The sequence below is a fragment of the Ptychodera flava genome (assembly GCF_041260155.1).
Source record: "Ptychodera flava strain L36383 chromosome 3 unlocalized genomic scaffold, AS_Pfla_20210202 Scaffold_25__1_contigs__length_14229661_pilon, whole genome shotgun sequence".
In the NCBI taxonomy this organism is placed as follows: Eukaryota; Metazoa; Hemichordata; class Enteropneusta; family Ptychoderidae; genus Ptychodera; species Ptychodera flava.
In genome coordinates, this window is record NW_027248279.1 from 11,589,368 (window position 1) to 11,650,315 (window position 60,948).

The 60,948-nt window shown below is 37.5% G+C and overlaps 2 protein-coding genes and 1 long non-coding RNA gene across 3 annotated transcripts; 2 read left to right on the top strand and 1 right to left on the bottom strand.

The window, feature by feature from the left end:
• The first annotated feature begins 26,884 nt into the window (after positions 1-26,884).
• LOC139125146 (uncharacterized) lies at positions 26,885-29,313 on the top strand. Its single transcript, XM_070691251.1, has 3 exons — positions 26,885-28,156; positions 28,433-28,924; positions 29,096-29,313. The coding sequence occupies exons 1-3, from the start codon at positions 26,899-26,901 to the stop codon at positions 29,311-29,313; spliced, it is 1,968 nt and encodes a 655-aa protein (XP_070547352.1). The 5' UTR covers positions 26,885-26,898.
• A 2,732-nt stretch (positions 29,314-32,045) lies between these two features.
• Positions 32,046-60,673, top strand: LOC139125147 (tripartite motif-containing protein 2-like). Its single transcript, XM_070691252.1, has 3 exons — positions 32,046-32,970; positions 34,550-34,756; positions 57,764-60,673. Exons 1-3 carry the CDS (start codon positions 32,046-32,048, stop codon positions 58,567-58,569), a joined length of 1,938 nt encoding a protein of 645 aa, XP_070547353.1. The 3' UTR covers positions 58,570-60,673.
• LOC139125261 (uncharacterized) lies at positions 34,840-40,146 on the bottom strand. Its single transcript, XR_011550171.1, has 3 exons — positions 39,962-40,146; positions 37,851-37,967; positions 34,840-36,617 (listed from the first exon to the last, which is right to left on the bottom strand). It is a non-coding gene; the product is annotated as an uncharacterized lncRNA (long non-coding RNA).
• Positions 60,674-60,948: the final 275 nt, after the last annotated feature.

A 60,948-nucleotide genomic window follows, 5' to 3' on the forward strand; every position in this document is an offset into this window, starting at 1 on the left:
GCTCTGAGTCGTGTACCAGTCGAGTACTGTAAGCAATGCGGTAGAGAGCATCACAAAGGCACACATATTAATGCAAGGGTAACTAATCGGTCAGAAATTGAGTCATGTGAAACAGCACAGCAAGACTCGTCTACTGCCAAGATTGTTGTTGAGAGCAGTCATAAGTCTTCCAAGGTGGAGAAAACTCCCAATCACTCGATTGATGGGTGGCCTAGGGTGGAGGGACGCCTCCATCCACATAGGTGTGATGTACATAAGGTAACCACGAAGCCCCTTGTTGCTCAGCCTGAGCAACAGGAGGCGGAACTTAGCTTAGATAGTGAAAGAAACATTGAGCATGAGGTTTTGTGGTCAATGGCCGAGTTAAGGGAGCAACAATTGGGAGACTCAAATATAGGTTTGATAATGAGGATGGTGGAGAGTGGTGAAACTCGACCAGCGTGGGAGGACATTTCCCATAGATCACCAGCCCTCAAAACCTATTGGTCCCAATACTCCCAACTCAGGGTACATAATGGAATACTATATAAGCTTTGGGAAGCAGCTGACGGAAGATTGGTAAGGTGGCAGATCATCTTGCCAAAGACCTTCATACCCCTTGTGTTAGAGACATTTCATGATAGTAAGTTTGGAGGACATGCAGGTATTGGCCGAACTCTCGCGAAAATCAGGCTCAAGTACTTTTGGTATGGGATGTCTGTGGACGTGCGGAGTCATATTCGAAAATGTGATGTATGTGCTAAAAATAAACTAGTCACAGGAAAAAGGAGGGCGCCACTTAAGACCTACGTTGTTGGAGCACCCCTTGAACGTATAGCAATTGATGTAGTGGGGCCATTTCCCGAGAGTAGCAGGGGTAATAAAAAGATATTGGTACTTGGTGATTACTTCACCAAGTGGATGGAAGCTTACCCCATTCCCAATGAGGAGGCTCCTACGGTTGCAAAAGTGTTTTGCTTGACAACTTTCTCAGTCGGTTTGGTATGCCTCTCGAATGTCACAGTGACCTTGGCAGGAACTTCGTTTCCAATGTATTCAAAGAAGTGTGTGATTTGCTTGGGGTTAACAAGACATTTACCACGCCACGCCACCCGCAGAGTGACGGGCAGGTGGAGCGTTTTAACCACACGCTTGTACGCTATATTCGAGCTTATATGGATCCGTTGCAACACCAAACTGACTGGGACGAGAACATCAGTTTAGCCACCTTTGCATACCGCAGTAGTGTACACCCATCTACAGGAGAAACTCCTAACATGATGATGTTGGGGAGAGAGTTGCACTACCCATTGGATATGGCATTGGTACCTGTAGACATACCTGAAGGGGAGGTTAGCTCTGAGTATGTGGCCAATTTAAGGGATAAATTAGAACAAGCACATACACATGCAAGAGAGCAATTGAAAATCACTGCTCGCCGACAGAAACGTCTGTACGATCGTTTTGCGACTTCTTATAACTATAAGGTGGGAGAATTCGTTTGGTTAAAGGATGAGCGAAGGAGGAAAGGCTATGCTCCCAAATTACAGTTGGCCTATGAGGGGCCATATCTGGTCATTGGTAAAGTGTCTGACCTTGTGTACCGGATACAACTCAGCCCAAGGAGCAAAGCTAAGATAGTACATCATGAAAAATTGAAACGGTATCAGGGGAAAGCTCTGGATCCTTGGTTGGACAGAGTGAAATCTATACCCGTGGACGAGCGTATACAGGTTGGCAAACCTAAAAATGCTGCTCATGCTAAAGCAGGAGAAGATAGTGAAAGTCAGGTTTTCAAACCCTTGATTGAGGATAAATGTGATGATGTCTTGGATTACGTAAATGATCAGTCAGTTGACAGCAACCTTGGGTCAGATATTCCTACTGATACTGGTAAATTAGAGGGGAACGACCTGAAAAATGACCATAATGAAAATAAGAGTACAAATGATATAGCTAAAGGGAAAAGTTCTAATAATCTGCAAGGTGATAAGGAAGTTGATCAAAAATGTGATAATGAAATGCCCATGGAAAATCCTCATAACCTTAATGACTACAAGTCTGAGGAGCTAAACAGTAGCAATAGGTATCCAAGAAGAAACAGAAAAGCAGTCGATCACTATGGTTTTAGTAGACTGTCAAGGGCCGTAAAACAAGCATGGAGAGGTTTGACAAACGAGAGCTCCATTAGTGGTGTACAAGTTATATAGTTATACACAGGTATATTCTACGGTACATCTTGAGAGGGAGATTGGTAATATCCCCAGTGTAGGTGAGTGAAACAAAGTGCAACAGTCACATAGGGGTTATATTTGGTGAGCAATATAGATCACAGTTTCACATATAGTCACGTGATTCCAAGAGTAGTGGTATGGGATCATCGTGACTAGCTGATGAGAAATCATCGTTTATCATTTTTCTTCCCGACAATCGACAAATATTGATCGACAGTGAATTATACCCTTAATGAAAACAAACGAAAATAACAAAAAAAAAAAAATTAAAAATTAAAAAGGAAAAAAAAAAATAATGGGGACAGATTACATTAGAAAATTAATTGTTTTGAGCTGTGGATGTTTGCAGTGGGCTAAGGTTTTAGTGATTGTTGTCGGGTAGTATACGGCATAGGGAAAGGCTATGTCTAGTGGACCCAGACGCAAGTCAAAAGTGTTACCGAATAACGCCCAGCAAATGCTTAATTTACTTTCTCCTTGAATGCTTAGGGTAGCAAGTAATCATTGATTAAAAGACATGCAAAGACCCGTGATAACTCTTATTTCAGTTCAAGGGGGTACTCCTTGTGTTTGCATTTCCATTGTGATATGGCTGGGTTTTTTTATTGAATGACAATGTCGACTGACTGGACTACGAGCTCTCTACAGTATGTGACATAACTGTATCCACACTTATGTTTTGTAACGTTATTGACAAGACATGTTCTTCAGATTTAATTTTTGACACGACAGGAGGGTTAAATACCCTTGATAGCCTTGAGGTTGGATCAGTAAGGGAAAATGACAAGATCTTCTTTAACAACCATTGTGCATGAGGACATGCACAGGTCTAGGCGGGGGGAGTTGTCATGAAATACCGGACACGAAATCGCCCTTGGAGCCCGTTGGTGCGGATGGGTCCCTACATTGAATTTGCAGGTGGTTGAGAAAATAGGCAATATCCCTGATTTTCAGATGGGGCGTTCCCGTGTATGTCAGTCACCAAATTAGGGGCGGGGTTTAGTCACATGTCCAGGGTAACCATAGGCAACCAATTCCCCCGGCTGGGACACTCTAGAGGTAGCCGTCCTGCAGTGAGCAGTGCATATCGGTGCTCTCCTGATCTAACCTCTTGGCTACCGCTATTTCCTTCTATTTTGCGTTAAATCATACTTCTTGCTACTCTTAGTAAGCCTCCGCGAGGCTGAGGTGCCAGATTTACAGGTATACCAAGTTAGTTTTCTCAGGTTCTCTTTGTTGTTGGTTTCGCCTGAGTCAAGGCGTGCGTTCAGTCGCCTCTCTAGACCCAGTTTTATACGTGCGTGTTCTGTCCACGCACAAGTCGAACACCTCAGTGACGGACGTCATTCAGAAGCCCGTTCACGTTACCACACTGCAGATTTCTGAGAGAATTGTCCTCACGTATTTTATCAGGTGTTGACTTTCATGATATTTCTGGTAATTCAGAGGATTTCGTTACAATATATATATATTATTATAAAACTTTATTTCGGACTTAAAAGTCCATATAAATGTTGTGAAATGTTTATTACAGACTTTTTGAAGAATTAATTGTTCTCTTGCATACTGGTTGAAAAGAAAAACAATCAGTCAAACAAAAAGAAGCTTATTCCAAACCTTAACTATATCAGACTTGAAGTACAATAAGTCACATGTACGTACAATTGTATTACTACTGTTCAAAAGTCGCTCTCTCAAACCATAAATCTGTTTACGCATTTGAGCGTCAAAGTTATTGATACTATTAGATACAAACATTGAACTCGCACTACTCCGTTTTTCATAACCCAATAAGAGTCGTGCAGCATTGTTGTATGCAACTTTCAATTTACGCATAATATATAGCCACAGAGTAATTACTCCATAGTGGTCCTCCATATAGCTGGTAACAATACGCTTTAAATAGAACACACTTAACATGAAACGTACACTTGCAGAAATTTCTCATCAACATATTTGCTGAAATGTAAAGATATCTCGTCTGTCGCTCGATGTCATCGTCATCTCTAAAGCGATCAGATAAGACAACACCAAGGTATTTTTTCTTAGAAACACTTCTAATTTAACACCGTTGAGATACACAGAAGGAATTTTACACATCCTACTGTGATTAGGAAAAATACACATGCAGTTAGTCTTTTTGCTATTAAAAATGATGTCATGTATACCACCATAGCAAGTGCAAACATCTATCAATTTCTGTGTACCTTTTGCAGAAGGACTAATTAAGCAGATATCATCTGCATACAGTAAGTGATTTACAAAAACACCACCGATATTACAGCCTGTATTCGAATTTGTTAAGAGAATACTCAAGTCGTCCATATAAACATTAAAAAGCTTAGGTGACAGTATACCACCTTGCTTGACACCATTTGTCACAGTAAAGCTATTCGATCTAAGAGCACCCAGCGAATAGCAATAACTTGAGTTCTATACCAACAAACAAGGAATCTAACTATAAAACAGGAATATTACGCTGGATTAACTTTTTGAAAAGTGTCCAATGGTTAACTCTGTCAAAGGCCTTAGAGGCATCCATGAAGGTAATAAATACATTGCTGCCATAACTTCTGTAAAAATGAATTATTTCCTTCAAAATAAAAACACACATATCAGTGGAGTGACCTAATTTGAAACCAAACTGGTAGTCTGTCGTCCCAAGATATGATTCAATATGACGCAATGTTACTAACTCAAGAATTTTAGAGAAGTAACAGTACAGAGAGCAATAGGACGATAGTTGTCTTGTCAGTTATGTCACCATTTTTATCTTTGGTGATTGGAACTAGAATAGTGTTCGAAAGTCTTTCGGGGCAAACTACATGAACTAACATGGCCGTAAAGCACATACTGAGCAGAGTTGAAACTTTACTGCTGGCATACATAAAGTGTTCGGATGAAAGAAAGTCAGAACCAGGACTTTTGTTAGCCTGGAGGTTGGCAATAGCATCACGAATATCACCAGGGAAGATAGTGAAATTATCTCCCAGAGTACAGTTGTCAATAGCATCATATACAAATTTCTTATCCTTAGTATTGTTTACAGAGTTATAAATGTCACAATAATGGTTACGCCACATTTCAACAATGTCTTCATCACCTGAGCAGCCATTAATATTATTTGGTCTAGACATGTGATTTTTCTTACTATTGACAGAATTCCAAAATTTCTTACAATTACCAGAGGAGAGATTAGTCGCCATGGCATCAGCTTTCATCTGTTCCTCATTACGGCGGCACAGCCGCAAAGCATACTTGAAGCGCGCATGTGTACGTCGTTTAAGGTCATACAATGGACACTCCTAGGCTTTCCAGAATCACGCCAAAGCTTAAAAGAATCACGCGCAATAGAATGGACCTCTTTCACATGGTCATTCCATCCTATAATATTACAATCCTTACTGTGAGTTTTTGACATAATATGAGTGCCAGCAGCGAAAAGACTGTTGATAATATTGTCATAGAAACTACAAATACTCTTTGCGTGCATAGGATTTTTGCAATGGATATCTTTACAGCACAATGCCTCTGTAGGAATGGTGATATCAGATAGGAGCCTATCAGTAATATTAAAGTGAATATCACGCTGCCTTTTGCTGATCCTAGCCCAATTCACCCGAGAATCTGCTTCGCTTTCATCACTATGACTACTTTGACATGAGGGTAAGACGCCAATATCGCACACAACACTAAGTGGAAGATGGTCTGATGATATCACATCATACATAATATCCATAGACTTGATACAGTTATGAGCCGTATACGAAGAAATACAGTGGTCTAACCAAGAGGTAGTACCATGGGCATCACTTACGTACGTGAATGAGTTTTCGGGTAGAAAAGCCCTGTCAGAAATACAGTAGTTATATCATCACAAAAACTTTGTAATAACTTACCAAAAGATGAATTGGAATCAGCATTCCAGTCACCAATTATCATTGTACTATAATTGTCAGAAGACTGAACAATTGAGTGAACTTTTGCTAAACACTCTGCAAAAACATCATTATTTTCCCTACTACAAGTGGGCATGTAAACACAAAGAATTAACAATTTACTATTGACATTATCTATTTCAATACCAATTATTCTATTATCATGAAATGATCTTACTTAAACGACGTGACCAATAGACTTACGCCATAAAATTGCAACGCCCCCAAACGGTCGACCAATGATGTTCTCACTTGTGTCAACAGGGGACTCACCAAAGAGTAATCAAAGTCGTCATGAACGGAGGATAAAAAAGAAATGTCATCCTTAGTAAGCCAGTGTTCTTGTAATAGGCACATATCATGACATTTGCACAAATCTCTTACAGCTTGCAACGAATTCTTGATAGAACGACAGTTGTAGGATACAATACGAAGTTCATCCATCTAGGATTTACGGGGTTGGTAGAATTTTCGAATTAGAACACCTTCCGGCCAAACATCAGAGTTCATCAATGACTCAAAATTATCCGGTCTCACAGCAATACAAAACGAAGCGTAGGAATCATATTTCGTCTTGAGCTTATCACAGTCAATGGTATCAATACGCATGGTTTCTCGTATGTATCGCACAAGATGCTCTGTATCAGTTTCTGGCCTCAATCTGCTCACAAAGACACGTTTTCTTTGTGTAGCGGCTGTTTGTAGTCCGGTGTGCTGGCGTTTGCCAAGTATAAACTTACTACGACCGCTGTCAGCTGGACGTATCAGCTCCTTGGTCGTAGTAGCAGGTAAGCAGCGGTCTCCAACACGATCATTAGTTAACTTATAATATATATATATATATATATATATATATATATATATATATATATATTATATATATGTGTGGTGTGTGTGTGTTGTGTGGGTGTGTATGGGGGTTGTGGTGTGTGTTGTACATATACGGGTATGAACATACATATCTCAACATACATATTGCTGTTCTTTACTATTATTGTTGTATTAATTCATAACTTCACTAAATGCTTAAGTACATATCAACAAAATTGAATAGCCCCCTCTTGTTCTCCACTTTTGAGCAACCCCCTTGTAGCTTTCCATTTTTTGAGTGACCCTCCTCAACATTAGATCCGTGTGTAAGTACGATTTGACTCAATATTGTTGTAAAATAACGTAGTGATAAGTATACATGTCCCGTAACCAGTCAGTTCAAAACCGACTCTGACATTCACTTCTCTTGTCAGTCTTGTCTTGAATTGACATATCAAAACGCATCGTCATTCCCAGGTGGTACACAAGAAGCAATCTGAACTCATAGCATAAAAAGTAGGACCTGTTGCTGCAACTGTACTGTAGCCGTACAGTCTGTATGTCGTTAATGTTACTGGAAAACGCATTTGGTCTCAGTGTCGAAGGGAAGACGTCATGATTTGTGCCGAGACAATACTCCAACCCAGTTCTAATCTAAACGTTTCTGTAAAACTTCATTGATGTAACAACTTGAAATAGATGTTTACATCCATGCTCTATTGCAGACTTGGAAAGCTGTAGAAATGAGTATGCGACGTTGACATTTATGTTGGCATTGACAGAAACGGGGACGAATCTGCAAAGAGATATTTTTGTGTCAGCCTGCTAGAACTGTACTGTGAAGCAGTGAATAAGGGTGGGCGTTTTCGTGAGCGATATTTCCCAGTGTGCAATGCTATGATTCTTCTTTTCATAGCATAGACCCTCGACAGAATTGAAATTATACACGGACATGAAAAATCAAATAGTATTTGTGTTCCCTGCAAGACGATACATCTCTAACCTTTTACGCATGGCTTCATTTTCTGAGATCAAATTCTCGCTTCCAGTCTATTGTCATGGGTGGTACATGAAAGGAACATTTCTTTCCTCCAGTGGAAATGTACAAACCAGGAGTAAAGACACTTGAGGAAAGAGGAGAGGACCTTTAAATTGGCATTGAAGGTGTCAAAGTATATCACGCTAGAAAATCGTTTGATTTCACGCTCTACTTCTGTCGGCAACGGACCGTTTCAATCGAAACTTGAACTGCCCTCGCCCAGGGGCACCTGGCTTACGTAAGTCGTCGAAATTTACATGTGATATTCAAGCAGACATGGTGGGTAATCTTGGGTTTAACATCGAAAGACAGACGATTACAACATTGTGAATAAATACGTGGAGAACACTATGGTTTAACTACAGGACGAACATCTTGAAAAAAACTTGTACATCGTACTAGAGAATTCGTGATGTGTATCCTCAGTATCCTGGTTAAAATTCGAAACACGACATATGCTTTGTAAGGAAGATTCATATACATTACCAACAATGAATGGGCTTTTGGGGACACAATTGTCTTGCTAATGAACATAGACCGTGTATTGTCTTAGTATGCAGAACAGTTGGACGTGTTGCGTCAGCGAACAATCGTAAATTGTGCCTCAAGCCACGTTATTCTCTGCAAAGTCTTTCACCAATGACGCCCATCATGTGTCTTTTGTTTCGATGATCGCCCAATACAAAGTTTGAATGCGGGCAACGTACCACCATCATCGAGTTCTCTTCATAATGACGGGACGTTGGTTTCAAATTCCAAAACTTCACATCACATGCCAGGATTTGTGACTAGTCTGCCTGTAATATGTGTCGGTAGGTTTTTGGGAAACGGCAAAATCGACCACTGAGAAATGACCCCAAGCTTGCCCGGGAAAGAACGCATGTAAGACAGAGACAGAAAAGATGAAAATACGTCTACACTGAATACGACGATGTGGACTATCGTGTTTCCCCATATTCCAAACGTACATGTTGACCCATAGACGTACCTCGAGGGTCTATGCTTGATCTCAGCCGTCTTGCCATTATGCTATCTTTGGGAGTTGTAAGTCAAAGGGTGCGTTTACAAATAACGATTGGGTGGATCGCGATCGAAATCTTATTTTGTTTTCAGCCCCCCAACAATACACTCACAAATTCCAATCCCGTTTCTGTATGATCACAATTTTTCAAGTCGCCCCCCCTCCATCACAAACCTGTATAAGGAATGTGCGCGCAGAAAAAATAAACATGTATTGGGCTCGTAGATGTGCAACACTACCTGTTATTAGCAGTTTGTAGAGTCATATTCCTAAGGCAAATTCTTAAATTGATTCATTTTTAAACGCATCAGCGAACTTTTTGGATTTATCAGTCAAAGCCGACTTGAGTTAATCCAAGTCTGGCCGGGTCAACGACACCTGCTGAAGAGCACACACAATGACGATCATGTATGCGAATTGTGAATTCGTTGGTAAATGCAAAATCAAGTTGTTGAGAAGTGACCTATCAAAAATTTGTTTCTAAAGAACAAGACATATATGAATTGATGCTACTCAAAATTGACAATACTGGAAGGTTAAATATTTCATAAAAACGTTTTAATCTCTGAAATTTTGGGTGTAATAATGGTCAATTTAGTTAAAAAATAAATAATTCCATTTAGTCACACATTTTTCATTTAAATTAGTCTTTACTGTTCAAAGTTTTACTTTTTGTATTACGCAGAGAATGTGAAAATTTAGAAATCAAGCCTGGTGACCCCATCTTTTTTCTTTTCTTATTTGATTAGTCTCATATGCCAGAATTCTAAAATCCCTGATAACTTTTCAAGCCTCCTGGTCTTCCATGTGTTTCTCTCTGGCCGGATGGTTTGTACAAGTACTGACATGATCAGAGCGTCTTTGGACACAAACGTTAACGTTACTTCAACTACATCAGAGTCGGAGTTATCTCTGTCACTGCCGGTATGTATGTGCATTGTATCATTGACAAGAATAAAATTATCACATCATACATAAAAATAATCAACAGTTGCAGCTTCTGCCTTGTTACAAGGCTCAAGTTCTCTATACGACGACTCATACATGTTCGATTTTTTCGAGATTAAAGTCATGAAATGTGATAAAATGGTTGTAGATTTTGTTTAAATATTACTAATATTAAAACAATTGGATGACATTAAATTGTTTTTCAATTTTCACTGAATTACCTACCAAACCGTAAAAGGGAACAAAAAACTTTCAGGTCCCCCAATAGACAGAGCAAAACTTTCAAGTCCCCCCTCTACTACCCCCAAATTTTCGAATCCACCTGAATTCCTCCAGAACCCCGGCCCCTCATCGTTTATTGTGAACCAGCCTTACATTAACTTCTGTCAATTTTTGACATTAGTCGTGTCGCTCCAAGCATTAATTCATCACATATTTGTTTATCCTGTCCCACTGGAATGGCCGTGCCACGTCCCAGCATTCAGCACTACAGTCTGAACGCTAGGGGTGCAATTTGCATATGCAAATGCCATTTCCTTTCGAACGGCACTCAGCAACTCAGTCTACACTGTGACCGTTGGCTGGCTAACACAGTTTTTCAGTCGCTCCCAAATCCTCTTTTTTCGCCGATAATTATCATTGGAGACCAACTTCATCTCTTCAATTGGATTTTCTGAGAAGGTAAGTGACTTTTCGGGGCTCTGTTTGAAAAATTAAAGTGAATTTTGCGATTTCAGCGATTTTTCATAGTACGATGTTATATGTCGAGCGCGGACTTGTGTTGCTGTACCAACTACGGTAGCATGAAATTAAGGCCCAAAATCAAGCATAGTTCGTGGAATTATACTATAAATTAGCTTTTTACCGCAGAATTTTGTCTGTTCATGCCAGGAATTTGATGTTGGGCGGCAAAGTTCGCCGCTGTGTTTTGCCGCTAAAATCCAATATGGCGCCAAATCACCATTAGTGTACTGTACGTTTACACGTACACCTAGACTCTCCACAGTCGCTGTGCCTTGTTTTGTGCGCGCCCACGATGGGCCTGCATTCGAAGACTACGCTGTGCAGCTGTGAGCACGCGCTGCCAGACACAGCGACTGTCGGTTCTTGCAAGTATATGAATATTCATAAGGGTAGTGACGTCAAAAGAAAAACCTGTCTAACTGGGCGGAGAGAATATATACTAGTAGCTGGTAGACCTATATACGCGGTATGTTTTTATTTTTCATTTTTAATTTTATTTGGCTATGCTACCTGTCATTTTTGTTTTGATTAACGGATGTGTGGAGTTCTATAAAGTACCCGGATCAGGCAGAAATCCGACCGGTCGCTTGCAAGAACGTCCAGACCCTGGGATTCGCGTCGCGTCTCTGAAGGGCGCGCGCGTGTTCCAACAGGGAAGAACGCGAATCGCAGGGTCTCTGCCAGACTAACGTACACTGTGTACTCGCATACGCTCATAGTGAAATAAATCCCCAAAATAAAAATGTGCGTATTTTTAGGTCAAATGTTACTTTTTTGGGGGAAACTATCATCAAGTGACACTTTTAGGTTGTAATACGTAAAATTCGTGTCACAGTGTTTTATATTATTTTCCTCTTTTTTTTCAGGGTCATCACAGTCCGAGGATGGCTTCGAAGCTTCCAGCCGGGGCTTCCCATAGAAAAACTTGTGCATGTGACCTCATGGTTGTTCACTTTTAACTTTTTTGACGTACTTTTCGTGTCTGATTTGTCTCAGTTTGTTGCAGTCAAGTCTCTGAGGCTTAAGTATTGATCAAACTTCAGGTTTATTTAGAATAAAGCTGTTGTCTTTGCAGTATATTGAATTCAGAACTTATTAATTTTCTTTTTAATTTAACCAACACAAAACCAACCGACACGTTCCAATATTTATTGAGAAATTCGTGTCACCCGAGCGGCACTTTCAAAGGCTTCATTAAAGGTGAACTTCTCTGATATGCTCGCACATGCAACAACGGCATGAACTTCATTGAAAAGCTCAACTTTTTCACACGTAAACTTCAACAACGAGATTATAGAAAAGAGATATATCTCGAATAAAGAAAGATGTTAATCTCACCAACCGTCAACGATACCTCACCGATAAAGATAAGAGGAATATGACATAAGAACAAAACTGGTTTACACAACGACCTTCAGTCCATTCATCAAAACCAGGCAAATCAAACAATGTCTAACAAAAAATTGGAAAATAATAGAAGCCGATCAAACACTGGTCAAAGTTGTTTCCAGAAAAAACCTATCATAGCATACAAAAGGAATAAAAACTTAAGAGACATCCTCGTTCAGGCACAAATCAAGCACGAGGATAAAATAAACACGAACGGTCTGACCAACAAACCACTCAAAGTTCAGACCACAACATATCCATACTAGCATCTCTGGTTGATGAACAATCGCTACTATCAAATTAACATGTGGGATAAATAGCTCCAACACATAACCGGTTCTTTCCCGGGGACCCAGATCACATGACCAGGGTCAAAGCACTATCGATTCACCGGTGTCTCGCCATGTTTCTCCATATCATTAAACCACATTGATCGAATCAATATACCGCATCACTATCAAAGGTAGAAAACGATGTGTAAAGTTGCTCTCATTTTCCTATATATAGAAACAGACTTCAAAATACATAAAACAATTTATAAATTCTAAAATTCTGAGAAAAAAATGTACTAAAGAACTGTAGTTGTAGTTAACATAAAATTATTCTCGTTTGTAGAGGCCATCTTAATCTGTGGTGAATGTATAATGCCCACTGTAACAAGTACTGGAAAACGGCATTGATAGGTGAAATTTTTAGACGAAGTTTCGCCAAGGGTCTATTGAAAAGTGTACCATTTCCAGTAAAATAGCTCTGTGAAGTTAAAAATTGGTATACACAATCAATTGTTACTGAAAAAGACACTGCTGAAATTTGATCGGTGTTCAAGACCCGGAAGACCATTTACTAGCCCCGTTTCTCCTTCATAGACAGACCCAAATCGTGTTATGCAACAGAAACTACTCAGTATACACATCGACAATCTTTTGAAGGTAGGTTTATTTTTACATGACAAACTGTTTATATCAGAAACAAATTCCTAAAAAACACATATTACCTATAACATTCACTCAGGGTCCGCGGTATAGCGTGAATATAGGCATGTTTAGGCGACCCATGCTTGTGTGACCCCAGCGTACTACTGCGACCTTTGTTTGGAAATGAAAACGAGGCTATTTTTCTGAGGGCGCTGTTCAAATTACACCCCCAGCATTCAGACTGCTAGATCCTACCCTGGACTGTAAACACACTCAGGCGTTCATCAGGTTATGGTATACCGGGGGTACACGCCCGAGCTATGCCGGCATCACTGCGTTTATTCGGACGTAAGATGAGTTTGCTTACTAGAATGCTTGATAAGCAGGCAAGCAGGCAGGCAGGCAGACAAACATACAGATAGACAGATAGATTGATAGAAGGGTAGATAGACAAATATATAAAGCAAGTAAATTTAGTTAAATGGACGCCATAGACAGTACTTAAACTCTGTCTATGGACAGACTGACCCTGGCTTATTCCATGGTCCATTGACAGACAAACAATTGTGGTCAGATAGATATATAGAGGTACGTGCACACACCTACATTTTCAAACATACATAGTCCCTATACAAAGTATTTGTATACACATAAACACTGTCAACCATTCATTGTCAAGCATACATACATATATACGTCACACATGCAGGCATACATATGCATAGAGACAGAAAGACAGGCTGCAGACAAACGGATAGTAAGTACGTTGTCGATGCCACTCCCTCTTTGCTGCGCGAAGGAAAATACTTTTGTTTTTTTCATACCAGCTGTCAACAACTTAGAGCTTCTTGTCAACATACCATAGGAGTTCCAAAGATCGCATAGTGCTGGAGCTGAATCGTAACAGATTGCATTGTATAAACAAAGAGAATGCTATCGCAAGTGACACCGGGTCCATTAGGGACCGTGGATAATAAAAGCTGACGCACAGGTGGCTTAGCAAAAAAAAACAGCAAGATCGTTACACGGATGACAAAAGTGCCAAATTTGCTACAGAGGTTCACATATATGTGTAGATCAAAATTAGCTATTGCTCCAAAAATTTGAGCCACCGGAACGGCTCGATGACGTCATAAATTCAAAATGGCCGCCATTATATTGCTTAAAAATGGTAAAATACGGTTTATTCAGCCAGTTTTCAATATTCTTTTGAATAAAATTACACAAACATTCTCAATTATAATAAAACATTGCATTGACGCAAATTAATTATTATGATGACGTCATCAAGCCAAAATGGCCGACCAAATTCAAAATGTCCGCCATAACATTGTCTAAAAATTTTAAAACACTGTTAATTAAGTCTATTTTCAGCATTTTATCACCTGTACTGAAATTAACACCCAGATTACAGACAAAAAATACAATTGATGCAAATTAATTCTTGAGATGACGTCATAAAACCAAAATGGCAACCGAAAGTTACAAAATGGACGATTATGAAGTTCACTGTGCTTGGTACAATAGCCCATTTACGTGACAAAATGATAGTTTAAAGGTAATGTACAATTTGTATTAATATTCCATACACTCAAAATAAAAGATAAATGTATCAAAACTTAGCCAATAAGTTCAACACAAGTAACAAACTCTTATAAGATTATTGATTAGTAAACAATGGTCTGTGTTTGAAAAATCGAATCGATATAAAGGAAATGAAGGCAACTTCACACACTGGTTCTACCTTTGCTTGTGATACGGTATAGTGAGTAGATCAATGTGGTTTCGTGATAAGGGAAACATTGTGAGAAACCAGTGAATCGATAGTGCTTTGACCCTCGTAATGTGACCTTGGTCCCAGAAAAAAGGCTTTATGTTGGTGATTCCTCCTAGCGGCATTTCGGGCCAAAGTGGGGTCACTTCTTCAGTCACTTGAATGGTTTTGTATTCCCACATGCTCAGTTTAATGGTAGCCATTGTTCATCAAAGAGAGATGCTAAGATCATTATGTTGTGGTCTGATTGTTGCGTGAAGTTTTGCTCAAATCCTTCATATGTACTCTCATTGTGTTTGAATGTTGCTTGAATGAGGATATCTTGTATGTTTTTCTTCTTTTTATACGTTATTATAGGTTTTCTGGAAAACCATAGGCAGCGTTTAATCACCCTTCATTATTTTCCAGTTTCTTATCAGTTTGATTAGGCTGGTTTTGATGAGATTGCGCTGACAAGTTTTTTGTTACATCATTCCTCTTATTTTTGTTGATGAAGGATGGCTGACGTTTTGTGACATTAACCTTTTTTTGAGGTCGGTGGCAGATAAATATCGTCAGATGGCTTTGTGTAATTTTTCAAATCGAGCCATGTCTCTCGATTGCGTGTCTGACATTTGAAGATTACAAGGTCCAGGTATGCGATTTAGTTGATAAAGTGTTCAATTATGGATTTCCAAGTTGAACGTAGTGTACAGGGTGTTGCACTCCTCGACAAATGTTCTGAATGGTATAAGTTGATGTTCTCTTCCTTTTTAAATCATGAAAATGTCACCTTTTAAATTTCCATACGAATATTTGACTGGATTTGGGATTTAATATAACTTTCTCCGTTTCATGGTATGTGATATCAGCTATTTCTGGTGATCCCATACTGCATCCATAGATTTGTTTGTATTTTTCACAGTTGAATTAAAATATGTTGCGTTTAAGAATAATCAACAGTAAGGATTTCATGTACGTTGTTGGTTGGGTTTTGTATCATATCAGTTGGCTAGTATTGTTTCAGAGTCCAACGCTACGATCGCGGCATTTTGGGCTTCATTTTGGCATGTTTTCCTACATTGATACAACGTCCAATGTTACCAGAATAGAGTTTGCTTGTTTTTTATTGATTCTAATTAGTTAATGAAGTTTTTTGTGTCCCTGACATACATAAGTCATCTTTGCACGATTGGTTTTATGACAAAGTCTAGAAATTCCGGCATTTGGCACTGCATAAAAACCCTATAATACTTACTGTATTAACATGGATTATTGCCTGTATTTTAGCTGAGGAGTGCATATACAGATGAATACAGTCAAGAATCCATTTTTTGTATTCAGCAAGCCTGTATTCATGTGGATTCATGTGAATTCACGTGTATTACACTATAATACAGGCAACTCATTAATGTGAATTTATCTGAATTATTGGGTTTTCATGCAGTGTGGTTTATTTTCTCGAGCAGCCATTTCTATTGAGACGTTGGGTGATGATTTTCCTTCTGCTTTGGTTTTGTGTATTTTGGTAGGATATACCATCGTGGTGTACAAATAATTCTACTTATGGGAATGGAGAAACTGTAAATCAGCTCGTAAATGATCTTCTTGTCGCAGATAAATGATTTCATATACAATATCCACTGTACAGTTAATGTCGCCAAGTGTAATAGTGTACATTTCGCAGCTGTCCATAACTTTTTTTAATGTCATTTGTCTTATTCACAATTGATATGCCTCTTCCTTTTTTGATGGGTTTTATTGATATGTGTTTGTTTTAGACAGATTGTTCGGGCAGTCTTTCTGCTAGATTCATGTTCTTTCTGATGTGGTTGTGAATGGAATTTCCTCTATCCATCGAAGCCAAGTTGCTTCGAGACAGTTTTACAATTTTTGGGTTTTCCGCTGTTAGTAGTGTCGAACATGGACTTATCTTAGAACAGATGTCTGATTGATTGATTGTTTGCTTCTCATGATATTGCACAATCATATGATGCGAATAAATTTGTTGATATCTCATACGACAATTTTTCTGTATAGGCACTTCGGAGTGGGAATAAATTTCAAGCCTTTGCTTAATGCTTTGATTGCAACATTTGTTAAGGTTTGATTTGCAAGATTGTTGATGAATCTGAGAATCTTTCTGAGTTCTTGTCTTTGTTTAACCTTCCATTTCTGTTTATGTTCTTCCTGGGTTTTTTTATGTTTTTGGTTTCCAAACAGCAAAACGAGACCAAAAACGAAAGGCAAAGATGCTTCTCATAAAATTCACGAAAGCTGCAAAAAAGTAAGCTAAGCTAGCTTCAAAAGCAAAAAAAAGTCTTCTCTTTGTTCATAAAACCCTGACCAAAAGGTCTTTTTAGGCCAGCACATCCTCCAAAAAGAGGACTATTGTAGCACAAAACTATGTGTCTGTCACCACACATCGAGACATAAAAAACCAAGAAAATTCAACAAAAAAGGCTTCTGAAACAAAGGAAGTAAAAGACAAAATCACAAACATAAAACCTTTTTTCAGGGACCAAGGTCACATGACCAGGGTCAAGGCATGATTTATTCACCGGTTTCTCGCCATGTTTTTCGTTATCATGAAATCACACTACTATTGACCTACTCACTATAACGTAACACTTTCAAAGGTAGAACCGATGGGTAAAGTTGCCTTCATTTCCTTTATATTGATTCAGTTTTTCAGACAGAGGCCATTGTGAAATAATAAATTATTTTGTAAGAGTTTGTAATTTGTGTTGAGCTTATTGGCTAAGTTTTAGTACATTTATCATTTATTTTGAGTTTATGGATCATCAAGACAAATTGTACATTACCTTTGAACTATCATTTTGTTACGTAAATGGGCTATTAAGCATAGTGAACTTCATAATTTTCGTTGCCATTTTGGTTTATGACGTCATCACAATAATTAATTTGCATCAATTATATGTTTTGTCTGTAATTTGGGGTGTTCTCAGTTCAGGCACTAAAATGCTTGAAACACGCTTAATTAACAGTATTTGAACATTATCAGACGATATTATGGGTGATATTTTGAATTTGGTCGGCCATTTTGGATTTATGACGTCATCATAATAATTGATTTGCATCAATTTTATGTTGTATTCGTAATTTGGAATGTTTTTGTCAGTTTATTCAAGAAAATCTTGAAAACTGCCTGAATTAGACGTATTTTACCATTTTTAAGCGTTATAATGGCGGCCATTTTGAATTTATGACGTCATCGAGCCTTTCCGGTGGCCCAAATTTTTGGAGCAATAGCTAATTTTGATCTACATATATATGCGAACATCTGTAGCAAATTTGGCACTTTTGTCATCCGTGTAACGATATTTTTGTTAAGCCACCTGACTATTTCGTTTAGGGGGGAGGGGGTAAAAGCTCATTTCGTTTTGTGTGCATCAAAATCGCATAAGGATTTTCTGTTGTTTTCGAAGTGCGACTTTGCAGCGAGAATGCAAAACTACCTTCGCGTTCATCGAGAACAGAATGACCAGAAAATACCACAGTCCCCTGTGGTCTATTCCGATCGCATCTATGCGCCCCATAGACGTGTGTACTTTTGCCTGAGAAAAACCGGTTTTTCTCAGGCATATGTACACACGTCTATGGGGCGCATAGACGCAGAGCGGAACAGACCACAGGGGACTGTGCAAAACACAGAGAGACGAAAAGAGAACGAAAAGACATGAACGTGAAATAAAAACTTGTATGCTTTTTCAACTTGAAACATGTATGTGAAACATTTTCCTATGTGCAAAATGCAATAAAATGTTCTGCCTTAAAAAGTGAAACGCGTAAAGTGGAGGTTTATTAATTAATGTGCCCTTCCAGTATTTTTTCATGGGCGTGCGGATCGGAGAGGTGCGTGTGGGTTTGTCAGAAGCGGCATCATAATACGAAATTGATTTCGCATCAGAACTTTCGTTTTGAGGGGGGAGGGAGGGGGTTTCAGGTAAAACGAAGGAATTACGTTTCTTGTGCGTCAGCTTTTATTATCGAAGGCCCCTTATCCTCTAGATGTTTTAAGAATGTGCGGATTGATGAGTATTGTGAAAAGATGAATTCAATGAAAAGGGTAGGAAAATATTAAATAGACAGTCCGTACTAATAAGATAAACAGTAACAACAAGAGTGGGACGAGTTCATTGACGCCAGCTTTATACACATTGAACAAACTATATACCTCAAATATATGTCATTGTCAGGAATACATGCAAATGATGTACAATATAAGAAATATTGAAGGAAATAAAAACTTACTGAGATTTGATGTACTGAAATCTGTAATTAACATTAAATATGCATGTCAATTTTTCAAAGATGCAAAATAAATTTTTATAGCTATATATTTTTTCATCAGATGCGTCCAATCATTTACTTTGACTTCATATCACTTTGACCTGCATTTTAACACATTGTAGATCTACTGATAATTGTTCTGTATTGTCATTGAGTAAAATTGTATCAGAGCAGAAACAAAGTCATCAGTAAAATTGTACATGAGACAGAGCAGAAGTAATGTCATTGAGTAACATTCTTTATGAATGGGGTGGGGGCGCAATTCAGAAATCAAATTTCGATGGGTGACACAGAGTAAGCATGTGTGGTCATAGTTTCAAGTTGCAGATTTTTAAGGAAACTGTCTGAAACAGTGATTGTAGCGACTGTGGATAAAGTTACACGATCCATAAGGAATAAATGCATACCAAACCTATCAGGGAAAACACTAGCTGCAGCTCTGGTTTCTCTAAAACCATATTTATGTGCATCAATCACTTATTGTATATGTCAAGATGTACGATGTAGGATTCAGGCTGAAATTATTTACAACTTGTGTGTGTCTAAGATTTGGCAAAGCGAAGTACGTGTAGTGACACGGTACGCTTTACGTTTAAATTTGATGTAACTACCGCTAGAGGGCGGTCATCTCATTCGGAAGACAAGCTTGTTTACCTCAATGATGCGTGATGCCGAGGTTCCCAGAACAGATCCTGACACTTCTTGATTATTCCATACATAAAAATGAAAATGTAACAGAAAATGTTACCTCCACCCATCTGCTATTTTCTGTAGTTTTTGGTCTTTTTATTCTTAATTGGCAGTTATAAATTGTCCTAGAAACAGCTTGTGTAGATCTTTTAAAATTCACTTTGCTGGTTCCTACAGATGTTGACATTCAAATATTTTTAAGTTGCGACAAAAGTAGCTTTGTTGATTTAGTACAGCCTAGTCTTTCAGATATCAACAAAATACTTCTGCACAGAAAACTTTTCTGGTTACTTCAGCTTTGAACTTTGGTTTTCAGATACCAAGCACTTCAAAAAAATTCCTGTTTCATGAAACCTTTACATAAAATTGTTTGACACATCTTTTTTATGGACAAAAGAAGCCCTTTTTACCTTTTCGTGGAATTTTTTAGGTTTAAGTAAAAAGTTTGTGATGTTTTCCTGAGTTCACCAAAGTTTTATACAATGTGCATATATTCTTCAAATATTCATTGCAAAAACTATGTAAAATGATTTTTGGTTTAGCAAACACTTGCTTCATGTGAAGTTTTTCTTTATTGCATATATGTTGTTTGTTTTTAACCAGTGTTTACAGGTCTTGTCGTTTAAAATTTCCGCCTAATGTATGGAATCTAAGTCATTATTAACAGGTGTGACAGAAGACTTTAGTTAACGCAATCACAAATTCACAAAACAAAATTATTCACTGATTAATTATCAACGTATCTACGTAAGGGGGAAGTAATTAAGCAGCTCCAGACACCACTGAAGACACAGTGTTCTATCTCAGCGTACATAGCAACAAATTAATTTTGAAAGCCTTCTTTGAAGCATTTTCCCCTATCCAATTGGCTGACAATCTCCCCCCATAAATAGCCAGCAACATGTTTAAATTCTCAAGCTAGCCCCCTGCCCCGAAATCAAATATACGCCACTCCGTGCTGATCCCTTCTGTTGCGATGACCCTTGACCCGAGCTCCATCGACCCACCATCACCACTTGCGTCCGATACTGCTGGTGTAACTTGCAGTGACGTATTCAAGTACTCACTTTACAACTCTTTTTAGGGTCAGTGATTCAATACAACACGTTTAATTGTACAGTACATGACTTGCACAGAATACAATGAGACTGCATGTGTAGATTGCACTTTTAAAACATTTCATTTATTTGTTTAATGTTTTTTTTTTCAACACGACATTTATGTACATTGTGGCAATGTTAACTGCAAGATTAAGGTCTACAATTTCCTATGCATCGGATTTCAATACCTCTAGCAAGTTCCGTTGTCAACATGTCATTATTGTATGCGTTGTGAATGTCATTTGTATAACCGAACAGACACAGGCAACAGTTGGTAGTTGTTTTTGGCGTAAAATGACTTTCAAAGAAGCAAATGACAACACGGAGAAAGAGTGTAGGGATAGTTACAAAGTAAATTTTAATCTATTTACCGAAAATCAAACGCATTCCGCCAGAAACCATCCGCCATGTTGTTACAGCATGACCTTATAGGGTGACGAGGCGACACAGATTTATAAACGGCAGCATGCATGGACTTTGACCCGGCACAGCTTACCCATACAACCCGTTCACCAAGCAGCCAGCCATATTTTTTCACTATTAAAACACCGGACGTTTCTACTGTAGAAGAGAGGAGGTTTTCTGAACAGCTTCACAAGCTCCATATACGGCCTCCCTTTTATCGTGACGTACTGAGAGCAGAAACAACCAGACAACGCGATTCCTTAAAGGTAGGATTTGTTTTAATCGCCTTTCAAGGGGGTTGTACATATTCGCGCTCTAAAGCTTCGCCATAGGTTCGAATGTGTGTCCCCACTAACAAGAACAGGAAGCACTTTGCTACATGGCTACATGAACGCGCTGTAATCCACTCTCCCTGTATTCCAACAGACCAACACTGGTTCAATCATGACACTTTTGTGGTATTAAATTCAACATTGATATAAAAGCTGCAGGTGCCGCCAACGAACCTGTTCGTGCAAAATGGTGTCTGTGCGTAGTTTTTCAGCGGGCGGGCAAATTAGAAAATAGTGTTAATGAAGCTTTCCTCACATTTGGTTATGTGTGGCAAGTAAGAGTGTAACAGCTTCTACGGAGCTTTAATAGCTTCTGATATTCATAGTCAAGTGCATTTTAATAAATGTTGATGCACCGTCCATTGAAGTATCATTATGAAACGGTTGGCAACTGTTGCATCTGTTGATCGGCTTATGATGAACAACGAAATAGATGCTTTGCGAAATAGCGAAATAACGAAATGACAACATTTCCACAACCCCCAATTTTTTCTTTAATAAAATCTAATATTTAAATAATGTCCGTGACCGCAGCAGTTGGTTTACTGGGTTTAATGAGCGGATTAGGTATGTAATGGAATATTTTGAAGTGACTTCAATCACGGTCGAACTACAAAGTGATACATGGCGAAATCATGGGCCGCCATAAAAATATCAGTATGAACACGTACTCCCACAGTCACTACAGTACCTGTTTAGTCAGGGGAGTTGTGAAGCTTCACAAATCTCTCTCGAAATAAAGCCATAACATTTTGGAATTGAGGTTTTTAATCTTCAAACACTAGCTGTCGAAACGCAGCTATCTGTGGCGGGTAGCGTGCGTAGCTATGCGGTAGCAGGGTTGACCTTTGATCCACAAAGCTCTGCATGCATGGCAGGGCACAGGCGACCCAATAAGTATTACTTTATTTTATTTTATTTTATTTTATTTTATTAAACCTTGTTTAACGAGGGTAGCCTGGTAAGTTTCAGTAAAGATGCTTATCTTCCCCAGGGCCCTCAAATGAACATACAAACTGATACAAAGCAGAACAACATGAAACATGACAAACAAAGCTAGAACAATACAATGCACAGAAAAAAGTGGCCAGGAGTCACCACCTGCACACAGGAGGAAAAAAATGCACAATCACACTAGATAACAAAAACAAATTTAACAAGAAAACTAAAACTTACAAACACAAAAAATTATACCCAATAAGCTTTCAGGTAGGCAGTTTTAAAAATGCTTAATGAGTTACTAGATCTTATATTTAAATCGACATTATTCCACTGATTGGCACTATTTACAGTAAAGCCTTTTCGATAAAAATCCTTATTTGTTGCAGGAACCACTAACAATTTTTGCATCTTGGATCTTGTAACTCTTTTATGATCAATTTCGGTAAAAAAACTTGTCATATATTGCGGTGCAAGATTATTTAAACATTTAAAAACCATACAAACATTCTTATAAACTATTCTATCTGGTAATGGCATTATATGCATTGTTTTAAAAAAATGCTCGGTCGAAGCATTATACCTTGCATCACACATCACTCTGATAGCACGTTTCTGAATCTTATGCAACCTTTTCATAAACGGTGATGCTCCCCATAAATGACAACAGTAATCCAAGTGTGGTAAAATATAGCTATTATAAAAAGTTTTCTTATATTCATAGGTAAAAAACTGTCTTATTCTCTTGAGCAAAGCAATATTACTATTTACTTTTTTAAAAATCCTGTCACAGTGCTGCTTCCATGACAGATTTTCATCGACAAGCGTACCAAGAATCTTTTCACAGTGTACTGCTTGCAATTCCGTTTCACCAAGATTACAGTCTAAAGTTGTTTATTCAAATGTCTACATCTTTGTTGCGTTGTTACAATCATTGTCTTTGTCTTGTCACAATTAATGGCCATTCTATTATTCTTACACCAATTATGAACATTATTTAAGTCAGAGTTCAAAGTTGTCTCAATTTCTTGAATACATTTGCACTGGTAGTTATGGTTGAATCATCTGCGTACATGTCAATGTTATTATCAATATAAAGTGGCAAATCATTTATGTAAATGATGAAAAATAAAGGCCCAAGTATACTACCTCGGGAACGCCAGTCAAAATATGTTGCTTTGTAGAGTAAAAATTTCTAATTGAACCAATTGCATGCGATTTTGTAGGTAAGATTTAAACCACCGAAGAGATTTACCCATCACACCTGTAAATTGATAATTTTTCTAACAATACACTATGATCAACCAGATCAAAAGCTTTCTTAAGATCCAAAAACACTACTCCATTAATATTTCCATTATCCATAGCTTTTAGCCACAAGTTGCTAAGTTTAATCAAGGCTGTTTTGCACGTATGGTTTTTCCATACTGAGTTTTTCCACACTGTTTTCTCTATCATTTTCTCTTCTTTCTTCATGCTCTGAATGATAAATAAAATAAATGGTTTATATAGCCTCTGTGACTCTTCATTTATTTTATACTCCATTACAAGGACGTATATCTCTCATACACACATGCTGTAATTAATTAGTCAACACAACTAATTATGCTAATCCGTGGACTTATCAGGGATTTTACGGGTTGATCAACATCGCGAAAGATAGGAATGGAATACTAAAACCTATCTTTCAGATGTTGACCAACGTCTGACAAGTCCATGGATTAGTATGATTAGTTGTGTTGACTAATTAATTACAGCATGTGTGTATGAGAGATATACGTCCTTGTAATGAAGTGTAAAGTAAATAGTCAGGCTAGGTTAAGTTATATAAACCATTTATTTTATATATTTATTCCGATCATTCAGAGCATGAAGAAAGAAGAGAAAATGATAGAGAAAACAGTGTGGAAAAACTCAGTAATACTTATTGGGTCGCCTGTGCCCTGCCATGCATGCAGAGCTTTGCGGATCAAAGGTCAACCCTGCCACCGCATAGCTACGCACCCTACCCGCCAACAGATAGCTGCGTTTCGACAGCTAGCTAGTGTTTGAAGATTAAAAACCTCAATTCCAAAATGTTATGGCTTTATTTCGAGAGAGATTTGTGAAGCTTCACAACTCCCTGACTAAACAGGTACTGTAGTGACTGTGGGAGTAGTGTTCATACTGATATTTTCATGGCGGCCCATGATTTTGCCATGTATCACTTTGTAGCTCGACCGTGATTGAAGTCACTTCAAAATATTCCATTACATACCTAATCCGTTCATTAAACCCAGTAAACCAACTGCTGCGGTCACGGACGTTATTTAAATATTAGATTTTATGAAGAAAAATTTGGGGGTTGTGGAAATGTTGTCATTTCGTTATTTCGCGATTTCGCAAAGCATCTATTTCGTTGTTCATCATAAGCCCTGTTGATCATATCATGGAGGTCTCTACTACCTCCATGATCATATACACTGACACAATACCACGCTCAGAGCAGGAGATTTTTTGACCAAAAATGGGAGAAAATTACAAAAAAATTCATGAAAAATAGCAAGTCCAAGATACTGACCCAAGATGTGCACAATCATTTCATGTCAGCCCAAAGTACTCACATGCTAATTTTTCATGTAATCTGCTCAGTGGTTATTGAGTTTTTTCAATTTGACTGTTTTTACATTTTTTCACTTAATTTGCATATTTTTGGCAATGACAACTTCATTTGAACAAAATCTCATCTACAGCCCATCATCCATGTACACACCAAATATCAAGATGAAATGTACAGCGGTTTTGGAGTTTTTGATGTTGACGGACAGACATACAGACATACAGACATTTCCCTAGCCTATAAGAATAGCTTCCATTGCCATATATACATATGGCTATGGGAGCTAATAATGCTGCCACACCTACATGATAATGGTATGTCCCAAACTGCCCCCAAATTAAACAAGTATTGCAGTATCATAGTAGACAAATGGGGAAATTTCCAATAACAAACCAATATACACCAAGGAATCTGTGGCATCAGATATGCTACATTTACAAGCATCAAAACAGTGATTTGTATCGAAGCCATTACTTGACTTACACGGACAAACATTCCGTAATTATACAACATGACAATGGGAAGACACAAAACCTTTCAAACTAAATTGCCAAGCATTTTTATCAAACAAAATTGTCATATTACATCCATAGATGTAAGAGTTGGTGATTAATAAGCTGTCCTTGTTGGATGAAAGCAGCAAAGTTGGCTGTCTATCCAGATGACACTTCGTGTGTGTATACTTAATACTATCCTGCATCTTGTAAATGACAGGCTTCTTTAGATTTACTCATGGTGACATCAATGCAACACTTTTTTGTACAGTATGATAAGTTTATCGCCTTCTCGAGACAATCTGACCAATGTTTGAGATTTTCACCACGTTTACGCTTGTTGCTCATTAGCATTTTTTTGGGTAATGTTGACTCATTTGAACAAATACTCATTTACAGTTGAGAATGTATCTTCTACAAATACATCTGTCCAGTAAAATATGCAGCACTTCTCATTTTTTTCAAGAATACATGTATCATATCTGGCATTTCATTTAAATAAAGCCGGCAGAACGTGGCCAAAATTACAAGATCTGTACCCCAAAACTTCTTTTAAACAAAACATATATTTCCATATTTTCATGCTAATTTTTAGCTCACATTTGGTATATATAATATATATATATATATATATATATATATATATATATATATATATATATATATATATATATATATATATATTGCTTATCTTACGAGGTGAATCAGTCTCATTTGCATCTTATTTACATGTCTGTGTGTGTATGCATGTTCGCTAGTCCGTCTACACCAAAATCTCCTAAATCACAGTACCTACCACCTTAGTTTTTCAAATTAACATGTCAGTGTCAAAAATGTGCAAATGAAGAGGAAAAAGGAAAATACAGCAAATTGCTAAAACTCTGTAACCGTTGTTCAGATTGGGTTGACATGGATAACAACTTTCAAAGCAAATTAGGACAAGTTGTTTCAGTACATATAATACAACCATGAATGTTTCTGTCTCTTCCTACCTCCATAATGGCCCTACAGTTATTTAGTATTTTTGTTATGTTTGCCAAATAAGGCTATCAACACATGAAAGATCAAAGGGAAATGAAAAATTAAATAAATTGAATAATAACAGCAGCCTGAAAGATAAGATTACATCTCATCTAATGTCATGAAATTAATTCAGTCCAGTGTAATACCTAACATGTAATATCTTAAAATAATATCAATACTTTTTTTTGTTCTATTTTAGATCAATTTTACTTTTCACTAATCTGTATTAAACGATGGCTGGTGCCACGTCAACACATCCACAAGACCACGAGGAAGCTCTGATCGTCTTCGACTCATGGGATACTGAAAAGTTTGGGTTTCCAGAATTTCACAGAAATCTTTTCAAAGACATATGCTCGAGAAGGAGAATACATTTGAAAGGATACGCAACCCTGTTGGATGTTGCTGTGAGTGACGCTCAAGCCAAAGATGCAGAGGAAGCTGGTATTACTTTGATACCTGGTAAACGAAACGAGTACATTGATCCTAAGGATGATCCTATTGATATTCGTTGGTTGTTTAACCCTGAAAGTTATTACAAAGATTTAAAAGCGCTGGGAAACATTAAATACGTCATTGGTTACGCCCCGTTTACTGCTGGTGCTGCTGCTTACATTCGTAAGACTTTTTTCAGTCACGCCAAGCTCTACCTAATCAACGCACTCCACCCTGATTACCATGCTAAAGAAAGTGGAGAACAACAGACGCTAAAGAATGACATGTTAAGAATGGTGGATGAGGCTGATGCCATTGTGTCAATTGGTCCTGGCATACATCACTACTTCGAAAATGCATACAGGGCTGTCCAAAGAACAATACCTCACATTAAACTCCTACCTACGACAGGAGGGCTGTACAGGTCACAGGAAGTCAGCGTACCAGGGAATATAAGACAGCTGGTTATTCTCTCCTATGGAGAATTTTTAATAAGTCCCAAAGGAGAACTTCAAGAATATGACAAAATAGCAGCTTCTGTAGAAAGAATCGCGGCAAAACTACAAGATACGGATGTTCGTAATGTCACTTGGATCATAGCAGGTGTGCCAGCACGAGCTGTTCATCAAGTAGAGAGTTACATGAAGAAGAAAATGAAGAAAAACTTGGTGGAAATAAACGTTATCACTGACTGCACTGCTCGAAATACAGTATCATTGCTTAAGCAGTGTCACGTATGTCTTATCCCACAGTGTCGTGTTAACTATGGATTCTTTGGTCTAGAAAGTATTTCAATGGGCGTACCTACATTTCTTAATCCAAAATCACAACTCGGCTACTATATCGGTGAACATTTCACGTATGCAGGCAACGGCTGTTTAGTTAAAAGTGACAACGAATGGGATGAAAAGATCATGTCAGCAGTGCAGGATGCAGGGTTGGCCTACAAGCGTGCAAAGGAACTGAGGACTGATTTTATGGCCAGTCTGGAAGTGGAAGAAAGTTATGCTAGATTTGCTTCTTTGTTGGCAGAAGAATCTAGAGTGCCGTCGGATGGTAAGATTTGTGTCTTATAGCTTTATAGCAGAACGAAGGATTCAGTACAAACCGTATTATTGGACAAAGGCAAGCAAAATACGTATGTTGAGTTGACTGTTAGCCTACCGTACTTCCTGTAGAATTAAAAGTTGCCTTAATTGTTGCTTAATTCTTTATTTCCAAATTGATTGCAGTATACCTATATTTGATTACATAAACTTTCTTTTACATGGTTGGTTTAAAAAATTTATATTGAACATCACTGACTAGATTGATGTTTCTATTTTCTACCAGGCCTCAATGTGAGTATTAACTTAGATGACAGAGGTTTTCTCGAGCGTAAGCAAAACTTAAAGGATCAATTAGACGTCTTATTCACACAACGTCCAGTTGACGACTCTAAAACCGCACTGGTTAAGAAAAGCATGGAGAAAGTTGATGAAGTTTTAAAGGAATGCATGCAACTTTTCAAAGAAAATGCTGATAATGCGGTAAACGTTAACAGCGAGGAAATCAGGAGACGAGCCAAAAAACGCGAGAAATGGTGTCCAAGATGCTGTGGACATACACTGAGCTCTCTGGGAATGGCAATTAATTTCCTAGGCATAATCTGTCTCTACAGATTCAAGTCAGCCTGTCACAATGGTAGATTTGCCAAGGCATTTGAACCATTGCTGATAACTGATGAGATGAGAGAGTTGGCTGAGAGATTTAACATTCCATTGAAACTCAAAGCCACCTATGACCAGGAACAGTTTGATAGGATCGACCACTTTTTCTGTCAAAGTAAGTTGAAAATATCTGAATTCTTTGCAGATCTTCTGCCGCTTCTTGAATTGTTAACTTCGTAACTTTCAACTGTCTTTCCATAAACAGCACCAGTACATGTAAGACAATTAATGGTCAAGGTAAGGTTAGAAACAACAAAAATATTCTCATTGATTGTCTATTCATTAGGCGATGGACTCACTAAACCAGGTGATCAGTTTGCTGAGCAAGGGGTTCAACTGAAGATGCAAGGCAACACCAGTCACACTGTCACAGGTAGACAATCGGGAGCGCTAACAAAAGCTAGAAAGGTGAGAAAAGAAAGTCTGGTCAGAGTATTGGACACAGATACTACTGAGAGGAATATTGGTGCGGTGTACAAGGTTATGGTGAGTGAAAAGCACTAATCATAACTGCTTTGATGAGCTTTATCAGTATTTCCTAAGTATCATTACACATTTGGAATTCCAAAAAATTAGTAAAAATGGACTTTGCGTATCTTTGCTAACAATCACCAGTCAATTTTCCTATATAGAACTACATAAATATATATACATCCAAATCTGTAGACTGCCGGGTCAATCGTCGAGTTACATTACGAGTTACAATTTGCATATGTGACTATTGTACCATGCCAGAAATCATTGCTGTCGATTCACAAGACGGCAGTATGGTGATCTTGTGTGAATTTGCTAAAACATCAGTGTGATATTGATAAAATATTACATAGCCTTTTGAAATTGACTTCACACATCTTACTCTATGCCTCATATCTAGGAGCATTTTGTGAAATAATTGACTTGCCATTGGGATTGCTCTCAGACATATTAGTTTACATTTAGCAGTGTTATAAATTGTTCAAAGGCACTAAAACTTTTGTGCTTGTTTTGTTTTATCTATTGAGTCTGGTGAGCCAAGTGTCAAGAAACCAAGGCTTGCACAAAGAGTGCTCGAAGCTGGTGACATATCTGATTTTACAGGTTGGACAATATTGCACTTCTACAACCCTCTCTTTAAATAAGTTTGCACTCATGATGAAAACAAAATAACTTATGCAAATTCATTTTTGAATTCCAATTAATGTTCATGAAAAATGTCAAATCAATCAATCAATCAATCTTTATTATACTCAACTCACACCAGCAGAGAGTGTGGTATGGTACATTCCAAAATTGGACAAAGTACAAAACTGAACACTTTCAAGAGGACAACAAAGTATCCAAGTTGTACAATAAGCAAACTGTTTAACAGTGGGAAGGCTACTGGAGGGTCTGCACAAATCAGTGTTCTTCAAGAATATAGCAAGATCTAGAAAATTATACTCCATAACCCTTTTAAGGGCCGTTTCCTTTTGTGTGACACCAGAAAAAGTGGAGCAATCTATTCCACTTTCCTGTAACAATAAAACTCGTTCAGTGATAAACTTTTTACATGAGAATAATAAATGAAACTCATCATCTATTTCGTTGCTATCACATCTGAGACAAAGTCTATCTTTCAAAGGTAATTTTGGCTTACTTTTCCTACCCAATTCAATATTTAAACTATGATCACTCAATCTAAATTTCGATAAAGCTCTGCGAAGAGTAAAATTTGACAAATTATTTAAGTATTTTTCAAAATAAAATCCGGTCTTGAAAGTTCTATATGTACCCAATTTATTACCACCTCCATTTTTCTTGTATCGTTTGACATATTCTCTCACCAAGAATTCAAATACTCGCTTGATATCTTCCTTTTTAATTTCTTGTTTAACTGGGCATATGTCACTCTTAAGGAGTTGAAGACATTCATATGATGCACAGGCAGATTTTTGCATCACAAGCTTTATATCGTCTGCATTGTCTTTTTGATAGGCTATATATATTTTTAATCAAGCCATTTGGATTTATTCGGAATTCATTATTTTCAAAAGTTGCTGGTTTATTTTGAGATTGCAAAAAATGACATTAATGTCGAAATGTTATTCTTTTGTTCACCAGATCATTTCTTGATGAATGACAAGAATATTCTTCATATGTAAACTTTTTTTTTATAATAGCAATGATCATATTACTTAAGTTGACACTTGATTACATGATGATTGAATGTAAACGTTTACAGATACCATGACCTTCAGGTACATACAAACAAGATTGCAATGATCAATCCAACAGTTAATCACTAGTCTAGTAGAGTTCCTAAAATTCATAATTTGTTACATCACTTTCCACACCCATCAGAAGATATGATATTTAAGGAATAAAGCACATCCAGCGACGGTTATACCACAATATTTTGATCAGTTCACGACATATATGCACGAGGAACAGTGAGTGCATATATGAAGTGAACTGGTCAAATCTCATGGTATACCATCACTGGGTGTGATTTATTGCTATTATGTATTATATGATAATAGTATATCAAAATTCTGGCACGGAACGTCAAAAAAGATTTTTGCTCTTGCTGAGAGCTCATGCATGTGCTACCTACCCATGCTATATTGCAAATATACCACCGTTCTTTTAAAGTCTCAACCAATCACATCAATATATTTGCGCCATCAATATACTGGTATGATAGAACAAGAATTATGCATCTGGCAAAATAAGAAGAGAAAGCATAGATGTTAGTTTAATGGTCAAAAAATGTAAACTTTCGTTTCAATATACATTTTTCACCAAAATAGCTACAATATCTTAGCACTGAGTAATATGGTGAGGATTGCTGGATTTCTTGCAAAGTAACTTGATTTGACTTGACTTTGACTGAATAGTATTGCTTTTTATATCATAGGTGCAAAATTACTAGTTTTCAAAGCCATCAAAGCCTACAGACTCCTTCCATCAGCTGAGATGTACCTACCTACCATATTCAATGTTGACAACTACACAGCACTGAGAGGAGATCAGTGGGACTTCATACAATTCATGGTTAAGATGACAGAGAAGATTCAACACATCCTATCCACCAGACAGGAGATCTTATCAGTGCTGGGAGTTAGCGAGTTCTTTGTCACTGACACTGACTGTGAAACACATGATTTTTATGGTAAGGTGTCTTGTATCAATTAATATGGAAAGTGGCAATCAATTGTATTCCCTTCACTTTGACTTGTTAGAATACACATTTTGTCATGCGCATTTATTGACTAAACATGTCCAATATTTGCAGGTCTGGCAGATCAATTTCTCAACACGGCAGAGCACCACTGTACATCAAATCATCAGCTAAACCCTATAGTCTGAGTGCTAGGAGTTTGATTCCATATAACGTCAGTCACACACTGGTAGATCAGAAAGGTCAAAGGTCATTAGAGTTAGATCTGACAGAAAGGAATGAAGCATTGAAACTTGCACTAGCACAAAGGGAAGAAGAGATGGCTAAACTTAGGGAATCTTTATCATCAGTAGAAAATACAGTGAGGCAGCTGAAGAGAGAAAATACAGCTGAGTCTACAGATTGGCAAAATAAACTAGAAAAGGCTATGCAAGAAAAGAGAAGTCTAGAGTTGCAACTGGAAAATTCTAAGCAGGAAGTCATAACTTTACAGGGTTTGTTAAATACAGAAAAAGAAAATCTTAAAGGAGTAGAAAGGGCATGCACAAAAGCTACCTTAGATTCTAAACAGGTACAAAATAAACTATCAACAGCAATGCAGGAAAAAAGTATCCTAGAACAACAACTTGAAAATGCAGAAAAGGAAGTTGTAAAGCAGCAAAGTGAGCTTGCTAAGGCAAGTGAAGAAATAAAAAGTCGATCGATACAACTTGAAAAGGCTAAACAGGGTGAAGAAACAGTACAGGATCTGTATCAAAGAAAGCAGCAAGAACTATCAAAGGCAGATACAATAATAGCCAGTCAGATTGTCAGCATTAAAGAATTAGAATCCAAAGTTACCAGTCAGATCGTTAGCATTAAAGAATTAGAATCTAAAGTTAGACAAAGTGATGTGCCTAAAGTAGATAGGGCTACATGTACACCATTATTGCCTGGGAAGATTCTGGAGCAGATTTCAGAAGGCATGTCAATGAGTCTTGACAGTGATGAAGAGAGTGCAAAGAAATCTGATGGAAAGACTGGTGAGATCATGGTTATTATGTAGACATTTATATTACATTTGTATCCCATAGGTGACCTTGGTGGCTGCCTTACAACCACAGCATGCTGCATTAACACTAGAGACTAGAGTGAATTCTAGAGTGAATTAATAAGGGGAGATTCACCACTTTTTATGCAAGAGTTTGGGTTAGTGCCATTCACGGATCACAAAGTAGAGGGAGACCAATTTGTGTGCAAGGATATTGAAAAGTTCAACAAATGTTTCAAAACATGGGGCTGAGCAAAACACAAGGAATTTTAAGTGTATTGCATCGTGTCTCAGAGCACAGTAGTTTTGACTCTACTTCTATTGTCAGATCTACATTTTCTATCTAAAAACAAATTTCCAAAGCTTTCACAGTAAAATACATCTTTTGTAATAAAAACTAATTTCAATCATGAAGCAAGTGTGTCTATGCAAAAGAAAGTTGTAAACTTTCATTAAAACCATTATGAGGTCTTCACCTCATATTCAACGAAACATGCTAAGACCTCCATATTTTGATGAATTTTTGAATCGAGATGTTTCTTTTATAGATAAAGCGGAATATCATTTTTGTTTGTATGCAATATTGTATTGTATAATTATACAATCAACACATCGTGTATGTTGCCAGCAGCATTAGAGTAGAGTTAATATTCAAACTGCTTATGCTATTTACTTTGCCAACAATATGCTGACTGACTTATACACATGCATGTATAAATTCTGTTGGCAAGTAAAGGCAATGAGTGGCAAATTAGCAGTTTTATTGGGAACATGGTATGCCATGCCTACTAAGGCTCTGAGTCAGTAAGGGGCTGTTAGTGTAGGCAGGTTTGTTACTAAATATATTTGCACACAGGCAATATTGGACATTATAACACACCTCATCCGCAGTCTGTGTTCTAATTCGCCAATTGATAGTCACGTGGGATGCGTTCTTTTTGTGCTGATCCACGTAAACGACGTCATCAGGCATCATTTGTTGGAACTGTTGCCTGCCAGGCATCAGTTCCGAAAAATGATGCCCGCTGACGTCAAAAAAACATTGGCGCATGCGCGAACTGGAATGTAAACAAAGATGTCGTCTGCGGACGAGCGAAACAATAGTCGAGAAATTTCTCGGTTTATCCGACTTTCTGAAGAAGAACTGAATGCTCTGGTTTCCAACAAGGACTCGAAACAAACGGAAACGATAATCAAAGGTGCATTGAACGTTTTGCAGAAGTATTGCGACCCTGTCGGGAAAAACGTTTTTTTTTGCCGAACCACTTCAACATATACATCATTCATGCGACAAGTTTTGTGTATAGTACGTTCTCATGCATGGCTATGGATGAGGTGTGTTATAAAACACATATTGACTGGCCTACGGCCTCGGGAAACAGTCTGTTTTTGGGGGTGACTCACAGTCCCTCGGGGTACAGACGTATGCTGTTGCCCTCATGGCCAGTCAATATGTGTATACTGTGTCACAGATACAATCAAAGGGCAGACTCGTACTACACATATTGCATTGTTTTCACTGTCACTCAACAGCAGTATTGAAAATAACGTATGAATGCATTGTTCAGCAGGTGATGGGCATGGATCAGCATCACCTGAATCTGAGATGAAACCAGTAGATGAAGGTGGTGATACTGCATCTGAATTATCAAAGACTGGTTCTGAGTCAGAGACTGGTTCTGAGTCAGAGTCAACTGACATATCAGACAGTGATTCTGAGTCAGGGATGAGTACACGCTACATTGGTGAGATAAGGAAACTTTCGGGTAAATATGGAGGTAAGAGTTTGATGTGTATATCAGGCTAAACGAGTATTTTTACTTCATTGCACTAACGTAAGTGAGAGAGTTAGATGTAAGGCTTTGGATAATTCTCCAATTTATTCGGATCAAAGCTCTTGTGAAGGATGAACATGATGCACTTCTCTGGCATTTTGGAATGCAAATGTGACAGTGACAAATTTTCCATACATTTGCACTCAAGAATATAAAACATAGACAGGCAGTGTCCTACATATTCAGAAGGCACAGGAAATTGGTGATGGCAGTACAAACAAACAGATGTGCACAAACCCATATTGAAATACATGGATTTCAATATGCATTTGTACTGGTCTCAGTTACCCAGACTGCTCTGCAGGACTCTCTTCTGGCCAACCCTTCAGTCTTGGGAAATCCCATTAAAAAATCTAAGAGCAAGATGACATGACATAGACAAGAGCTATGCACCCTGGGAGCAACTGATCTATGATATAATAATTATTTTCTGACACATGTTCAAGATTATGTAGAAATGGCTTTCATAAGTAATGAGTGTGAAATATGACATTTATATCCTGGGTCAGTTGTCTTATACTTGTCTGTAAACTGATCCAAGACATAGAAGTCATACGTTCACACTTACTAAAGATGAATTTCAAAAGTCACGTCTACAGAACCTTGAAGCCATATTATCCATGACTTTGTCTCAAAACATAACTATTATATCACAGATCAGTTGTTCAAGGATGGATGCTCTTGTCTGTGTTGTACCATCTTCCTCCGAGATTTTTGAATGGAATTTCCCCAGACTGTGTAGGGGCAGAGCAGTCTGGGTAACTGAGACTACATTTGCACATGTTCTATTGATTGTAATACTGTATTCAGATTCTGGGCTTAACCCAATTGACATTTCAAAGTCTGATATTCCCTATCACAGAACAGGGTTTGCAATAAGGTTTAATAATAGTCAAAAACACAAGAACTGTTCCATTTCGATGAATAAGTGGGCTTAGAGAAATTGACTGCAATTCAATTCCAAAAAACACTAGAAAAAATACAGAATAATTGGTTTGATGTATGGAATTACTGGGATCACAACAGAAGTCAAAGTGAAATTTATTGAGTGTGAAAAGTGGTCTCTAGCTCTTACAGGCAGACATTGAAACAAATGATTTCTATTTTTAACTGCACTGTCAACGTCCAAAAGGAAACTGAAGTTTTGAAAGATGAAAATAAATGTAAATGTGATGGGAGTTGTATGGTTAGAAAAGTGATCAATGACATGTGAAGGTTGAGGTAAGAACTTAGGAAAAAAGTATGCTATATATTCTTTTTCAATTGAACTTGAATAATGAATAATTAATAAGTCATTTTGAATGTGCTGGGATAAAACCTAATATAATTATTGAGGTTTATAGCACTAAATCGTCAATATTTCTACAAGATCACACAATCTAGCCGGCAAATATTTAGCTGTATTCCAAAGGTAACATAATGTCCTCTTACTTGCCAAAAAGTCCTGCACCAATAGTGGGAATACTGTGATAAACCAATTCAATATATGTGTAAAAACATGTTTTGTGTATTCATTATTGCCTGGAACTCAACGTTGATAGGATCATTGCAAAGTACAAAGTACAAATTCTGAAACTAATTAAAGTAACTGTTGGTTTGCCAAGATAATTAGTGTTTTCATAAAAATTTATATGAAGTTTGAAAAGTGGCAATATTGCGTATTGTCATTGACTACAATGTATAACTGCATGTATGTAATTGTGATGTTACACATACTCTCAAGGTCTGTCTATCAACCAACATTCTACTGCCTTTTTGTGAAGAAGTGTGCCATATGCTTGTTGCCTACCAGAAGAGTTTCCATCTGTGAACAAACCAAAGACAAATAATTGAATAGTCAATTGTAGATTGTCTCTTCTATCAATATTCAAACATCAACTCTTTGCTTACCGGTATATCTAGAACATTCCATATCATAAGTAATTAAAATTACCAAAATTTTATAATAACATCACTGACACTTTGCTCCAAATGGGATTGAAGGTGAAGGAAATCATACATCAGACACTTAAACTATCTGCCAAAAACTTTCAGAGAAGAGTATATTTTGGTCAAACATTTGTCCAGAAAAATTCACTTATGCAAATTTCACCATGAGGTTTAGTCAAATCAGAATGAAAAATCCTTGCATGTACGCATAAAAGTCAAAAAAATTTCTGGTAATTGCTTTGGAAGGAAACATTTGTTTGACTGAAAAATTGGAAATTAGCCCTAAAATAAATTTCTTTCATAACTGTTATATCACAGTATCTTCAACCTATATTGCAAGTTTCATCAACATTGTAACACTATCTATACATCCCTAGTAAGGAATTATCACTAAATATGTAAATAAGCAATCTTCAGCAACTGCCCCATGATTGATTCAATAACTTATGTAAGAAGATTCTCATTAGATATGATAATATTATTTTGAGAAATGTGACTGTAGAACAAATAATTATGCAAATTAGTATCAACTATGCAAAAACTAATCAGTACTTCCAATCTCAAATAGAATGTTACTGTGTTCAGACTGGGAAAATTGGAAACGTTTCTGCAACACTATTTGTGATTTGCAAACACAGGGGACTAATAGTTTGAGTCTGCTTGTGTCCACACACACAAAATTAAGTCTTTGTTTTGATGTTTTAGCAGGCTTAATGCACCCTCTTGAGTTCAAAAGGTGTATATGGCCAAGCATACAGCATTGTACCAAGATGCCTGACATAACGATGTTGTACTGTCGTACTGTCTGTTGCTGGCAACAACTTCTTTGTAATTCAGTTTTAACGAGTGCCTTTATCTTGCAGTAGCACTGATCAGCTGTTCTGTTTAAACCCTTGTGTAGACCCTTTTCAGCAATATTTTTGTAAACAAGGCTGTCTCTACAGATTCTGTTTAGCATTCTCTGTATACTTTCATTTGCCAAGACTGACATCAGCCCAACGTCTGATCTCATCGTCAGACCAGTTATTGCCACGTGATGCAGAGCTCTGTTCGGCAGCAATGACGAAAGGAAATTAAATGTTGTTTGTTGTTGTTATGTTACAAATACCTGTCACGTGAGGGTGTTTTAGATGCCCCTGAAGTGGCTCAGTCTGTCCACATAGCAAGTTGTTGATTGAGTTAATTCTTACACCGGCTCGGCTTATCTGGCATGGTTCAGTAACAGCTGAAAAAAAAATTCAGAACACACATTTTAGCCTGGTAGAGCAAGAGAACATCTGACTCAATACCCTATGAAATGAATTTCATGTCCACTGTTTTGTAAAATTTGAATTTCCATTGTTAATACATACAAAACTATAATTATAAACAAGTTATCTTGATATTGTGAAGGAAAAGATTTGATTGGAAAATGCAGGGCACTATCTGAGATTTACGGTCAAGAAGATATATGTGACTGAAATGAAAATAGAATAATGTCAAAGAAAAATTAAAAATCTGAATCACTGTTTACGACAAAACTACTCATAGCATGTAAAAATTGAATTAAATATATGATATACTTCACAGCTATGTTTGCAAGATTACTGAAACTGGTGTTGAAACATGCAATTTACTCTCCAGTTTTCATTTACCTTGCAATAGACAAGGGGTAATGTAATTCAATAAAAAAACATTAAAAATGTCAACGCAAAACATGACACTTTAGTTTACTGATTCTGACCAATTCTTCATTCTTGTACACCTACCATGCACCGTACTATGTTTCCATGTGAAGTGAAAACATATTGTGACATATACAGTCACGGTATCGGTACCTCTCATGTTAAGCAATATGGCAAGAATTGTCTAACCAAAACACACACTCTATTTGACCGGTGTATTATTCCCCAAGTTTAACTGAAATTATTGTGTGTGGCAGTCAGAAATATCTGCAGATAAAATTGCTGTCTCAAAGTGGAAAAGGGATTGACGTCGATAACCAACGTGGAAAGTTATTTAGAAAGCACAGTCATGAAAGCAATGCCTTAAGACATGTAATAATTGTTTATGTAAAAGAGAAATTTGTTTCAGGTGAACACGTGATGCCAGTTTGCATAGATCAGGGAGCATTGTGGGTAGCATCTCCACCTGTGCACTGAAATATTCACTGAAATATACAGAAAACATCAGATATAGCAATAACAACCCTAGATTTTGTCATTGAGTACTTTGCTGCTTAAAGTGAATGTATAAATTAGGTAGTATGCACCTCGAAAGTGAAAGACTTAAACTTTTGCTCTAACTTTCCTCAAGGAATCTTTCAATCATTGTCTTTCAAAATCAAGAATAAAAATAGGGGGTCACCGTGCAAATTTTGGTACTAGAGAAACAAATTACCAAAGATTTACTGATATTAGAAATTCAAAATGGCCACCATCCCTCTGTGGAGAAAAATAACAATTTTCAAATTTCGAAAAACTAAGCCGGTGAAAAGTTTTCTTTCACCAAGAGCTTTAAAATGAACCCCCACATGTGGTATATCAGAGGAGAATTGTAAAAGTTTGAGAGTCCGAATGTCTGTCCCCGAGGTGCGTTCTACCTTAACCCTTTTACCACCATGGTTTGTCCCAAATCCATTGTTTTCTATGGTAAAGTTGGACCTGTATACAGGGAACTGGGGGTGAAAGGGTTAAGAGTCAAGTTCTCTACACTGGAAGAGTACGAATCAGTATGAACCAGAGAGTCCATGAAGTCTCAACAAACTCGGAGAGCCAACACTGTAACCTTTGACCCTAATCAAGTGATGTTAGCTTTGTGTTGTGCTACCTTCATGGTGTAGCAAAGCCATTGACCTTTGGTACTACAAAACTGTATCCGCAAATTAAACCACTTTTGAAATCATTTTTCCTCACTTTAAACATAGGATTAATCATTAGCAAAAACTTCTGACATGCCTTTCCCTTTGAATGTGCCAAAAAGTCCTTCAATATGGATCTTCAATATAAATTTGGCAAATAAGGGGGAAACAAAGTAAAACTACCCAACAAAATTTAAACTTTTTTCTCTAAAAAAATGATTCAATTCAGAAGAAACTCCAGACTCTCCAACTGCATTAGTTCCAGTCCTAGTTTATACATTATGCAGAGAGGATGTATGAAACTTAAGTAACAGATATCAATATATATATATAAAGTGTGGTTGTGGGTTTGCTATTTACAATTTAAATAAAAGCCATACCTCAGACAGAATATTTCTGCATGGATATGAGTAGATTTTTCCCAACAGATAAAAGTGAAATACAAAGAATGTTGTTCATGAATTGCACACTCTGCCGCTCCACTTGGCATCTTCATATTGGAAAACATCTTCCGGGATATCTACACAGTCTGCACACCATTCCTTGCAAGTTGCATCCATCAAATTGTGCATGTTATCTGCAAAAACAAATAAACATCATTATTGAATTACCTCAGGTTTCCTTTGTCTATTTGTCTACATTTTGGAAATGGGTCAAAATATGTTTGGTTTTTTTCCAAAACAATTCCGTAGGTACTTCCTCATCAGTTTATGATGAAACAGTGAAAATGGATGTTTCTGAAAGAGAGACTGTGAATTTCAAACAATTTAAGCCACAATCTGTACCGCCCTCTGGTTGCTGGACTGGAATGTGGTTAACCCTGACAGACTTGCCTTGAGAATGAACAAACCTGGCATAAAAATGACTTAGATATAGTTTGATTAGTACATCACAATAATTGACAGTATCCCTCTCATAGTCTATACAGTTACCCATTGACCGGGACAGTACAGATTTAAACCATCTCTCCTGTTACCTATTGAAAGAAATAAACATTCACTTAATAAAGTTGACTTCAGCTATTTTGGGAAACTGTTCAGCTGGTGACTTCTGTACTGCTTGAATAACAGTATCATTTAGTTGATCACTGTTTGAAATTGGTTTTGAATTGTCACCACTGAATTTTTCCAGTGTATTCTTACTCAGTTCTGGTGAATGAAATCCAGTGACCGATGTAACAGTGTGACTGTAGTCAGAAGACATTATGTTAATTTTCTTTGTCTTGGTGATATTTCTGTGCTTCATGGACATATTCAAGTTTCCAGATTTGCCACTTTTGCCTTCCTTACATCATATTGATTTGTCTACTTGGAAAAGTACAGTTATTGGCACCCTAAACACTCCCTCACATTCTCACTGTCAGTACACACATCTTTGCTAGCTTTCTCAGGCAGAGTTACCTTCACTTCTGGCTTACCAGACTAAGTAAGCCTTGTGATAGTGATACCATCTGATCTTCAAGTAGAAAGAAAGTTTGACATTGTTCAATCAGTTAATACATATGATTTCTTTTCACTGTTGAAAATTCCCTGCAAAAGACAGAGTCCATCAAACCTGTACCATGTTGGTACCTCTCTCTGGTTAATACTGTACTGGAATGTGGTTAACCCTGACAGACTTGCCTGGAATCTGTAAGAATGAACAAACCTGGCACAAAAATGACTTGGATATAGTGTGATTAAAACTATCATAATAATTGGCAGTATCCCCTCTAATAGTCCATTGTTGATACAGTTATCCTTTGAACAGAACAATATGGGACATCTCTCCTGTTACCTATTGAAAGAAATAAACATTCACTAATAAAGTTGACTTGAAGGCAGCTATTTTGGAAACTGTTCAGTTGGTGACTTCTGTGCTGCTACAGCATAATTTAGTTGATCTCCGTTTGAAATTGGTTTTGAATTGTCACCACTGGCTTACCAGTGTAGAGGTGTGGTGAATGAAATCCAGTGACCGATGTATCAGTGTGACTGTTGTCAAAAGACATTATGTTAATTTTCTTTGTCTTGGTGATATTTCTGTGCTTCATGGACATATTCAAGTTTCCAGATTTGCCATTTTTGCCTTCCTTACATCATATTGATTTGTCTACATGGAAAAGTACAGTTATTGGCACCCTAAAAGCTCCCTGACATTCTCACTGTCAGTACACAAATCTTTGCTAGCTTTCTCAGGCAGAGTCACCTTCACTTCTGGCTTACCAGACTAAGTAAGCCTGGTGATAGTGATACCATCTGATCTGCAAGTAGAAAGAAAGTTTGACATTGTTCTATCAGTTAATACATTTCATTCCACTGTTGACAATTCCCTGCAAAAGACAGAGTCCATCAAACCTGTACCATGTTGGTTATTAGGTGAAGACCATCCCTTGTGAACAGTTTGTTGACAAATTCACTGCAGAAATGATAAAGTGAATCAATAAAGCCTACGATCTTTCCTAAATCCTGCAAGAGATGGTTGAGAGGTATAAAATCATAATAAACCCTCTCCATGAAATTTGAAGATGGCTGTATACACAGCTATCTCAGATCAATTCAACTCTGTATCTACACTTTCAGCTCACAACAAAATTAATTATACATTGTTAGGTATGGAAAAATAGGCAAGTCTTTAAGAAATTGTGTGAATTTATATCAATGACAGTTTATCAAGTGGTTCATTAATTCCCATCATATACAGGCTGTGGTTATTATAAACACTTTTCATCTGATGATACCTCCCACTCATATAAACACACGTTGCCATCTGTCAAATTCAAAATTTACACGTTTGATATGTTTGACAGTTCAGTAGCTTAAAGTTGCAATATGGATCAGAATTGACCTTCATATTTCGAAGATTTGACTTCATAGAAAAATCCATAACAATTTCATTTGCAGATTCGACCATTAACAGGAACACGGGGATGGCTCTAATTTGAGTAAATTGATTTAATTACCGAATAAATTGCTGTTTTGGTACGTACTGTTTGCGAGAGTAAAGCACAAAATTTGAAACGTCATTTTACTATTTGAATATGTACGCATGCGTATTTGGTGCATGGTAACGGTTTGCGAAATTGCAACATCGTGTCAACATGCCTAGCTAGCCTTCCCACGGGCAAGCGGTCAGGTGTCTGCCCGCGTCCTGGTCTCTGCTGACTGATTCAGTTTAGTAAAAATGGCAGAAATTAGCCCACAATGTCGGCAAAATAAACCATGTTTGGTCAGATCGAAAGATGGAACCAGAAAAAAGAGTGACCGCGACTACTGCACCACGTCGAGGAGGCAGACTGTGTCTACAGTTTCTCGCGAAAGCACCAACGTCGCCACTGTGTGATGATCAACTTCGCTAGCCAGCGGTGTTTCCTCGGGCAACACCGACCTACCAACACCGTGCGGACCCCACGATTTGTAATGTGAACCGGGCCGTAGTCCCTCCGCAAGGAAATAACTTAGATCTGTTAGCATTCATTGATAATCTATATCCTTCAGGTCAAATATGCATTTTTCGGAAACAAAGAAAAACTGCAGTTTCCATCATGGCATGGTCTCATTTACGATGCTACGCGTCGATCGACGCGCTGACATGGCCATGCAAGACCTGACTGAGGGGAAGACAGTTGCCGAACTTCTGCAGTGGTGGATAAATATTATATAAATATATAAATAAATATAGCGTGCAGATACCTCGCCTTTTAACATGAAAAATGTAACAACATGCAACGGGGAGAGGATTGCAGAAACGCTGTCAGGCACGCGGTGAACACAACCAGATCGGTGTACGTGGTCTGGACGCTCGATCGATCGAACGTACACAGTAGGTGCACACTGCGCGGCACTGACATACATGTATATGGGTGAGAAAAATCAATCACACGATCTTTTGTAGAGCTGTACTTTATCATATCGATATACTTATATTTCTGAAACATTGTGATGCTACCAAAGTTAGGCAAACGCAAAATTTACAATGAATTATCATTATATATGTCAAGTTCTGCCATCGTGTCTCCAACGTGCACTCTATTGAGACGTCATCACTCTTGGTGGTACTTGTCACGTGCACAGCAGAAAACGCCAATGTTTTTGTTTTGAAAGTTTGTTTACAAAACAGCTTTTCTAGGCGGCCGAAACGTATCAAAATGAACGTATTTGTGTGTCGGGATTGGTAAGAGGCTTAGCTAAGAAGAGTACTTCAACGTAGTATGGTCTATTTGCTTTAGTTTTACGAAAAAAAATCGACAATTTTGATCCATATTGCAACTTTAAAGTCGCTATATTACAGCAATAACAAAATAGAGAGTAAATGGCTATACTTTCACTTTCCGTTTTGCTTGTCTTTGCCTTTGTAACAACCACATTAGGTCAAAGGTCATTTTTTGAAGGTCAAGGAGACCATAGTCAGTATAGGCCCAGTTCAACTTCAAGAGTCTTTATTCCGTAAGTATACCAGGGTAGAAAGTTTCCAGCCAGTAACTGACATGGCACTGGTAAATGACTTTCCAAAGCAAACGTATAAAATGCCAACAAAGGCGAACGAAAATAGATGAATTGGATTTCATCTGCACATTGCATGCAGTGTACGACAAGATAGATGGCTGCACCTGCATTCCATCGTTGATGCCACACAATCTCCCGGGCCAAACCATATACAAAAAATCTCCTGCAACTTTGTTCATTCTATGATAGATCGTGCCAATGGCTGAGTAAAACATTCTGAGTAAGCATGAGTTATTTAAGTTTGCTAAAATCATGTAAAGTTTGGTGGAAAGAGTCCCACGTGTCAATAGCCAACTTTTGTGTATTGACTTTTATTTTCCCAAAGTGACCTTTGACCCGGCAATCCAGGATGGCATATGGAACGTGAGATGGGTGTATTGCCAAAACTTTAAGTTTAAGGCTAAAATATTCCATAAAATAAATACATAAATACCAAATTTGCCATTATTTCACCCAAATTTCAGAGATTAATCTCTGAAATTCTGGGTGTAATAAATGCAAATTTTGTTAAAAAATAAATAATTCCATTTAGTAGCACATTTTTTCATTAAAATTACATACAGTCTTTTCAGTTCAAAGTTTTACTTTTGTGTTATTTTATGATGAGAATGTGAAAATTTAGAAAATCAGGCATGGTGACCCCATCTTTTTTCTTTAATATTTGATTATAGTCATATGCTACAATTCCAAAATTCCTGATACTTTCAAGTCTCCTGATCTTCCATATCATGTGTTGCTCTCTGGTTTGATCTTGTGTACAAGTATATTTCACTGTCATGAGTGTCATGTGACCCAAACTTTTCATGAACTGCATCAGAGGCAGAGCTTTCTCTGTCACTGCCAGTATGCAGTGCACTGCATTTGACACCATTTTTGTTCAGTTTATACAACAATGTTCTTGTTCTACTTCCCAGCATGTTGAATTGTCCAGTATTCAGCTTGTCAACACAGCCTGTGTATGTGTACTGTGCATTTGTATCACTGACGACTGACTGTCAGTCTGGATTGTAAATCATTTATCACCTAATACATATTTACATAATCAGACTTATTGTCGACAAACTGAATATTGTGTGTTTCAGCATGCTGTAGGGAGACAGCAAGAAACTGTATTTGATATATATTGCACAGAAATATTGAAAAATTATCAGTTCCAGCTTCTGCCCTGTTACTAGGCTCATGTGCTTTGATTTTTTACAAAAAATCATACACGCTTAGACAAAGTAAGTCATGAAAAATGTGACAAAATGTTCTATGTTTTGTTTAATATTACAACCATTTGACGACATTAAAATGTTTTATTACATGCCTCGATGTGAGTGCAAATCTGTGCATCGATTTGAAAAGGAACATCCGGGAGTTAGCGGGCCAATGAACGATGTACTGACCGGTTTCCATGGTTACCCGGTCCAGTCAAGCACTTTGACATTTTCGACATCAAGCTAGACACTTAACAACACTAGATTAAAATATCAATGCACACACTCCTATTTTGACTTTCATTGAAATCTGTTTGATGCTGGTCAATAATGGTAAAATTGTCAGAGAATGCCCTGCATTTAACCTAATGTCATATAGTGTTAACTGTGAAAGGCATGTAATAAAAATATTATTGCCTGAATGGAATGCATGGGTTTATGTGCCCTTGCAGCAGGAGACAATTTTCCCCTCTGGCATCGGGCAAATTTGTCACCTGCTCTCGGGCACATAAACCCATGTATTCAGGCAATAATATATAATAGTTCATGCAAATTCCCATTGCCAGAGCCAAACTTTCAAGTCCCCATCTGCTACTCCAAAAAAGTTCATATACCCCAGAATTCCTCCAGCCCCCCCTAACCATTTTTGTGAATGCAGGAATTTCAGTGTCATAATTGATTTGGCATTTGACATTCTGCATAATGTCAACAAATTTATATTCATTGAACACATGTACACTGATTGATGGAAGCAATGTAAAAATTGTTTTCCCTAAATATAATTTTACACATTACCACTGATCTGAATTGCTGATGCTCTTACACACTAATTTTTAAAAACTTTGATTCAGTTTCTTTATTTATTCAAGTTTTTCACACAATACTCGAGAATATTATTGACAGGGCATAAAGATTCAGTTTTTGGAATGACCTGCCACCAATTTTTAAGTTTAACTTGTGAAATTATTAAGTGTTGACAGCCATAAAGAACAACTCTGAATTGTCTGTACTTAGCTACACAGAAAACTGAGTTAATGCTAGTGAAATATAATTTTACAATAACCCAAACGGGATTCGTGGTACAACAGTAAGTCACAGCAGCAGTATGCTCTTATGGTTTTGGTGGAATTTTGTCATGAATAATTGCTCCATTTTACCGTCAGTTATAAATAAAAATAAAGTGAGAGGCACGCCAGATTGATTAAATATTATAGGTTGAGAAAGGAAATTTGCTAGCACTCTGACACAGTTCTCTAAGTGCAACTAAGTAACTTTTTCTGTGACTTTTTATTTGCATTTCCAGTGCCAAGTGTAATTTGCTGCTCCTATTGTTTTCAGTGAGCCCCTATTAAAGGGTTGCAACAAATAAATAAATAAATAAATAAATAAATAAAGTGCATATTAAAATATGAAGTATGTGTTCTTGTAGTAATTCTTTACACAGAACCACTGAATAATGAAAACAAAATCACAATTACATTGTGTCTGATTTGCACGGCAAAAACAAAATAACATAATTGCACAAGTCAATTTGTATTAATTTCTGCATAATTTTCCTGCCATTGTTTGTGTCATAACCATAACAGGTCTATCTTTCTGTTTCTGATTCCCTGTATGTTGCTGTGTTGTCATAGATCTGAAATATTGGTGCACAGACTCAGCTAAAATCAGCATATTGTCTCAAAATCCTGACACTATGATTTGCAAATTTGTCATGAAACATAAACACCTACCCTACAGGACTTGTCTTTACTCAACACTTGGTAGGCTAACAGCGCCCTCTATCATTTGGTTAATATAACGTCAGGTGTTTGCAGGCTGTTCCTAAATTAAAATAAAACAAAAAGGTTAAAGTCTAAGGAATCAACATAACATAAATAAAGTCAATCTTTGACACTTACAAGAGTGACAGGCACTTTAACAGACAGTAGCTGTAACTATTGATGGTTTTATCAGTTTTGTTTTGTTTTATACATCAATCATCGTCACTTCTTTTGTCATACCCCTAATGCATGTAAAAACACCAACATTTAGTTTGCCAACTCAGAATCAATGGAAATGTAAAATGCACTGTTTCTGTTCAAATTAGAATTCCAGACTGGAGTGGAATTCACCAATTAACAATAAAATAACATTTTGAAGTTCACTCATGTACAAGCTGAGTTGACATGCAGAATACTGTGTATCTCAAACATGTCTCTCGGAGGAGAACAATCAGACTTTGTCTTACCTAAATCACTCATCAAAAAGTCAGGTGAAGTCATTATATCAGCTGAGTTGAGGTGTGGAATACCATGTATCTCAACATGTTTTTTGGAGATGAACAATAAGACTATAGATAACTTTAACTTTCTCAGGTGTAAATCCCGTACCAAAAGGACAGGCAAAGTCACCAAGAGTTTCAGCTACTGGCCCTTTACAGTTGCCAACTGATTTTACAGAGGAGTATCCTGATTTTGCCATTGCAGTGTTTCCTCTGGCTAATTTTTTCTGTTAGCCATACTGGCTAATTAGCATCAAAACTGATTAGCCACCATTTAGCAACCAAAATGTTTCAGTATGAGCGTGCCCACAGAGTTTTCCCCAGGGGAAAAAAATCATATATTGGCTAATTTGCATAACAATACATGCAATTGTTATGGTAATGATTTTTAATGCTTTTTAATGCTCTGGGGAGAACACAGTGGTATATTTCAAAGAAAACAACATACAAATGTACACACACATATTTTTAACACAGTCATGTGAACAACTTTTTATTTCTCGTTCGTCAAGATACTGTATCAACACATTGTTGAACACTGTCCCTGTAGTATATGTACTATGTATTGTATAGAGAGAGACGGAGGCCGTTGTTCACTAGTCTCAAGCATGAGGAGAGTCTACTTTATTCTGCACATGCGCACTACAATAATACGTCACTACATGAATATATTAGCATATATTACACTGCTTCCCCTTTCAAAAGAAAAGTGTTACATGCCTGATTTCTACAAATAAACTACATTGCAAAATCTACAGATCTAATTTCACTACTGGTTTTCTAACTCTATTTGATCTTCTAACTGGTTCAGTAATTACACTTGGTTTTACTGACGTCTCCTGACCTGGTGTTACTTTGTCAGATTTACTGGTACCATTAACTATAACTGCAGTATTTCTTTAGGTTTTACTACCTTTGGTATTTCAGTCGGATTTGCTCTAGGCATTTCTTTACTGATTGTGGACTGAAATCCCTTACGTACACCTTTGATTCACTAGCCATTGGTACACTCATATGTTTGAACTCTGGTTCACTTTCCTCATAGGTTTTCACCATATGATCCGCATGAACCATTTTAGTCGTGGACCCAATTTTGACCATGTAATTTCTAGGTCCTTTGACTTCAATTACAGAGCCTAATAACCACTTATCAAGTTTTGACTCTGTTCTAGGGTTTTTCACTCTTACAATATCACCAATTTCAAAATATCTCTCTTGTTTTCTATGACGATCAAACTGCTCTTTTGTGCATTTTGTTTCTTTTCTACTCGCTTTGCAAGACTGGGTTTTACCAATTGCAATCTAGTACGAAACTGACGTTTGCACATTAACTCAGCTGGACTTACACCTGTAGTACTGTGAGGTGTAGTTCGGTATCTGAACAGAAATCTACCAATTCTACATTTCAGAGATAAAGACGCATCTCCTGCTAAGACTTGTTTAGTGAAGGCTTCTTTTACCAGCCTCACTGCTCTCTCAGCAGCGCCGTTAGATGCCGGGTGATATGGAGCTACTTTAATATGCTGAATGCCATTCTTTTTCATAAACAATCCAAATTCATCAGATGTGAACTGTGGACCGTTGTCTGAAACTAACTGCTCAGGTAGACCATGTTCTGCAAAGATTAATCTCAGCTCATCAATAGTGTGATCAGCTGTGATTCTCTTCATAGGTTTTACATCTACCCATTTAGAATGACAATCAACAAGAACTAAGAAATAGTATTTCTTATCTTCACAAAAATCAATGTGAACTCTTTGAAAAGGTTTCATTGGCCATACCCACGGATGTAAAGGTAATTTAGCTGGCATTTGTCTTACTCTTTGACAAACTGAACATGCTTTCACTTTACTCTCAATATCCGCATCAATATTTGGCCACCATACATGACTACGGGCAAGTGCTTTCATGGCACATACTCCAGGATGTTCCAATGAAGCTCGTCTAACAACCTTTCACGAAACTTCTTTGAATCACCACTCGAGTACCCCATAAAATACAACCTTGTTCCGTTGACAACTGATCTCTTCTACGATAAAATGGCTTAAGTGCCTCAGACATATCTTTGAAATAACTGGGCCAACCATTCAATACAAGATCATACACTTTGCTAAGAAGTGGATTAACTTTGGTTTCCTTAGCAATATCATCAGCTAAAACTGGGAAACTCTCATCTATTACGCTAACAGCAAATACACTGTCCTCAGCACCTTGTGTACTTGGACTTGGTAGTCTTGACAACGCATCACAATTTGCGTGTGCTCGTGTGTTACGATACTCTATATCATAGTCATATGCCTGCAGAGTCAGTGCCCATCGTTGCATTCTTGCAGCTGCTATGGTAGGAATACCTGATTTTGGACCTAAGATTGCTAACAATGGCTTATGGTCCGTAACCAAAGTGAATTTCCTCCCATACAGGAAATCATGGAATTTCTTAACTCCAAATATCAGTGAAAGTGCTTCCCTCTCAATTTGGGCATAGTTACATTCACTCAGGCTTAGAGTTCTAGAGGCATACGCTATTGGTCTTTCGTCACCATTTTCAAATACATGTGAGAGAACAGCTCCCACACCATAACTTGAAGCGTCACAATCTAACTTCAGCTTCTTATTTGGATCATAGTGTACAAGTAAAGTTTCACTACTTAACTTTGCTTTACATTTTTCATACGCTTTTTGACATTTTTCAGACCACTTCCAGTCAACTCCTTTCTTTAACAATTCATGGAGTGGCTGTAAAGTTGTGGCTAAATTCGGCAAAAACTGATGGTAATACTGTACCATACCTAGAAATTATCGCAACGTGCGACATTCTTTGGGATTGGAGCCTGCTTAATTGCTTGCAATGACGATTCTACAGGTCTCAATCCTTCACCACTGTATTCTAAACCCAGATATACAGTACTTGCTTTGACAAATTCACATTTCGACAAATTAACATGAAGATTGTTATCACTTAATCTTCTGAGGACTTCCTCTAAAATATCAAGATTCTCATGAACATTATTTCCTCCAATGAGAATATCATCTTGTTTACATACACATTTCTGAATACCCTGTAAGATACAATCCATCTTACTTTGGAAAATCTTTGGTGCTGACTTCACACCATACGGTAACTTAGTATAGGCATACAGGCCTTTGTGAGTATTGATGGTTAAGTACTTCCGACTTTCATCATCAACTGACAATTGTGCATACGCATGCGTCAAATCTAATCGTGAAAATACCTTTGACCCTGACAATTGAACATACAAATCTTGCGTAGTTGGCAGAGTACATTGCTCATCCTCAACTACTGGATTAATACTGACTTTATAATCTCCACATATTCTTACAGATTTATTCGATTTTGGAACGACAACAATAGGACTCGCCCATTCAGAGCGGTCTACTTCAACAATTACACTGTTTTCCTCTAACTTTTGTAACTCACTTTCCACTGCTTCCCTGAGCGCATATGGAACTCTACGAGGTTTATGAAACACAGGCTTGGCGCCTTCTTTCACACGGATGTGAGCTTTGTGCCCACGCATACCATCGTAGCTATCAGAAAACACATTACTGTACTTACGTAAGACTACATCAAGTTTGTCTTTCGTATTACCGGTCATACAATCACCGCTTTCTTTGTTAGCTTTTTCAGCTACACTTGTAAAAATCTTACCCCAATTTAATTTCAACTTTTTCAACCAGTTTCGCCCAAGTAATGTTGGTTTACCAGGGTGATCTACTATTATCAGTGGCAAGTTGACACGCTGACTTTCATAGCTCACTTCGACCGAAATTTCTCCACTAACGGAAATTGTATCGCCAGTGTAGCTTTTCAATTTAATTCCCGACTGTCTCAAAGGAATTTTCCGGAAATTCTTGTCATACTCTGACTTTGACATGATACTGTAGTCAGCTGCCGTGTCTACTTGCATGGACACTGATTTACCATTAACATCCAGTTTTACATAATAACCAGATTTTTCTCCACTTACATTCATATTAATGGAGGACTCAACATGATACACATTACAATTAGAATCATCACTGTCGCTATCTGCTTCAGTGACAGCCTTTACTGATTTTGACTTACCAGACTTCGGCTTTTTACCACTTTTGTTATCTTTGCCCTTTGGTTTCGACTTACAAAATTTCGCAAAATGACCACGTTTAGAACACTTATGACACTCAACATTTTTGTGTGGGCAATCTTTAGCCAAATGATTATTTCCACACCTATAACACTGTATAGTCTTAGAAGAGTCACGTTTGCTTACTACTTTACTGATCGTCCCTTTACTTGAAGTGTCCTTCGCCATTTGATTCGACTGGTGCAGTCCCACTTCCATCGATATCGCGATCTTGCACGCTTCGACGAAACTCAACTCTGAAATGTCTTTCATAGTCATGAAGTGCTGACGAATTTTCGAGTTGTACAGTCCCGTTACAAGTTTGTCCCGCAAAATTCTGCCTTGACAGCACTCCTTGTAGTTACAGTCCCGCAGCTTCTGCTTCAACGCGGTTATGTAGTCTTGCCACGATTCTCCTGGCTTCTGGTCTCGCCTCAGGAAATGGAAAGCTCCAGCAAGTTCCATCCGCGCTGGATCGTAGTACTTTTCCAAGCACGCCACAATCTCTGCTAGCGATTTGTCTTCTGGTTTTGCTGGCTGGAGTATATCCTCCAACTCGGAGAAAGCCGTTTGACCAATGCAATATAAAAGAGCATCTTTCTTGTCTTCCTCCTCCGTGATGCCGTTGACACGGTAAAACCTCTCCATCCTATTGTAGTAAGACTTGAAAGTACTTTTTGTCTTGTCGAAAGCTTCAGTCGTAGCACGTGTTATTCGGGCGTTGGTTCGGGCGTTTTCCATTATCGCTTGTTTACTTTATCGCTTAAGACAAAGGAATGTACTTGAAAACTTGAACTTCGGGTGACACAGTCTTAAATCTTCAGATTCGCTGAGATTTTCCCCGACTGCACTGCGTAGAACAACTGTTCAAAGTTTTTCGAGTTACTTTGAAGTTACTTCTCGCTACTGGATCGCTTCCACTGTTCCGATCCTCTGCCCCAAGTTCCGCTCGACGGCGTGGCACTCTTCCTTGCTAACTGCTTGATAGTCCGAATTGAATCTGCCGCTTTTTCTCCGTTCTCCGACCTCGATTTTGTTCGAAACAACTCACACGTTGCGCGAACAATGCACTTTGCACTCTAAGGTCACTGATGTTTTATCCTCGTCGCCACTTGTAGTATATGTACTATGTATTGTATAGAGAGAGACGGAGGCCGTTGTTCACTAGTCTCAAGCATGAGGAGAGTCTACTTTATTCTGCACATGCGCACTACAATAATACGTCACTACATGAATATATTAGCATATATTACAGTCCCCACACCGACAGATAAAGATACTTTCTTGGACAGATCTAGAGCCAGTGATTCACTTTCACAATCCATGATCTCTCTAAAAGCATTCAGCTTTTCCACAAGTCCTTCTCTGAAAGGTATACTTGATGATTCATGTTCATTTAGTTTAGTGTGTATGTGCGATGTATGATAGTGAGCATGCGTGCGTGAGTGCTTCACGAACTCTACAACGTGTTGAGCGGCCTCAGTCAGAAAAATGTAACAACTTAGCCGGCTATTGAACCACTCTTTTTTGGGAGTGGAGATTTAGCCGACTGGTTCTGTCTGTTGCCTTTCAGCTAGGCGACTGATGCCGTATGTTGTGGGTTCGAATCCGATTGAAAACTATCCGAATTTTCTACCCTGGGTAGGTAACACTGCTGGTGGACAGAATTGTCCCCGAGGTTATCGTTCGCCCAGTTAAGCGATGAAATTCGTTTCTTCGCTTCGATAAGTGTGTATGTGCGATGTATGATAGTGAGCATGCGTGCGTGAGTGCTTCACGAACTCTACAACGTGTTGAGCGGCCTCATTCAGAAAATGTAACAACTTAGCCGGCTATTGAACCACTCTTTTTTGGGAGTGGAGATTTAGCCGACTGGTTCTGTCTGTTGCCTTTCAGCTAGGCGACTGATGCCGTATGTTGTGGGTTCGAATCCGATTGAAAACTATCCGAATTCTTCTGTCTTTCATATTTGACCAAACAGTGAAAGCTCTGTTTTGAAAGTCAAATTGCTCGATATCAGGCCTACAATTGCAATCCTCATTAATCTGTCGACAGTTTTTGCTTTGGGGGCTGTAGGCCTACAGTAAAATTACTCGCCAGTCTGTGCCCTGCGGTACGTTCATGTTTGGTGAAGTTGTCTTTTTTTAAAAACTTCATATGACCGACTAGATGTCAAAATATTGTTCTGCCCTGCTGATTGGCACACTTTACAGAAAAACATTTGTTTGTCTTTCTCTAAATTCCCAAAATCAACCAAGGGAATTCGACAAACCATTCCTCCTGTAATTTACGTTTCTTCTCAACACTGCCCTTGGTCACGTTTTCTAGCGTTTCTTGCCGTTTTCACTTGTACAGACAGTGGAGCTCGCCAGTGACTGAGAGTTTACCGGTAGTGATTCAGGGTCTCTGGCTATCGGGTTGCATTCTGCTGGCCCTATTGAACTTTGATCAGTGTCGGCTGCTTTTCTGTACGTAAGAGGTCATTATGTAAGCGACCCGTCAATGCACCATGTACCATGTGTACTATTCAAATCAATCATGGCGGGTCATTAAAAACGTTTCAGCGACGTTCAGCTTAAACCCCTAGACTATTGTTTAAAAGTCAACAGAGCGTGCGCAATACCACCCATTTTTAAACCCCTTAGGCCAAGAGGGAAAACAGTGGCAATGACTCAACACTTCCGCATTAGGAATTTGGATTAGCCAGGCTGGCGAACTGGTCTTCAAAAAATTCGCCAAATGGACATTCCATTCGCCAATTGCCTAATTGGCGAACGGCAGCGGAAACACTGCATTCTTGCTAAAATTGCTCTTGTCATACCAGTGTCCTCTGCCCCATGTGAGAGGGGCTTTTCAGTACAAAATGCCATCAAACAGAGGGCAAAAAATACCGTAGACTCAATCCTCAAAGGCTTAATAGACTAATGTTCATCAAACTGGTTGGCCCCATCATAGATGATTTGACTTCATGAACACTGCTAGGTTATTTGCTGAAGGAGCTGTTGGCAGAGTGTGAACTCAAACCTACTGGACTTGCTAGGTGAATGCCATTTCAGAGTATGAAATTACTTACCTTCTTGTCAATTTGACAAATTTGAATACTTGTTCAAATTTCACAACATTGTGAACTTGTCATTAAAGTTATGAGATCATTTTAATCATGAATAGTGTTCTTTGAATTGATCAATGAGGGCCCTGAGCAGTATGAACTAGAATTTTCATGTAAGAATTATTTTAAGAAATGTGCAACCATTTGCCGTGTGTTATAACACTAATTGAACACAGTGAAGACCATGGCATGGATAAACAATAAAATATTCTTTCGAAATAAATTGGGACCCCCATATTTTGATGTAGGACTCCCATTTTCTAACACCAAGGGTCCCAGGGACTCTCAAAAGTAAAAGTGATGTAAAACCCTGATACAAATACATCAAATTTATCTATTTATTTATTTATTTATTTATTTATTATAATGACATGCAAGCATCAAATACAATCAATAAGATTAGGATCATTGGTAATAGTTGGTATTGAGATTTGAAAACATCAAAGCTCAAAATAGACATCAAAACAGTAAACACAATGTCATTTGTCTTCAATAAACGTCCATTGAAACAGTGCATGCTGAATGCTCTCTTCTTCAACTACACTCATAACAGGGGGTGCAACAGTCAATACAGGCTAGAAATCAATACACATATTGTTTCAAGAATAACTTTGCTGAGTCTGAAGTTTTCAATATGAACTGTCATTCCAGTCAATTCATGCTAAATTCTGCTACTTAAACATACATAACAAGAGCTTCCAAAGTCAATGCCGGTTCCAAATTGATGTATATCATTGTTTCAAAATTGACTGAGCTATCAAATTTTCAATATGAGCTGTCATTCCAGCAGAAATTAACTCATCTCATGATAGTGTGATTGCATATTGAATACATTCATAATTCGCCGAGAGAGATAATACTACAACAAGTTTAACTCTGGCTGTCCAAGGTGAAAATTTGAGTCCTGCAAGCATTAATTTATACTGTAGTGTATCCTGAGATGGGGCCTCACTCTGTGGACTTTCAAACTAGATCTGTGTCATCACAAATCTTAATTTTGTATCTACATGCCGCTATGCAGGATATTTAGTTAAATTGCTACATTATACAAAAATTCAACTTCTTGTAAATCAATGTCAAGTACAGAAGAACAATACATTGAATTGATGAGTTCTATGATTGACCTGAATAACAAAGAACTGATGTCAGATTTAAACTGAGATGTTTTTTAGAATACAAGTCAGACTGATCATTGTGATTCCTTTGGTGTACATGCTGTGTTGGTATTTCCTCAACTGTCAAGGTAATCTCAAACAACAATGGATGATTTTTAAGGTTTTACAGAAAACAAGAATCATTCCCAGTTGTCATGAATTTGGTTAATATCCATTGGATAACTCTGTACTGCAAAATGTATTGCACAGAATTGCAATCTTACAGATACCATCACTGCCAGTCTGAAAATCATTATAAATATTGTCTGATGAAACAAAAATATTTTGACAACACCAAATTGGTAATGGAGGTCAAAATAAGTGTGAAAATGAAGGTTATGTATACAGATAATAAACCTGAATTTCATTATGTTGAGGTAAACCAAACTAAAATTTTCACTGACCCACCAAGTACTTTCAGTGGTCTGCCATCACATTTAGTACATATCATGTATTTCTTGGTATGTGTGCTTTTAGAAAATGAACTTAACATCAATAAAAGACACATAATTATGAATAGAATTCAAAGGTTGCAAGGGCTGCTTATTGAAGATTTGAAATTCCAAGTGAATGCAATTTTATAGGGCCATGGGTAAAATCTATAAAATTTTTCTATTGTCATGATCCCAAAGACTTTGACAAAGACCATCGCAGAAAACATTTAAAATTTTGACTGTGAAGCCCAAGGTAAAAAACAATGCTTTGTCAGAGTTTATAATAAGATGTCCCCGACTGTGACAAAGAAGTTAAAAAAGACTCAATAAAACAAAGAAATGAGAATACTTCAAATTGCAAAGATGAATTTCAATTTTTGGTTTGGTCATTGTAAATGTACAACTTGCACTTTGCCCATACATTATGTTCAATTATTCTTTTTTACAGTTAAGAGAGCAATGTTTTGAATCAAGAAGGAAAATACATAAAATAATTTTAAATTCACGGTTCCTCTCTATGTGACTCAACAAAAACAAGGCACTAAAATTCAATTCTCTATTGACATTTTTATGTTTTCTTTTGAAATGAATACACAAAAATTATAGACCAATAATAAATCATAAAATGGTTTAGTTTGAGTTTGTGACTCTTAGGTCTCAGAAGCATAGTAAAATATACTTTGAGCAAACTCCACACATTTTAAAATGTAATACGAATAGTTTTCAATCGGATTCGAACCCACAACATACGGCATCAGTCCCCTAGCTGAGAGGCCGCAGACAGAACCACTCGGCTAAATCTCCACTCCCAAAAAGAGTGGTTCAATAGCCGGCTAAGTTGTTACATTTTTCTGACTGAGACCGCTCAACAAGTTGTAGAGTTCGTGAAGCACTCACGCACGCATGCTCACTATCATACATCGCACATACACACTTTATCGAAGCGAAGAAACGAATTTCATCGCTTCATTTAACTGGGCGAACGATAACCTCGGGACAATTCTGTCCACCAGCAGTGTTACCACCTATTTTCAAATAGTGTAATGATTTCAACAAAACCAAAGACTGACCACAGTTGACATAATAGACTTCATCAAAGAATATCCCTGTATGACAACTAAGTGAAACAATAAACTTTATATTTACTGTCATGGTAAAATTGCAATGATAAACTCCCCAAAAGAAGTGAAAACCTACCTGTAATAGTTTTGCTTACATTGAGGTTGACATTAAAATTGTTCTGTACTTCACAGGTAAAATGGCAGTAACATTTTAATAAATTATGGATATAATCTTTCACTCCTGTAGTACAGAAAAAATCTTAACAACAATAAATTTCAAAAAATAGAGAAGTGAAAACTTACCTGCAGTATTGTTTACATTTAGGTTGACCTGACCTCTTTGTTACTCTTCAGGTTCAAACTGGACATTGCAGTTTTTGGGCAGTGTGCAGTCTGGTACAGAGCCAGGACAGTTTAATGATCCACATGGTCTGGCATGGCATGGAGATCAGCTTGTGATCTGTGACACAGAAAACCATCGCATACAAATACTCAATAAGAATAAGGTGGTCATAGAAATTATCAGATTTGATGGTCAGTTTGACAAAGAATTCAAGCCATGGGATGTGGCCATATCCCCTGATGGTCACTTCTTTATCACTGACATCGGTAATAACCAAATAATTATTTGTGACCAAAATAAAAAAATTATTCAAATTATTCCCCAAAGTGCAGACATTGAGGTTAGCAGCATTACTGTAATGGCAGCATTTATTTTTGTCACTGACAGCAAAGGTAAAAGTTTGATCAAATACAACATCAAAGATGGAAAACTTGTTGCAAGAGTCAGTGATCAATTCAGTTATCCACACTCTGTAATGGCTACTAGCAACAACCATCTCTTAGTGTCAGATAGAGACAAACATGTCATTCATGTTTTAGATTCTGATTTCAATTTTCTGAATTCATATCACAATGATAGGTTAAAGTCTCCACAAGGCTTGGATGTCGATTCACACGGCAATATTTATATTTGTACAAAACAGAGGAATGGCATTGTAAAACTGAGATCTGATGGACAATTGGATTGTGTATTATTTGAAGGTGTTGTGTATTACCCACAGTTCATTGCAGTCAATGATGACATCACAACAACAATTGCTCTCACAGAGTTGATGTGGTCCGTCCACCAAATCAGAGTATACTCTGTATCAACATAGATATGCATTACAATCTCATCAAAATATCACCATTTTTAACACATTTTTCACATCCTACACCCCAAGTTTGGACTAAAAATCTCTTGTCCTCAACTCGACACAGAACTTCATGTGCATCCGGATCAGAATTGTGAAAATTTTGGTGAAAAATTCAGGAATTTTTTGAAAATGCATTGAAAGCAATGGACGGTCTGCATCGGTGACGTCATCGATTGTTTTGTTGACTTCAAGTAAAGTAGGTCAGTAGGTTTTCTCCATTTTTCTCAAATCCAGAAATTTTAGACATCAAGTGTGGGCTAAAACTTTCTTCTTCACAACTCGATGGACACGTTTATGGTGGTTGAAACAGAGTTTTAAAAATTTGAGTGAAAAATTTCTGACATTTTCATAAATGCATTGATTGCAATGAGCAGTTTGAATTGTGACGTCACTGGAATGCCAAGTAAAATTGGTCATGATAAGAATTTCTCAATTTTTGGTAGAATTACAAAATTTAGACATCAAGTGTGGGCTAAAATTTTATTGTGTATGGATCGCTAGACTTGTCTACAGTGACCAGAATCCATGATGAGAATTTTTTGTGAACAAAAATGAGTAACTGTTGATGAATCATAATGAATAATGAAACAATCAATTGATTCTTGAAAATGCAGTGTTTAAAATTCAATCATTAAATTCTCAAAATGGTTTTCGGGCTATAAATTGATTTCCGTAATTTGTATGGATTGACTGTTTTCATTTGGAAAAAAAACGGTGATTTTATAATTTTCAAAACTCACAACAATGGAATATTTTGATGAGATTGTGTATTGGACTGTCCTGACAAACCATCAGATCTCAATTACACCAGAGACAAACGACCGGTATGGTTCATTTGTCAGTGAAATGTACTTGTAAAACATTACCTGTATATCCTGTGATAACTCCTGTATAATATGCAACAAATATTTCCATCCAATGGCGATGGTAAATTCCAAACTGTCCATGATCTGACAGTGAGCAAGTGATGGCCAGCTGGGATGGCCGGCCATGAAAACTTATGAAGCCCGCGCCCAGTAAAGCCGGATTTCGTGACAGCGCCTCCTCTGGCAAATCATGAGATTCTTTTGAAAGAGGGCGCTGTGACGCTCATCGTAGGAAATTTACATCCGCAGTTTCTTATAGGAAGGCTGTGGCTTCACAAGGTAAAATATGGATGCAACAAACACTAAAATTTCCAGAAATATGAACAAAAGATAGTTTTGCTTTAAAATATGTTACTCAGATATATTTTAAAAAGAATAAAACTGGTTTTGGGAAAGCAAAAGCTGTTGTAATTGATTTACCGAAAGTCTTCTCTTTGACGTTTTCGGTCTTAAAGTACACATGGCTTGCAATGTCAATGCATTGTAGAGGAAAATAGTAGATATGTAATGCGTTATATTGTATTTCCTGTACTCTTAAAATAGGGCAAGGTTCTCTAAAAGAACTTAAAGTATAGAGTTTTGTTCGTATGTCGCAATTCATTTCTTTTCGGTCATTTATGCGTGGCCGTATTGTCATAAAATAAGCAAAAGCTAGCGCAGTATAATTTTTGTGACACCGATTTAAGCAGTCATAAACTTGAGTCGTACATGTGTAACATCTTTATGCTGATGATTAATTTATTTTGGTCTTTTTTCCAAGGGCAGATAGAACGGTATATATTCATTGATAAATTTGCAGTGCATTGCATTGTCAGTATTAAAACTAGAAATTCTTGCTTGGACTGTAATTTTCAGTTTTCTATTCAAAGGCTAGAAACCGTGTGTGCTTCATTTCATTATAGTTCATAGTATACAGTCTTATCATCCTGGAAATAGACATGTATATTTTATACAAACTTTCATTTGTATCCAGGATCAGCGTGAAGATTTGTTCACTTTTTTCTGTCACCAACATTTAACGATTACTGACTTATACATGTGTAAATGAATTGCGCAACTATGAAGATGTACCATTTCCATTGCTACTGAAACTGTTGTCAATCACTGTAAACTGACAAAACATATCCCACTTCAACGCAATGTAAGTCGTTATGTACACGTTCATATTCTGTGATGTAATTCTTGCATTAAATGTATCAAACACGAAATCGTTTGTTTCACTTTATTTTTGAATTCATGACGAATAAAAGTGCATTATGGAGTTGGTTTTTTTTGCAATATCACAATGAATATTGAAACATTTCGATTTAAATAAGACGACATGACGTTGGAAAGCAAAATTTCCCCAAAGACCAAAGCAGATGTTAGAGTTAGTCGGCCCCGAGATATCTCACTGATCCCATAACGGTTAGAAACTCTATGAAAGGATACAACATCTGCCTTTACTTGAATTTCTTGCATTTGCCATTTCTTG

Excerpts from the sequence above, each read along its gene's own strand:
- LOC139125147 (XM_070691252.1), top strand. The coding sequence starts at position 32,046 with ATGTCCAATATTTGCAGGTCTGGCAGATCAATTTCTCAACACGGCAGA. Across the intron at positions 32,971-34,549 it reads GAAATCTGATGGAAAGACTG|GTGATGGGCATGGATCAGCA; the intron begins GTGAGATCATGG and ends ATTGTTCAGCAG. Across the intron at positions 34,757-57,763 it reads ACTTTCGGGTAAATATGGAG|GTTCAAACTGGACATTGCAG; the intron begins GTAAGAGTTTGA and ends GTTACTCTTCAG.
- LOC139125146 (XM_070691251.1), top strand. The coding sequence starts at position 26,899 with ATGGCTGGTGCCACGTCAACACATCCACAAGACCACGAGGAAGCTCTG. Across the intron at positions 28,157-28,432 it reads ATCTAGAGTGCCGTCGGATG|GCCTCAATGTGAGTATTAAC; the intron begins GTAAGATTTGTG and ends ATTTTCTACCAG. Across the intron at positions 28,925-29,095 it reads CGACCACTTTTTCTGTCAAA|GCGATGGACTCACTAAACCA; the intron begins GTAAGTTGAAAA and ends TCTATTCATTAG.